At 39.9% G+C, this 72,089-nt stretch overlaps 1 pseudogene; it reads right to left on the bottom strand.

The window, feature by feature from the left end:
- Positions 1 to 11,991: 11,991 nt before the first annotated feature.
- LOC101712790 (uncharacterized) lies at positions 11,992 to 61,558 on the bottom strand (annotated as a pseudogene).
- Between the last annotated feature and the right edge of the window lie 10,531 nt (positions 61,559 to 72,089).

The raw sequence follows: 72,089 nt of genomic DNA, 5'->3' as shown, positions 1-72,089 counted from the left end.
GTAGATCCTAAAAAAAAAATCTGCCTCGAATTCTTCTAGATATATTTCTGATAAAGTTAACTAACAATCAGTACTTCATGGAAGACAGAGAAAGATCTTTTTTCCCTACACACTTGCATGTGCACATCCACACACAAACACACACACAAACACACAAACCATTTTTGTCTGGTTTGCCATTTCTGTGACTGGTATGTAGTAGTTCCTCCCTAGATCACTCATAGTTCATTAAGAGGTTGCTCAATTTATTAGGTACCAATCATGCATTTTTACATTCTTTTATCTGAAGTGCACTTTTAAATGTTAGACCATACACTAATCAAGTTGAACGTGATAATGAGTGCACATTCACGTTGTTAAGGTAAATGACCCAATGCACTTAGAATGAAGATGTATTTGAACTACAATTTGCACTTTTCATTGCAATATTGAGCAATCCCAGCAAGGGTCAGGATGCTGTTGGCAACCGCCTTGGGAGGATTCGATTAGCTTCACACTTAGAGCCAGACCTTCCTTACTGCACTGTTACTTTGGTTACCATTATCCTGTGAAAATACAGCAGGAACAGAAGGCAAAACTTGGGACAAACAAAGGAGAATTTCACAGACTAACAAAGGGTCATGTTTGAATAAATTCTAAGTAGTGGGAAAAGGAGCAGATGTGTGGATGGTCCCAAATAGCTGAGAGTTTGAAAATAATGTATATTTATGTTTGGAACACATTTTTATGCAGATTTTGAGAGGGATTGCTGAAAAAAGCAATAATGAACCCACATGTCCAGAAAGTACTCAAAAGAGGCAGAAGATTGCCTATTCCCCCCATGTTGGCTCCACTTGGCTCCACCCCCTATATTCTGTTGCATGCTGGGATTGAAGGTGTTGCAACTCAGATTCAACCAATGAGTGTTTAGAACCAAGCTGCCCGGAAGGACCTGATTTCTCTTCTGTCTTATAAACAATGTGCTGAGCAAATGTATCAGAGAAGATAGAGACAATTTGCATATCTGAAATGATGTGTCCTGGTGTCAAAGTCCCCTAGTCTGAACAAGAATAAATGTAAGGGGCCGGGGATTTAGCTCAGTGGTTCCACCGCCTGCCTCCCAAGCGCGAGGTCCTGAGTTTGATCCCCAGTACCAAAAAAAAAAAAAAAAAAAGAAGAAGAATGAGTGTAAGTATTCTCTGAGTTAACAAAGGTCACCTATCACATTAGTGCTTGATAACAGGACAAACAGAAACCCAAAGTGGCTTTTTTGCTAACAAGTAGTAACACTTTCTAAATATTTTAGTGAATAGATCCAAGCATTCTGAACCTCATAAAGGGAACATAAAAGAAAGCACAGCAAGACATACTGCTTGTCAGGCATCCCATCCACATAAATATGTAGGTTCCTGATACACCCTCCTGATCCTTCTGATGCTCTCGGAGAGGATAGAATTTGACCAAGCCTCCGCTTGACACCATTTTGTTTATTTGCTTGTATAAGAGGTGACCAGTTGGATAATCAACTTACATGACAGTTTAAGTGCAAGGCACATTTCTCAATGTTCTCAGTTTAAGTACAAGGCACATTGTGGTTTGAGAATGAGCTGGTTTTACTGCAAAATGCTTATTGAACCAGGCAAAAAAGACAAAGAGGGATAGACTGAATAGGCTGTGCAGTGTGTGTGTGTGTGTGTGTGTGTGTGTGTGTGCATGCATGCCTGTGTGTGTAGGAGAGGCAGAGAGAGGAGAGGGTGAAAGAATAGGACTCATTTTCACACTAGGGAGCTTCTGGAACTGGTCGCTTGCCTTGTCTTTGCCTTGTCGTGTAATTACCATCACCAGGTAATACTTACTGAGCACCCTGGTGAGCTCAGCTCTGCTGACCATTTTGTACTTACTTAAAACATCCTAATCATTGCTCAGTAGATGCTTATGAGCTGATGAAGGGCTGACAGTGGATCCAGATGAGGAATGCCGAGCAACTGTGGGCTGCCTGACAGATGGGACCCACTTCCAGCAGAGAGAGCTGCTTGAGCTCTGCTTCAGGGTCAATTCCCCGGGCCTCAGTTTGGGGAATTGGACCATGGTCTCTGAGTCCCCTTCAACTTTTATTTTCTATTATTCCAATTTATTATTTTAGTTTTCATTTTATAGACAAGCCAAAAAAATTCTATGATTAACCAAGGAGATTTTGTAAGTATGACATTTAAAATGTAAGTTCATGTATTCTCTCCTTTAGGCTTCATAACAATGCACAGATAACAGTTGGAATTCTTATTATGCTGATGGAAAAATGAGGTAACCCTGGCCACCTACAAGGGCAGGAGCTGGGATCCCCAGAGCCTGTGGACATGACTACTGAGCTGTACCATCTCCCCTTTTCCGTGGGCCTTTAGAAGTGTCATTTATTATTACAAAACAATAGATAGTTGAAATATTCTTCCTTAGGGTTTTGGGGTTTAGTTTTAACATTTGATTTCCTAGAACCTCCTTGTCAGTTTCATCAGCCATCAGTTCTAACACAAAAATGTCATTTGCACAACCCCTTCAATTCCTGAAAATTATCTAGGTCACTAAGTGTGTCAGGTATGATATTGCAGAGCTAATTTTTCCAAAACCAAAAATCACATATCAGAATTGCCACTAGTGATAAATCTGACCCAGACCATCTACCTTCTTAGCTAGCAATTCGTCATTACATAGAAAATATTTTCTTCTTTTCTAACTTTCAGGCACCACTTGGGCTTGTTTTCTGCCTCTGCATATTTTATTGAAGTTGTTGCTTGGAAAAGAAGCAACTTTATTTATTTATATACTTATGAAATGATACTAAATAAATCAATCTGCCTTGAAAATTTCTGATAATTTGGTTTTCATAAAACTCCATCATTTTGATATTTAAGTTTTAGGAATTTTTGCAAAAAAACACCAAACTTTTGTTCTATTGTAAGAGATATTTGCAGTTTCTCCAAACTGTGTCTCCTGCTCCTATTAACAAAACCACTAGCTTTTCTTCTTTATCTCCCTGGTTCCTTTGTTCGATACTGTTCTATGCCCAGTCCTGAATGGTTAAATAAGCACATGTATTTTTATGAAAACAAGATCAGACTGTTTCTAACAGCTTTACTGAGGAATAGTTGATTCATTATAAATTACACACTGTTAAGGTGTACAGTTCAGTGTTCTGACACTATGTCACGATGGTCACAGTGAACAAACCCATTGTCCCCAAACTAATAGAGATGCAGTTGCCAGTTATAAGCCTTCCTCCTGCCTCTCCTTGCCCACTGCACCCAACTGTCCCTCTTCAGACAAACACAGATCTGCTTTCTGTCTCTATGGATCAGTCTCAATTTTCAAGGACTTCACATACATAATAGCATACATTGTGACACAAGAGGGAGTATTTTGAGGAGGAATAATGGCAACATGTCTTTTACTGTAATAAAAATTTAAAATTCAACATTCAGGAAAAAAGCTATACATTAAGTACTCATCCTAATTTGGGTCTTTCACTCGGCATAGCTACCTTGAGCTTTATACATATTGTGCCATGATGAATAGTTTGTTTCTTTTCATCATGGAATAGAATTCCACTATTTATATACACCATAGTTTGTTTACCCTTTTGGTTTGCTTCCCTTTCTGGCTATTATAAATAAAGCTTCCATAAACATTCATATACCAGTATTTTCATGTACATAAGATTGATTTCTTTTGAGCGAACACCTGAGAGTGGCATGACTAAATAATATGGCAGCTGTAGGTTTCATGTTTTAAGAAGCTGCCAAGCCAGATGTGGTGGTGCATGCCTGTAATCCTAGCACTTTGGGAGGCTGAGGCAGGAGGACCACAAGTTTGAGCACAGCCTGGGCAATGTAACAACTTAAAGAGACCCTGTCTGAAATTTTTTTAAAATGTTAAAAGGTTGGGGATGTAGCTCAGTGCAAAGGCCCTGGGTCAAATCCCCAGCACTGGGGATGTGAGGGAAAGAAGCAAAAACAAAAAAACAAAACAAAACAAAAACCCAGAAGCAGCCAAATTTTTTCGAAGTGGTTATTCTACTTTTCATTCTCATGAACAGCCTATGAGAGTTTCAGTGTCTCCATGTTTTTCCCAATCTTGAAATGGTCAGTTAAAAATTTTTAGCTATTTACGTACATGTATAAGATCTCATTGTAGTTTGACTTGTATTTCCAAATGACTGGTGATGTAGAGCGTCTTTTCATGTGCTGATTTCCATAATCTATTCTTTCTACACTTTAAAAAAATTGAGTTATTTATTATTTCATTTCTGAGATTTGAGAGTAGTTCTTATAATCTGGATGCAAGCCTTTGACCAGATATATGCAAATATAGTCCTCAAATCTGTGCTTTGTCTTCTCATTCTCAGTGTCTTTCTTTCTTTTTTTTTGGTACCAGGGATCAAACTTGGGACCTTGTGCTTGAGAGGCAGGTGCTGGAAACACTGAGCTAAATCCCTGGCCCTTGGCATCTTTCATAGAGTAGTTTTCATTCTGATGAATTCAGTTTTTCAATTTTAAAAAATGCTATGATGTCACATGTAAGAAATCTTTGTCTAACCCAAGCCCAGAAAGGTTTTGGTCTATGCTTCCTTCCAGAATCTTTATGGTTTAAATTTTAATTTTTAACGTAATATGAATAGATATTAATAAAGAAAATATTTAAAAAGCAGTCTTCTATAAAAAATAAAATAAAATCTCATAACAAAATAATTAGAGAATATCAATAGTTACAAGAAGACTCCCTCACGGCCCCGCCTCCATCCCAGTCTCCTACGGCAGAGAAGCTCAGCTGGTCCCAGCACCCGGAAGGAAGCTCCCTGCCTCCATCTCAGGTTCCTAGGGCAGAGAAGCTGAGCCAGTCCCAGAACCCAGAAGGAAGCTCCCCTGCTGCCATCCCAAGCTCCTAGGGCAGAGAAGGTGAGCCACGTGGGCGCCAGAAGCACCCCCCCCCCCCGTGGAAATGAGACGACGCATAAACAATCCTCAAAAACAGACTTCCAGATCACCTACAGCAACCCCAAAGGGAAACGAAATGGAACACTCTGATACTCAACCACCTGGACTCTCTGAACTGGCAACAAAAGAGGATCTGGGAAAAATGAAGTCAGAAATAATTACTCAGATAACAGCAAAGATTGTGCTCATGGTGCAAGACTTGATTAATAAATCTAGAGAGGACAAAGATAAAAAAAATAGAGGATCTGAGCAACATGATGGAATTCCAACATAGGAAACAAATGGAATCCATAAAACACATACAAACAGATTTCCAAGAGATTAAAAACTCCATCGAAAGTCTGCACAGCAGAATGAACCAATGTGAGGATAGAATTTCAGATATAGAAGAGAAGATTGCAATTAGTGAGGAGGAAAAGAAAAATTGCTTTAAAATTGTAAGGGAACACAAGAAATCAATCCAGCAGCTTCTAGACGATGCAAAGAAGAATAACATAAGACTGATTGGAGTCAATGAAGAAAGAGGAGAGAGTGCAGATGACATAAAAAAACTGTTCACAGAAGTGATGGCAGAAAACTTCCCAAGGAGGGGAAAAGAACTTGACATACAGGTAAGTGAGGCATATAGGACTCCAGCTAGCCTTGATCAAAAAAAAATCTACACATAGGCATATAATAGTTAGGATTCCAGAAATTCAGCAGAAGAACAAAATTCTACAAGCAGTGAAAGGAAACAAATCACATACAAAGGAAAGCCCATCAGAATCACAGCAGACTTCTCAATGCAAACCCTCAAGGCAAGAAGAGCTTGGAGTGATGTATTTCAAGCCCTAAAGGAAAACAGCCTCCAACCCAGATTGATGTACCCTGCAAAATTATATTTCAAAACTGATGGAGAAATAAGACACTTTCATGACAAAGAGTACCTTAGGAACTTCATGAATACCAAACCGGTACTCCAAAAAATTTTAGACAATACCCTAGGAAAAGACAATGAGGATCACAACCCCAGGAAACCCAGCAGAATGAATCCATTGGGCGTGACAAGTTAAACGCAAAGGAGGAGAATCCAAAAAAAAGAAAAAGTCATGACAAAGCTTTTGAAACTTTTAACTTCATCTCCCTAATGAGTGTATAATTCAATCTTATTATTGTACTGATTAGTAGTTTTCTCTTTCTAGAATTGTACACCATTCCTTGTGCTATACTGGCTATTTATCATCTTCTTATGTCTACATTTTAATTGGGTTGTCTATTAATGAGCTCTAAGAATTCTTTATATATTCTGCTCATAGGTTATATGTATTGTAAATATGGTCTGTTTAAGGACTACTTTTCATTTTAATGATGTCATTTAAAGTTCTAAATTTTGATGGAATCCCATTTATCAATTTTTTTCTTTTATACATCATGTTTTTTGTATCCTAGATGGTTCTTGCCTACCCTGAATTCATAAATATTTTCCCTTATAATTTCTTCTTAAAGTTTTATACTTTTAGGCTTTCTTATTTAGGTTCATAGATCCCTTCAAGTTATTTTCATGTATGGAAAAAAATGGTTGAGGTTAATTTTTTATATACGGATACCAGCTGTTCTAGTGCCATTTGCTGAAAACACTATCTCTTCCTCAGCTCTTGAATTGAGTTTATATTCTATAAAATGCTAATGTTAACTAATCTTTCAAAACTCAGTGGACCATATATTGTGGTTCTATTTCTAGATTCTCTGTTTTATTCCAATGATCTATATGTCTTTCCTTACACCAACACTGCTTTGCTTACTGTAGCTTTAGAAGAAGTCTTAAAATTAGGTACTAAACATCTTCCAACACTGTTTTTTTTTTAAATTTTTCTAGGTCCTTTGTACTCCCATATAACTTTTAAATTTCAATATCCAATTCTTCATTTATAGCAAGTATACACAGATCTGAATTTTTTTTATATACCTTGTGTTTTCTAATCCTGCTGAATTCAAATACAAGTTCTAGGGGCTCCTAGAGATTTCTTAGTATTTTCTCTGTAGATGATCATTTCATCTACATATAAAGATTTTGCTTCTGCTGTGCCAATCCTATCCTAGTTGTGTCACTTTATTGCCAGACTATTTTGGTGAGGACTAGGTTTCAAAGTTTAATGGACAGATAAAGGGTAAGCATATCTGCCCTTGTTCCTCACCTTAAGGAGAAAGTATTGTATCTTCTCCATTTATATAAGGCATTCTCGCTGGAAGTATGGAGTACATGTCTTTAATCTGTTGAGAAGTTTCTGTTCTCCTTCTAGGCTCCTGATAGCTTTTACCATGAACAGCTGTACAATTTAGTCCAATACTTTTTCTCCAACTAGTGACAGGATCCTATGGCTTTTTCCTTTTCTCTGTTTAAATGATGACTTTTGGGGGTGGATCTTCTAATGCTGAACCAACACTGCCATCCCTATAACCAAACCACTTTCTACATCCTGCCAGTCTGACTTCTAATAGTTTGTTTTGTTAAACGAATTTCTATCTGTGTTCATACTTTTTTCTTCTATTATCTTTATCCAGTTTTAGGATTAGCACAATGTTGAGTTCCTAAAATGAGGGGAGAAGTGTTCCTTCTTTTTTCTGCTTTAATTGTTTGATGTAATTTATCAGTTAAAATGTTTATGAGCCTACTGTTGTCATATAGGTAGGTTTTCAAGCTAGGAATATACTTTCTTTAATAGGTGCTATTCAAATTTTGTATTTCCTCCAGAGTTAGTTTCATTAATTTGTCTTCCAAGGTACTTCTTAGAAGTTGTCAAATTTATTTCAAAAAAAGATTTTTGTAATATGCTTTCTATATCCTTTGAAATTCTGTAAAATCTGTGGTAATGTCTCCTAGATCTTAATAGTGTAATTTTTAAAATGTATAACTGATATTGTGTAACAGGAAGAAGAGGTCTAAAAGAGCAGGGGAATTGGGAGGGGTAGGGGAAGGGAAAAAAGGGAAAGGAAAAAATATGAGAAGAAGAGAAAAATGGAAACAAGGTCTTTGCAAATAGGGAAGGGTGGAGGGGGTGAAGGGAGGGCAAGGGAAGGGGAAAAAAATAAGAACCAAGAGACTCATGTAATGGTACAAGATCCCAATGATGAATGTAACTGTATTTTATACCTAAAATGTACCAATAAAGTTAATGGGGGGAAAAAAAGACTCCCTCTTATGAAGAAAAAAACAAACACTATAAAAGCACAAACTTTTCAATGAACTAAGAGAAACTAGTATGATAGAGGTAAATGGATGCAACTTGAGAACATAATGTTAGTGAAAAAAGTCAGACACAGAACCTTAAATATCATATGGTTTCTCTTATAAGAGAAATATATGTATATGTACATCAAAATAGAAGATAGCTATAAATCGGAAGTAGGGAGAAGTCAAAAAATATTTTTTCCCATTAATTTTTTCCCATTAATTTTTTTTCCCATTAATTTTTTTTCCCAGACTCTGTCCTCATGCAGCTGACAGTGGGGACGGGTGGGCAGACGGTGTGTTGGGCTGCCCTGAAGAAGGCAGAGGCGGTTGCACCACAGAGCACGGAGCCTCCTGTTAGGCTCTTGGGCTGCCTGGGCCAGCACTGCCCCACTGGGCATGGAGAGGGTGGGGCTGGAGCACGCCTAGCTGGGACAGGAGGCCTACTTGTCCATCTCCGCATGTTCCCTGGGCAGGCAGCATGGGAGGAAAGGCCAGGCCTCTCACTCTGCCTCCTACCTGCCTTTCCATGTCCTCCTTTTTTGTCCTCCACTTCTTGGTGGAGCTGCACTCCCAGGAGAATCTACCAGCTGAACTCCTGGCCCAGCTGGAGCAAGCTGAGCCCACTGAGGCACAGCCCACAGGTGAGGAGGACGGGGTGTGGGCCTGTGGGCATGAGGGGAGGGATGGGCCTTTAGACACAGAGCCAGCTTCTGGGTGCTGGGGTGACCTGGGGTCACTGAGACCTCAGCCGTCACGGTCTGGGAGGACTTCCTGGGGAGGCTTTGTGCGCAGAGCTGTCTGATGGGCAGTGGGGAGGTTTTGCCCTGGGAGGGAACATGGACAGTTGATGACTTTTTCTTCTCTTGGAACTGCAGGACCAGCTCCAGCCCCAGCTGAAGTCCCACGTGCGGAGCCCAAGCCAGCTCCACCTGCAGCTTCCTGCCAAGCGCTGGGACCACAGCCAGAGTCTGAGGCAGCCCCTTCACCTGCTGCAGTGCTGGGGCACCCGGTGGTTGCACAGCGGTCGGTGTCACCTCCTGAGCTCCACCTGGGGCCAGCTCCTGGCCCCCTCCCACTGTTGCCCTCACTTATGCTGCCTCTTGTTTTGGTATTTACACTTGCCCTTATTTCTTGGATTTATATAAATAATAGAACTAGCTTTTAATAAAACTTAAAATTTCAGTGTTTAAAAGGGTCAGCGTGGCGGCCTCAAGTGCCTTCGCCCTGTGTGCACCCATCCCCAGAGCACTGTGCTTGGTGGCTCCCACCCACGCCCCTGGCCACTGCTCCTCTCATGTCCCCACGGGCACCTGGCCTGCAGGGTTCACACCAGTGCTGTCGGACTTGCCTTTGGCCACTCAGTCATGAGAGGGGCTGATGAATCTTGCGCTATGCAGAAGGGGAAACCCTAGAAAGATCCCGGCCATTTTTCATTGGCTTCTTCAGTAGGTAATCCAGGTTGTGTTGCCAGACAGGATGTATTTATCACAGTAAGATAACATGTGCAGTCTGAATGAAGGACAGGCGAAGGGCACCGTTGCAGGAAACCCACTGGGCCGTGGCCTCCCTTAGGTGCCCCCTCCCTGTCTGCATCTTGGGGTTCAGGTTGTGTCTTCCCTGCTGGGAGGGGGTGTGCCAGGCCTCAGCTCTCCTACCATCTCATTACGTGTGTGGGGACCTGGCCTGTCAAGCTCACCCCCACACATTCAGGGCCCCAGTGACATGGTTGGCTCAGCAGCCTCTGCCCTCCTGGTTCCAGGGTCCCCGGTGTCTGTGTCATCAATGCTGCTTTTTAGGGTGGAAGCCTGGCAGCGGAAACTCCGGTCATAGTCACAGGAGCGGGGCCATCGATGGGCTCCTGCTGCGGAGTCTGCAGGGCAGAGCACGCCATCCTGGCTGAGCTCCAGGTGACCTCCCAGACATCAGCTCTGCAGGCCTTTGGGCTCACCTGGGGACAGTCTGCTCTGGCTGCTGTCTGTCTCCGCTCAGAGGGCAGAGGGACAGGACAGCACAGCCCCAGCCTGCCTACTTGGAGATGGACGAACATTCTCTCCATCTCTATTAAATTTTACTTTTAAAATATGAAACCACAGAGCATCTTGGACAGCAGAGGCTGGAGGTTCCTGGGGGTGTATGGTCTAGCCCTGCCCATGGACTGAGGTCTTTACAAATCAGTAAAACTTATTTTCAGTACTGGGGATTAAATTCAGGACCTTCTCACTGAGCCACATCAGCAGCCCATTTAATGTGTGATTGTGATTGTCAGAGTCTTCTCATTAAGTCGCCATCACCCAGCCTGGGCCTCCCAGAGTGCTGGGTAGCAGAGCTGCACCACCTCACCTGGCTTCACTGAGTGGCTCTGAAAAAGAAATGGATCCCGATGGCTGGGTGTCCACCATTAATGGTTGGTTCAGCTCAGCATCTCTGGCTCGGGCTATGGGCTCCACCAGAGGGGGTGCTGCTCCCTGAGAGGCCAGTGAGTCGCTGCCTCGTGCCAGGTGAGTGACGTCATTCTGGGCGGGTGACCACAGGAGAGACCTGACCTCCCTCCCACACTGCCCTGGTGTCCGCAGTCCCCGAGTGCTTTCCTCCTCTCCGCACCCTGAGCTGGGCAGAGAGCAGGGTGAGTCTCCCTGGGTGACCTCACTCCTGGGGCCCCAAATCCTGCACCAGGTTGCAAGCTGCACACAGCCCCACGCCGGAGCTGCGCCTGCCAAGCTGCAGGAATCATCTTTCCGGTGTCCACGCACAGCTGCGGCTCCTGACTGCACCAGACTGTCCTGGAATCCCTCCTTGACCAAAGACATGCACCCCATCCTGGCCAGATGCTGCTGGGCCCTCACACTGTGCCCCACCACCCACTGCACTGGCCACAAAGGAAGGATCATCCAGACAGAGCCGGGCCTTGAGCCGGCAACGCCAGGGTACAGGACTGTGTGCTCCATAGAAGTGACTTTGAGAGCAATCCACGGTTTACAGATTTCCCCACAAAGCCCCAGGTGGGGCCTGATTTGCATTCCACGCTTTAAATGTACCGACCTCACCATGAATGTAACCACTATGCACTGATGAAATAACACAGCGAATCATAAGCAATAAGAGGAAATGAGGCCCTGACGGCAAAACCAAAACAGAGGGAAGTGAAGCAAAACTCTTCAGGGCCACGCGGCCCTCCAGCTGCCAGCCGGGGTGCGACAGGTGAGGCGAGCCCAGGGAACCAAGCGGCAACCTCGGAAGCCAAGCGCATCTGCTGGGATCTCTGTGGCCAAGCTTGGGACAACAGCGATGCGAAATGTCGGAGCCCTTTGCTCTGTGCACAGCCGGGATCAAACACATGGGGAGCTTGCTGGGCACTGGCTGCCCAGCAACCCCAGAAGCAGCTCACACAGCCTTGAGGGAGACAGCGAGCCCACACTCCCAATACCCGGCACAGAAAGTGAGCACCGACTCAGGTGAGTCTTCTGAGGCCGCACTCTGCACACACTGCCTTGGTCCGCTGCTCAGGGCCCTGACGCTTCTGTCCCAGCTTCCTTCCGGGTGCTGGGACCGGCTGAGCTTCACTGCCCTAGGAGCATGTGATGGAGGCTTGGGAGCTTCCCTCTGGGTGCAGGGACTGGCTCACCTTCTTGGCCCTAGGAGCCTTGGATGGCAGCCAGGGAGATTCCTTGCGGGTGCTGGGACTGGCTGAGCTTCACTGCCCTAGGAGCCTGGGATGGAGGCGGGGAGCTTCCTTGCGGGTGCTGGGACCGGCTGAGCTTCACTGCCTCTTTCATGTTTTTTGTCAGGTGTGCTTTCAGACTATTAGAAACAGTGTGCTTAAAAACTTTCAATTTCCTGGAGCATTGCGCCTAGAGCCGTGGGGTTGTGGGTGGGAGTTGCGGGCAGGTCGGGGCACGAGGACTGCGCGAAGGCGGCGCAATCTTGCCGGTAGGAGAGAGCATGGCTCAGCGGATGGTCTGGGTGGACCTGGAGATGACAGGATTGGACACTGAGAAGGACCGAATGATTGAGACAGCCTGTCCCATAACTGACTCTGATCCTAACATTTTGGCTGAAGGTCCTAACCTGATTATAAAACAGCCAGATGAGTTGCTGGGCAGCATGTCAGATTGGTGTAAGGAGCATCGTGGGAAGGTAACATTACCAAATAACAAGATTGCTGCCCTGGGGATCATTAACAAGCTTGTTGCATCCGTATCTGAATCCTATTCCGTTGTTGGATGGGTATTGAAAAAGGGTTAGAGGAAGGTTGCTTGGCAAGCCTGGGAAACTGCTTGCTTGTTTACTTTGCATCTTTGGGACCTCTCGAGATCATCTTCTCCTGAATGTCCTCTTTTTTCTTCCCTACATTCACTCTGTCATGAACTCATCGTGGATTGTCAAGTATTACTCAAGTCGATAAGGTTAGTTGGATAAGGTTAGGCATTGGCTCTTAGAGAAGGGGCAATGGTGCTCTTCTGTTAATAGTCGTTTCTTCCCAGAGGTTTTATATTTGGACTTTGTGTACCCATCTTTGACTGTGTGGAAATGCTATTAACAATGAGGAATATAACTTACATGGCTTGGATTCTTTAAGAAAAAAGTTGGAATCTTCTAAAGAATAAGGAGATTTTCTTATGTAACAGTATCATTATTGCATTGAAAATAATTAAAGTCATTTAATGATATGTGATAGCTAGCTCATATTTGAAGTTTCCGAAAATGTCTAATTGTTTTTGAACCAGTAGTCAGTCAAAGGTTATGCATTTCATTTTGTTATTATTTCTCATTAGTCTGTTAATCTAAAATCGTGCCCCTATCCAATATTCTTTTTTTTTACTCCTTTGACATTTACTTTTTAAAGAGACAAGGCCGGTTCTATCAGGATTTTCAGAGGGTTACATTGAGAGGGAAAGTAATGTTCTGTGTGGCTAATGTCTATTTAAAAGTTTTTATTTAAAATTTAATGTTTCTGATTACTGTATGGAAATATGAATATGGATATGATTTGTTTAAAAATTTGGATTGCAAATAAAGTTTTATCTACTTTAAAACTACTTTCAATTTCTAGTTCTTTTCTAGCATATAGAAGTATTGATTTTTGTATATTGATCTTGTATCTTGCAACCATGTAAACTCACTTATTAGTTCTAGTAACTTTTAGATTTAATTGTCTTTTTGACAATAAATCTGCAAACAAAAACAATTTTATTTTTATCTAATTGGAAGACTTTTTATTTCTTGCCTTTCTGCACTGGCTGGAGTATCCAGTGCACTGTTGAGTACAAGGAGTGAAGGTCGATAGATATCTTGTGTTTTTCTTGATCTCAGGAGGAAGGCATTCAGTCTTTTACCATTAAGGATAGTGTTAGATTTGTGTTCTACATAGGTGCCCCCTCAGTGGGTTGAGGAATTTCACTTTTATTCTGAGTTTGCTGAGAATTTCTCTCAAGAATGGATACTAGATTTATCTAATATTTTGTCTATATTATTGAGATGATCTTACAGTTTATCTTTTTATAACTTATTAATATCATGAATTATATTGGTTAATTTTCATGCCTGTGTCACGATGTACTATTACATTTATTAATGTTGCAATTGACTTGCTGACATTTTTGTTTATCATTTTTATATGTATGTCCATGAAGGCTATTTATAGTTTTCTTATAATGTCTTTGTCTGATTTTGATATCAGAGTAATGCTGGTCTTATGGGATGTGTTTGAAAATTTTCTTTTCACTTATTTGGAAGTTTGTATAGACTCAGTATTATATCCTTAGATATGTGGTAGAATCTACCAATAAAGCTACCTGGGACTGGAGTTTTCATTGTTGTAAGATTTTAAATTTCAAGTTCAATATCTTCAATAGGTAAAGAGGTACTCAAGTTATCTCTTTCTTCTTGAGTGAACTTTGATAGCTTATGTCTACAGGGAAGTTTTCCATTTTTTAGGTTGTGGAATTTATTGGCATGAAATTGTTTGTGGCATTCTCTTGTCATCCCTTTCAATAGAGACGTATTGAAGTCACCACTCTATGAATCTTGGTAATTTGTATCTTTACTTTTTGCTTCTTCTTGTACAATCTGGCTAGAGGTTATCTTTTTTTTTTTTTTGGTGATTCTGGGTACTGAACTCAGGGACTTGAGTATGCTAGGCAAGCAGAGGTTATCAACTTTATCTTTCCAAAGAATTATCTTTTAGATCCTTTTTTTTTCCTTTTGTGTTCGTTTTCTGTTTTTTTTGCTCTGATCTATATTTGTCTTTCTTATTAATTTTCATAGTTTCCTAAATTGTGTTTTTATTTTCATTTAGTCCAAAATATTTTATAATTTCAGTTTTGATTGCTTCTTGACCTATAGATTCTTTATAAATGTGGTTATTAATTTCCAAATATTTGTAGATGTTCCAGAAATCTTTTTGGTATTGATTTCTAATTTAATTACAATATAGTCAGAGGTCAAAAAATATGACTTATATCCCTTCAAATTCATCCACTAAGACTAGATTATACCCCCATATGGGGTCTAAGATGTAATCTGTTTATGTTCACCCCCTCATCAAATTCATATATTAAAATCTTAACCCCAAACATTATGATATTAGAAGATGGGGACTTTGGGAGTTGATTTGGTCATAAGGATGGAGATGCCATGAATGAGACGAAGGCTTTTAGAAGAGAGACTTCAGAAAGACCCTTGCATCTAGCATCTTGTGAAGGCAGTGAGAAACTTCTGTTTAGGTATCAGGGAGTAGTGGGCTCTCACCAGATATGGAATAGGCCAGCCTCTGGACCTGAGACTTCCCAGCCTCCAGGATTATATGAAATAAATTTCTGTTGTTTACAAGCCACTTGGTTTATGGTATGTTGTTACAGCAGCCTGAGCAGTCTAGGGCAGTCTGTCTCTGTAACTGTTCCACATATACTTGAACGAATATTCTGCTGCCAATGGGTGGAATGGTTTCTAAACATTGATTTGGTTTAGTTGGTTGATAGTGTTGTGAAGCAATTTTATATCCTTATTGATTTCCTGTCTGCTTGTTCTATTTTTGAGAGAAGGCAGTTGAAACCTCTGAGTATAATTATAGATTTGTTTCCCTCTTCTTGAAGTTATTTAGTTTTTGTCCTATGTATTTTGGAAATATATAATTATGGATTAATTGACTAAGGACATAAACATGTAAAATGTTTATGCCTTTTAATGAATTCTTGATCATTATAAAATGTTCTGTTCCAACACTGAAAATATATTCTTTGCTCTGAACTCTACATTGACTGATATTCAATATAGCTACTTCAGCTTTCTCTCACAGTTCTGTGGGCTAGAAGTCCAAAATCAAGGTGTACTCATTTGTTCTTTTATTTTAAAAATGCATATCATATTGCTATGGTTTGAATGGTTCATGTGTTGAAATTTCATTCCCATTGTGAGGCAATGAGGGGTAGAAATTTAATCCGACTATAGTGTTTAGAATGAGGCCTTGGGAGAAGATAAGATTAGATAAATTCATCTGGGTAGAATGATGTTCTATGATGGAACACAGGTTGCTTTATAAGGAGAGGGAAAGAGACCAGAAAAGATACATGTCTTAGTCATTTTCCCATTGCTAGGGGAAAATTCCTGACACCTGCAAATTAAAGGCAAAGAGGTTTATTTTGACTCATGGTTTTAGAGGGTTCAGTCCACAATCAGCCGGCTCCAAGACAGAAGCAGCATGGTGAGAGAGCATGGTGGAAGAACGCTGCTCAGCCCATGGCAGCCAGGAAACGGAGTGTGAAACAAGAGAGAAGATGGGGATAAGAGGACCCTCCTCCGTGTCACATCTCCAGTGGCCCGCCTCCATCCAGGCTCCACCTCCCAACAGCACATTCAGCCATGGACTCATCAACGGATGACTCCACTAATGAGCTGATGTCATAAGGCAACAATCACCTCCTCAAAAGATCTACCTCTGAACATCTGAGACTCAGGGGACCTTTCAGATCCAAACCACAGCAATATGCATGTGTGCAAGCCTTGTCTCTTGCCATGTGATGCTCTGTACCTCCCCAGGATTCTGCTATCAAGAAGACCTTCACAGAGCCAGTGGTATGTGGTGTGGATTTTCACCCTCTGAAACTATGAGGTAAATAAGCCTCTTTTCTTTATAAAGTTAGCCTGCCTTGGGTATTTTGTTATAGTAGAAAAGACTTGACTAATACTACTGTAAACAGCGTATCATTAGGTCTTGCTTTAAGCAAAAAAAATATATATATGTGTATATATATATATATACACACATATATATATACACACACCAACTCAACCTTTTGTTTTTAATTGGTGAAATTGAGACTTTGGCATTTAACTTGATAGTTGATATGGTTAGGTTTAAATCTTTCATCACGCTACTTCTTTTCTGTTTGTCCAATGTATTCCTTCTCCTTTTACTCTTTCTCTGCCCTCTTATGGATAAACCTACATTTTTTATGATGACATTTTATCGACTTTGCTAGTTTATTCACTGTAACTTTTTGAATTTTTTAAGATTTCAGTATTTGTTTCTAAGATTTATAGTATACAACTGTAACTTATCAAAGTCTAATTCAAATAATATTAAAACATTTTGTGTATAATAAAAAAATTTATCATTGTATATTTCTGTTTCTCCTCTCCCAAGCTTGGAGCTACTGTTGTACATCATACTCTTACACCTGCTATATCCCTGATACATTGTTATTGTTTTCATGTAGAATAAAATACCTTTTAAAAAATTCTTTTAAAGAGATGTAAATAATAAGGGAAAATACCTTATGTAGTCTATTTATCATTTTTGGTGCTTTTCATTGCTTCATATAGATCCATATTTCCGTCTAGAATCATTTTCATTTTGGCTAAAATATTTTTTAAGACATTTTTTAATAGCACAAGTTTGCTGGAGTTCTTTTAGATCTTCTTAGTTCAAAAATGTCTTTATTTTGTCTTGATTTTTAAAGAAATTATTGCTACACATAGAATCTAAATTGATGTCTTTGTTCTTTCAATACTTACAGCTGTTTCTCCACTGTGTTTGTATAGCTTTGACAGGAAAGCTGCTATCATCCCTAATTTTTGCTCCTCTGTAATATTTCTTTTTTTAAAATTTTCTGGTTTCCTTTAAGATTTTCTTTTTTTGTCATTAGTTTTCTTTCTTCTTCTTCTTTTTTTTTTTTTTTTGGTACAAGGGATCGAACTCAAATCCTTGCATTTGTGGGGCAGGCAGTGGAACCACTGAGCTAAATCCCAGGCCCAAGTTTTCCACAATTTGATTATTCAGTGCCTCCAGTGTACTTTTATTTTTGTAAGTACTTGTGGTTTGTTGTGCATCTTGGTTCTGTGTGTTTGTAGTTTTCATAAAATATGAAAGACCTTTTAGCCATTGTGTGTTCAAATACTTTTTTTTATACCTGTCTCTCTTCTCCTTAGTACTCCGATTACTCAAAGCTGTCTCAAAGCTCTGTTCATATTTTTTAAATTATCTTTTCACTCTGATTTTTTTTTCATTCTGGGGATCGAACTCAGGACCTTACACTTATGAGGCAGGTGGCGGCACCACTGAGCTAAATCCCTGGCTCACTCTGTTTTATTTTTGATAGTTTTTATTATATGGCATCAAATTCACTAATCCTTTCTTTTGCAATGTGTAATCTGCCATTAATTCCATCTAGTATTTCTGTTTGTTTTACAATGGGTATTTAAACCTCCAAAGTTTTGTATGGGGTCTTTTTATATCTTCCACATCTTCATAACTTTTTAAACATATGAAGTACAATTATGAGAACAATTTTAGTGTCCTTGCCTACCCCCTTTAACATCTGTGCCAGCTCTAGATCAGTTTTTTCATGATCTAATTTTGCATATGTGAGGAATGAACATTCTTAGAAGGAGATCAGTTGATTTCTCACCTCGTTATGAATTGCACTTCCCTCCTCAAATGCCTGGTAATTTTGATTAGATGCCAGACATTCTGAATTTTACCTGCTGAGTGTGCCGAGTATTTTGGTATTCCTATGAAAATGTTATTAAGCTTTGATTGTGACATAGTTAAGTTACTCGGAAACAGTTTGATCTTTTGGGACTTGCTTTTCAGGTTTATCAGGCAGCATTGGAGCAGTGCTCAGTGTAGGGCCAATTATTCCCTTTTACTGAAGGCCTTTTTGTGCACTATACCCAAAGCCTGTGTGTGTATCAGAAGGCTGCGCGGTCTGTCTGGGGATCATGGGCTCTATTCCTGGCTCTGCTAATGTGGCAAGTACTGTTCTCAGTCTCCATGAGTGCTCTCTCCCTGGACTCAGGTGGTGTCCTCACACGCATGCGCTGCTCAGTTCTTAGCTGAAGACACCAGAGTGACCCTCTGCGTATTTCCAGAGCTTACTCTCTGCACAGCTGCCTTTTCGGGTGCTCTTCCTGCCAGCCCTCCTCGGTGTCCTGTGTTCTTTCTTCCTTATGTGACTCAGAAACCCCATGTGTCTCCACCATGCAACCCAGGAACTCCAGGCAGTGAGCTCAGAAGGTCATGGGGCTCACTTCATTTCTTCTCCATTTCTGGAAGATCGCCATTCTTCATTGATGTACACATACTATCTTGAAAATCACTTTCCATATATTTTGTCCATTGTTTAGTTGTTTCTGGCAGGAGGGTAAATGTAGTTAATAATACTTCATCTTGGCTAGAAAAGTAGAATTCTCCCCTACTATTTTTATAATCTGATATTATTCACTTCAAAATATTTAAAGAATTTATTTTTGACATTAATAAATAATTTCCACAGTGTTATTTTAAATGGCCGCATTTGGACAGACCAGAATTTTTTTTAAACAGTCTCTGATTATTGAACATTTTCATTGATTCCAATGTTTCTGTCATTATAAACAATGCTAGGATAAACATTTCTGAAGCTAAATATTTATAAGCTTCCCCACTAACTTCCTTAAGAGAAATTCTTACTAATGAAAGTCCTGGGTAAAAGTTATACACATCTTTGATGATGAATTTTGCATATTTGGTCAAACATCCTTTCAGAAAGTTTGTGTATTTCTTTTGGTTTGTTTTGGTTTGCTCATTTCCTTGTTCATTTGTTAATATATCTAGTCCTTTTCTCTCTCCTTTAGTTTACTCTTTTCCTGAAATTTTCATTGCTCAGTACACTTTCTTAGAAAAATCATACAACTTTTGTTTTCTTACAAGAGGCAGGGCAGGCCACATAGACTGAAAAGACGACATTACTCAGCCCACTTCCAAGGCCCCCAGAATGTGGCGAGCTTGTTTCAAGAACCTGCTGTCTGTCCCCAGCTGGTGTTTTCTTACTTGCTGTACCCTCCCACGATTCTCCTTCCCAAGTCCAGGCTTCATGGCTCAACTAAAAAAAATTCACTACCCTGGGAAAACAGCAGAGTGACTGATATTCCCTGAGTGTGCAAGACATTGGATGGAGTGTGACAGAGCAGTGTTTAGTGCATCAGAAGCAGACTTGGTTGGAGTAACTATTTTACTTTTTATTTATTTATTTTTTTTTTTGCCTTTCCTGTGACTCCTGTCTCCAGTATGTGCTATAACCAAATTTTCATATTGCAAGTCTCTAGGTAAGACAGAGAGACCTACAAGAAGCTCCTGCCTCCCTTTTCTGGGGAGAAACACGGAATTCTTGACAGCTGTTACAAAAAAGAAGAGATCAAGAGTCACTAAGGGGGAAAACATGTGGAAAACTCCTGGAATGAAGCACTGATGATGGGGCCTCATGCACAGGCGAATTCTCTGGGAACTGGATTTTTAAATCCACCAGCAAATGATAATGTGACAACTCAAGCGAATTGCTGCTTTCTTTTTATTTATTTTTTGTTTTTTTCAGTACTGGGGATCGAAGCTGCTTTCTTTTTGAAAACTACAAAACCTGTTTGTGCTTGTGGGAGATATATTGTAAGATATTACATGGCCTTAGTAGTTAAAGAAGAGGGATTGTTATTTATTTATTTCTGTAACAATTGATGGAAAAACATCTGATGACTTTTTTATTCCTAGTTGGAAGGCATATATTCATTTTGTGGTAGGTTCTGCTTCTTTTTTTTTTTTTTTGGTACTGGGGATTGAACATGGGACTTTATGCTTGCAAAGCAGGCGGCGGAACCTCTGAGCTAAATCCCCAGCCCTGTGGTAGGTTCTGGAACAAGCTGGTCCAGGATGCAATGGGGCTGTAGGAGAATAGGTAAGACCTGTCTTTGGAATCAGACAGACGTGGATCTGATTCCCATCTCTGTCCTCAGAGCCGTGTGAACTTGCTCAAGTTGCTTAACCAGTTTAATTGTCAGTTTATCCGAAACACAAGGACCACATTCCCATCAGAGATTGTGGTAGGGAATAGGAGAGGTAATATGTAAAGCCTAGAAGTATAAATGATGTTCCTTTTTGCAGACTGAAGATGCCCTTAGTGACATCATGTGCCAGGATTACGGTCACGCATAATCTTTATCACTGGGCACAGAGGATACTTATGACTGGGTGCAGAGCAAGCACTTGATAAAATGCTACCTACTAGACGTTAGGTGGCAAATGGATGCACTTGTTTTAGGGCTGTATTAGTCACCTTGTCCTTGCTGGGACACAATACCTGATACCCACAATTTAAAGGAGGAAAGATTTGACTTAGTTTTTAGGCAGTTCAGTCTAAACGGCACAGTAGAAAGGTCTGGGTGGAGGAAAGCTGCTCACATTGTGGCAGTCAGGTAGCAGAAGGGGAGCAAAGGCAGGAGCCAGGGAGGGCGATGTACCCTTCTAGGCCACACCCCAGTGATCCACCTCCAACCGGGCCCACTTCCTTCCTCACAGAAGTTGTAGCGTTCCCATGCTCTAATCACGTTCCAAAAGTCCCACCTCTCGATACAGGCAGCTCTTGGGGGAATCAGCTTGAATCAGTGGTAGTGTTTACACTATGAAAATCTACAAATATAAGGTAAAATTTAATTTGTTGTTTTGTTTATTGCCCATATTTAATGTTAATAACACAGATTAAACTTAAAAATTATCATTTCTATAGATATTACATTGCAACAAGCACAAATAGGAGAAAATATTATTCCAGTATTAAACAATTATTTTTTTGATTCACCAATGAAGCCATTCTTGTTATTAATGAGTGAGTGAAGTTTTGACATACATCTTTATTACAGTATTTCATGTCTGTCTTCTCTCAACATAAAAAATATTATCAATTAGTATTTATGTTAAAACTATTCTTATTTGTCCATTACAGTCAGAGCATAGTTATGGATACAAAAATTTGCAAAAACCAAGAATCAATAAACTATATGGAATTTATACTGGAAAGTATTGTATATTTTATTGTTATAAATTATGAGCCATAAATTCTTTAAGTAGTAAAATCTATAATAAATATAAGATTTATAGTATTTAAGCATCATATATTATGTAATATATATTTAAATAAAATGTAAAACATATAATATACATAGAGTATATGCATATACCTTTACTCAATGTCTAGGTTACTTTCTCATTGCTGAGACAAAATACTTGACACTCACAAATTAAGGGCTCACACATTGTAGAGGTTTTAGTCCATAGTCAGCTTGCTCTAAGGCAGGGCAGCATATTACAGGGGTATCACAGAGGAGAAACAGTCCATGGCAGAGCAGGCAGGAAGCAGCAAACCACAAACTTCTGGACTTTTAACCCATCCAGGCTACAAGCCTCCTGGGTGGCAGCACCCATACCTAGGGTGGGCCCTCCCACTCCCATCATCCACAACTATATCTATGCTAAACCAATTAGTGGACTAACCCAGTACTATACACCCTTAATCTCAGTATCACACCCAGGATCACACTCTAGGATGAGCCAGCCACCTCCAAAAAGCCCCACTTATGAGTGCATGAGGCTTGCGGGGAACATTTAGATACAAGCCATAATGCTCGAAGTGCCAGTTGGTAAACATTTACCAGTACACCACTGCCTTATTCCCTTTCACTCACCCAATAAATATTCAACACTATATTCTAGCCCCTGTTGTGGTAGAAATAGGCAAAGGAACAAACAATAAAACATAAAATTCCTTGCCCTGATGTAGCTGATATTTTCCTGAAATTCCATCAGTTCCTACAGCTCTAATCATATCTGACAGACCATGAATTACTTGTTTATTGCTTTATAGCATTATTACACATTATTGTCCAGTTAAATGTAAGTTCCATGAGGACATGCACATTTTATGCATAAGTGAATCTGTGAATGAACTTGTGCATTGTGTGTATATAGGAAGGAGCTGAGTTTCACACCTGGGAAAGACAAGACACGAGTAGACAAAGCAACCCACGTACTGAACTAATTTAGTGGTTGCAGGAGCTTAGAATACTGAGAAGGAGAATTTAAGGCCTTTAGAGATTTGCAGACATTTTGAAAAGGCCGTTCCACATGGGGGTTTGGCCTAAGCTTTATAATGGCAAGATGCCTTCAGTTGGCACTGAGGTATATCTGATGTCTATCCAGGAGAGTGGGGGCAGTACATAGGCACGTCATGGTATGAATCACTCATCTTGCAGCTGAGCCACATGTAAATTTTCCCTATGATATAATGGGATAACAAGTAGATCTGCTCAGGCTGTTACAGACCTTGGAATATCATTCCTATAGCTTGGATGTGAAATGTTCTCCAAAGGCCCACATGTTAAAGGGTTGGTTGCTGGACTGTGGCACTACTGGAAGGTGGTGAACCCTTTAGGAGGTGGTGCCTAGTTAAAGGACTTTAGGTCACTGGGGGATTTTCTTGAAGGGGATATTGGGACCCTGCCTGTCCCTCTTATCTCTCCTTTTGCTTACCAGCTTCCATGAAATAAGTAGTTTATTCCCCACCACTCACTCCCCACCATGATGTCTGCCTCACTTCTGACCCAAAGCAACAGGTTCAAGTAAACATGGACAGAACTTCTGAAACTGTAAGCCACAATAACCTTTTTTTCCTTTTAAGGTGATTTATTTCAGGTATTTGTGACAGTGACAGAAGTTTGACTACAACCATCTAAAGTGAGAAAGAAGTTGTGGAAACTTCTTTTAAATCAGCTTTCCTATGATTAAAGGTTACATGTTAAGATAGTGAATGGTGGATTGTAAAAGATTCCTCACAGGAAGAGGCACAGGTGCTGGTTTGAAAGGGATGAGACTGACTGCTCCAGAAGCTGGGGAAGGTTTATGGATGCAAATGATTTGCTTTATCAGCGAGAACTAGAAGGTTACAGAATTGCTTTGATTCCTTTTTCTTGGTCTTTCTGTCTCTCTTCTCCCATTTCTTCCCCTGGCCCAAATTTTAATTGATACCACAGTGGCAAAATGGCACATGAGTTTTGGCCACTGCAAATGGCCTTGTTGAAATCAATCAGTCTCTTCACAACAAGAAGCAATTTTCACACTTTCCTGGTCTACATTTCACTCCTTTGCATGGTGCACACAGGGTCAGACAGCTGAAGTGCAGCTGAGCGGACCAAGTTCATTCACTTTGAAAAATGAAGAAGATCCATATATTGGACATGGAAGCTATTGCCGCCTCCCGATTTCCTGTGGGCTGATAGAGATAATGGTACATTCGAGGACCCCTATATTTTGCCTTATTTGGAGCTTTTCAGACAAAACCATTGCTTCCTTTAGTTTAAACCACCTTGCCAGATTTTTAAATTTTATTGCCCATTTAAGCTAACATCTTATCTCATTTCTGCTAGTGATCTGACTACTTTGTGCAGTGCAGAGGAAGTGCCCAGTAAAATAAATAAGAATGTACAGCCACATCAGTTTTAAAGAAATTGGTGCTTTTCTCACATTAAAACTATTGCCACAGTATTTACTCAGTTTTCCAATTATAATTCTGATCTTCAAGGCTGAAGTTGAAATCTTGTAGCTGGGAAGGCAGTTCAATGTCATTTCTCTTCATTTACGTCCATGTTGTATTATTTCAACATAATCACACTGGAGTTGGTTGATTTATGTTCATAGTATGCCATTTATATTTGAAAATGTGCACATAGATATTGCAATGATCTTAATAACTCCATTTTACTGTATTTTCAATGGCAAGAAAATGCAATATTCCACCACATTGAGTTATAAAAGCTACGTAATGTAATCTTACTAAGACGTTTATTCAGTGCCTAATCTGTGCACTGTCAAAAATTCTTCATTGTTATTGGAAAATTAAGACTATAACAAGCCTCACATTGGTGTATATGTACTGTTTTACATTTCCAGTAGTTAAAGCCAACATAATAAATAATTCATTTTTTCTGTCTCTGTTAGAGGAATGATTAAAAACAAATCAAAGCTATTTACATTATTATTTGAGCTCTGCTAATTACAGAATTGTATCTTTTGATAGAGGTTTAAGCACCATCATACAGGCAGCTCAGTCCGTCTACGTGAGACATTCTAAACATTTATTCTGGAGCAGACAAAGGTTGTTATGTTAAGGGAGGGTCCCTTCTGGAGTTTGCAAAATACATCTAGCAGTCTGACCAAGTTTCTAGGAGATCAGAAGATCCCATAGTAGCTAAAGTCCTCTTCCAAAGACTATATAACTGCTGAAATTATTATTGCTGAATAACAAATTATCTTGTGGTTTCTGTGGGCCGGGAATGCAGGAAGGGTTTGATCAGGCAGTTACTCTGCAGGTATGCAGTCAGACAGTGACTGAGCTACCCTATTCCAATGGGATGTCTGGAAAAGCCTGGTGCTGGACAGGCAATTCCCTCTCTCCATTCTTGTGGTCTTAGGCTTCTTCCTGTGCTGTCTCTCCAGGGACTAGGTGGGCTTCCTCACAGCTTCTTGGCCCCGAAGTAGATGGAATGCCTCCATGCAGCTGTGTGGCCAACTTTCACTGCTGCAGGAATGAGGCCAAAGCCACAGGCCTTTTCCAACCTGGCCTCAGAAATCACTCAAAGTCATGTTTGCCTCATTCTGTTGGTTGCAACCAAGACAAATGCTCACCCAAGTTCAAGGCCAAGGAGCATAAACCATGCTCCCCATGGGACTAGTGTCAGGGTTACATGATAAGGCGGGATGTGGGATGTATGCTTTGGTACAGCAGCCACGATTCTCCTCAACCTGGCAAGTTGCTGGCAGCTGCATTTCCATGGGGCCTCACACTGCTCCAGCCCAGCTTAAGCTCTAAATGCATCCAAACAGGAAAGCAGGCTTCCAAAGGGGACCTTTGGGCAGCTTTCTATCATTGACAAAAAACTAGAGAGACCACTATGCTAACATAAATGACTGTAAATGACCCCATGAGGTATCATCTTTAATAGGGCTTAAATATGTTTTCAGTTATTTTCTAAGGAAATAAATAAGGAAAATTTGTGGTTTTGGCACACACATTTTACATAACCCTCAGTCTTTCTGCCCTATTTTCCTTCACTATTGGTAACTTCTTTTTTCTCTATGAATTATGGATACTAGTTTCATAGCAATGGGTAGATATAATTGTGTGGCATGAGCCAGAGGGAAAAGTACTCATACAAGTATATAAAGATTAAATATGTTATATTTGAAAACAACTACTATCAATACTCTAACACTTTCCCTTCATTCACTCAGTCATCAAAAATGAGCTAGAGGAACTTGGTTGTCCAGGATACAATTGTTGGAGTTGTCTGAGTTCTGATTTTTCCCTTTTTCTGCAAATACTATTGAGATGTTAAGTCTTTCAACCACACATGTCACAATTTATTCACTGATATAACTTGGAAAACTAGGGTGACAACTGGCCCAGGAACCCCAGTGAGGCCTTGGGGTTGTTAGCTCTCTTGTTGTCCTCTGGTCTCTTGGTTCTACTTCTGCCTGTGGGTTGACCTCATTCCTTCCTGCCACAGACATCTCCCTGGCTCTGATGATGGTGGCCAATATCACTTATGTGGCCTAAGTCACAAAGTTTCTGTTCCTCTTGCTCCAGACTCAGAATTCAATGGGCTCTGCTTGTGTCTTGTGGAAGCAACCCCTGTGGATTGGACCTATCCACAGAGAAAGCGAGGGTGCTGTCAGAGAAGCCTGATCTGCCTGCAACAATGGCTCTGACTCACCTCTGCCTTTCCATTCCAATAGCCATGGCCTTGCTGCTTGAACCAATCTTTGATCTCTCTCAACTCTAGTTCACACTACACCCTACTCAAACTTGTTCCCTAGAACTTGCCTTTGTCATGCCTCATCTCTTCTTCAAAGCCTTCCAGAGATTCCTGTTCTCTTGTCCACACACTCCTATCCATCTTGTGTGATATTCTAGGACCGCTACACCCACCCACCTCAATCTGTTCCCTGTGCACATTCCCTCCTACTCCCTCCCCACATGGCTGCCTGCTCCAGACCAGGGGTCTAATTCCTTCCCACCAATCTTCAGGATTTCCGCCTGGGAACTTGCTCCTAGGTTCCCTAAACTAGAATGCCTAGTGGCCTCTGTTTCTGGCCTTACCCATGGAAAAGTGACCCCACCCCAGCCCCACCTTCTCAGGAATCCCTGTGGAAGAGATGGGAGCTTCTTAGAGCAGCATGGCCACTCTGAGTTTTGTCTTTCCCCCAAGATAAACCCTGTAATTCTACGAATGCTATTCTCTATGCTCATTTGCTGTTTTCTTATTCATAGCAGTTTTACAGCTTTTATATTTGAATAGTGGAACAAAGGGTCCATGACATGGCACCGACAGGCTCCCAGGACGCTGAGAAGAGCAAGCTCATTCCAGACTTCATCACAAATGCAGGAAGAAGAGCAACCCATGGCAGCCTGGCAATGCTCTGGAAGGGTCCTCTGTGAAAGAAGATCCAGGTGATATAGACAGCCCCAGCCCAGGAGAGGCCCAAGATACAGAACTAGCTAGATTTTGGATCTAGAGGATGGTGTCTCAGGCAATTTTACCTTAATTTCCTTTCAAAATGTGAAACCGTAAAAGGTCAGGAAGGACATTTGACAAATGAAAGAGTGCGTTGTTAACAATTCTTCATTTAAGTTAGCAGACTTGGATAAGGAATGCTTTGATGGATTTAAATACTCCTTTGGAACATTTTCTTCTGCTATAATAATCCACTCTATTGTGTTATAAAGTAATTATAATCACCACTCAGTGTCCCAAGTCGGAGCAGAAGGAAAGAAATAGTAAGAGCGAAAAGTATCAGAAATATTTCACACGCTGGCTTCCCACTTTTTAAGAACTAGAAAGCAACATCTCTTTATACCTTGGTCAGTGGGGCAAGTGCTTACAATACTTGTGTTTCGATTGTACTAGAAAGATGTCACATAGAGAAGTGATGTACACAAGAAAAGGAGAACTCATCTAGAGAAGAAAGTGTCTCCATGGTCAAGAGAAATCATTGATGGAGTAAAATAGAGAAACAAGCAAGGGCCTCTACTGAAAGCTCCAGTGCCACATGAAGGAGGTGTCCCGTGACTCCTTTTTTTGTACCAGTAATCGAACTCAGGTCCTTGTGCTTGCGCAGCAGGCAGCGAAACCACTGAGCTAAATCCCTGGCCCTGTGACTCCTATTAGTGCCATGTCCCTGCTTTGGGGGAGAAAGCGGGTGAAACAGCAGAAGCAACAGCCAGGCCAGGACTTTCACAGACCCAGAAGGACATGAGACCATGCTTACATTTGGCTGGGGAGCAAAGTCTTGGCTAAGTTCACTTTCTGTATATGAATGAAGTTCCAGGAAATGCTGGGGAAGAAACAGAGGCATGTGCACCCAAGGTTTCACAGCCATTCAGGAGAAGGGGACAATTGTTTGGTTGTGGGATATACAAATGTACTTTGCAGGCTGAAATTGACCAGAATTCACCTGACCCTGCATTACAATTCTCATGATGTATAGGTGATTTATTTTGCACAAACTTCTTGCATAAATCTCTGGAAGCTTATTTTCCCCATGTTGTGGTATTTAATAAAAGTAGCAATTAGAGGAAATCACAACAGATAGCCTGGGAAATGGGGCACAACAGCAATCCAGGATGAAGCAGAAATGATACATTACCCCAGGGAGGCCTTGAAGACCAAAGTAAATAGTGTGGAAAGGTGCCCCGGACTGCCATATCATAAACCTTGTCACACCAGAGCTGTACTAGCTACTTTCCTGAGACACAGTATCTGACATCTACAATTTAAAGGAGGAGGGGTTTATTTTGGCTCACTGTTTCAATGGGTTCAGTCCATGATCAGGAGGCTTCAAGGCAGAAATGGCATCATAGAAGGGCATTTGGAGGAAAACTTAATCTATGGTGACTAGGAAGGGGGGTAGATTTTGAGGGAGAAATGAAAGGACTCAGGGACAAGAATATACCTTTCAAGGTCTGGCTGCCAGTGGCCAGCCTTTTCCAACAAGACCCCACCTCTCAACAGCACAATGTGGTATGAACTCATCAATGGGGGAGTCCACTGATGAGTATAGTGCCCCATGATCCAATCACCTTCCAAAAGCTCCAGCAGCACCCTGAATCAAGATGAGAGGGAAGCATATTTTGGATATATATCAAAAAAGAAACTACCAGTGAGCAACACACCAGAGTAATGAAGAGTAGGGACTCCAGCAACAGATGACCAGGTTTGAATCCTTTTACCACCTATTTGCTGTATGCCTCGTGCAAAGTTGTTTTAATCTCCTGGAGTCTTAGTTTTCTCTTCTACAAAATGGGGGCAATAACAATGTCACTTTTTAGGGTTGTTGTAATAATATTTGTAAAATACTTGGAAAGGGAGTCTCCTCCTTGGATGAGGAGCAGGAACTCTCCATGTGGGACTGGAGACCATCTAGGACACTCACTCAGATGAAGCACAGACTGTGTGTTCCCAACAAGGGAAGGTGCCAGAGGCACGTTTTAGGGAGAAGTACTTCACTGCTCTCCTCCTCTCACGGTGGCCAGTTGTGCCTGCCCACAAACCTTCTGTCACTCATGCATCTTTTGACTTCTTGGAGTGGAAGGGAAGGAGGAAGGCACAGCACACTGGATCTCCAGTGAACAGCTGTGTGGACGAGGACAACTTTAGGTTCTCTGCCAGTTACAATGAATGATTCTAAATTTATTGAAGGGAGCATTTCAAAATAATACTTCCAACTGCATCAGGCTCCTCTCAGCTGTAACATGACAGGCCAGCCCAGCACAGAGGCCTTCAGCTCTGGGCTGCATGAGAATCAGCAGGGTTGGCTGTAAGAACAGAGTGGTGGGCTGGGCATTTTGACTCGATGACTTAGCAGTGTGTCTTTGACCACCTGCTTCAGAATCACCTGTAGGTGTGTTCACATGTGTGCCTTCCTGGATGATCCTAATAAACATTCAGGTGTGAAAGCCACAGGAAAAGATCATTGCAAACTTGGCCTCTTCTGGGCAGATTAAATAGGCAGAATGTTACCAAGAGAATCACTGTGCTCTGATAGCCTGGGTGCAGAGGAAACCTGATTACAGCAGTTTCTCATCCCCAGGACCAGCAGGGTCAACTCTCAGAAGGTAAAACATGAGTCTACTCTTCATCGTTGGAGTCTGACTTAGTAACTCCGATTTAGAGTCCTCCTCTCCATGAACAATCAGGCCACCGAGCTGAAAGTTTCTTAATGGTGTTGATTTATCAAATAAGTCACATCAACCTAGGATTAGCCCAGTCAAGAATCATGTGTTATTTATTGATAACTTGAGGTAAGAAGAGCTCATAAAATTTTCAATTCTTGCCTAACTCAAGCGGAGGGTAACCTCTTTATGATGTAATAAACTCTCATTCCCCACATGGCAGATAAGGTTGCATGAGTGCTAACAGATCTTTGCAGCGATCAAATTTGCACTGTTCAATGTTTCGAATGAAATTACCATGGTGAAAACCTTTTTGCACAGGCTAATGTGACTTTAAGTGAGATCAACCAGGAGGCAGATCCAATCGCTCACATAAGGCTTAGTGTGTAAGGGCTCTTTGGTTTAAACAACAGATTGCTCCATGAGAAAAAGACCAACAACCCTTCAGGAAAACAAGCAAAGCATTTGAAAAATATCCTCAGTCTGTTGGATAATAAAAGAAATGCAAACTCCAAGAGGCTATTTTTTTATCTCTTGGATTGGTAAAGACCAAGAAGTATGACAGGCAAATCATACTTGCCATACTATATGTCCTTGCTGAAAATATAAATTAGCAGAAAATTTGTGGAAAGAAGTTTGTCAATGGCTATCAAAAATTCCACCTTTAGAAATTCTGTGTTCTTTAAGATGTACATGCAGTGATGGTTGCTGTGGCACCATTTACAATAGCAAATGACAGAATGATCCAAATGTCCATCAATATGCTACAGTTTAAATCCTCTTTTGTATTTCCATATGCTAGAATAGTATTCAACCATCGAAAACAAAGAGCTACATCCAAACAAACTAATATAGAAAAAGTCCTAAGATCTATAGTTAAGTGGTGAACAAAAGAAGTTATCATTTTATCATGCAAGCCCTATTTCAAATCTCATATATGTTAATTAATTATTAGGCCATTTGTTAGGTGCCATCAATATCCCAGTTTCAGTTTTGAGAAAACTAAGGCTCAGAGAGGTTCAGTAACTTGTCCATGGTCACACACTCCTATACAGGAGAGCCAGGATTCAGACCCAAACTTTAGAGTTCTGAGTTTATACCCTTAACCACTGAAGTGTGTATAGTGCCCTGCTATTGAAGTGTGTATACTTATCTCTAAAATGCACACATCAATGTACATATGCAAGAAATCTCTCTCAAAGGATAAATGTGAAAAGAATAACTGGATTGTCTTTGGGGTGACAAACTAGTCTCTGCAGGTCAGTGGGAGGAGAACACTTGATTTGTTTCACTCTTCAAATTTTTTACTTAGGCCCATGGAATTTTCTTCTATCCACCAGTTCCCACTAAAAACCAAACAGACAAACAATCAGATAACAACCATGACAGCAGATCACAACCTTTGGTGTAAAGGTCACAGAATGGGGATGGGAGCTGTTTCTGAGGAGGGCTGCTGGGACAGAAGGATCCCATACCACTGTACTTGAAGTCATGCTTTGTTAAAAATAAGGACTTTCATAGAGAGAATTAAAACTGTTTGTCAATAGATTGTGGATTCTATCTGCTTGGTTGTTCCCTGGTGAGGGAGACTGTTCATTTCCACACACAGAGCCTTTTCCTGCCAGTCTTCCTCATGTGGCTCCTGAGTCAGCTTGGGACTCCTAGAGAGTGGTTTCCCGCAGGCCAAGGGCATGTGTGGGGGTGTTAGAAGCCAAGAGGGTGGTTTTGGAAGCCCTGCTTCTGCTCAATGTGCATTTATCCATTTTAATCTTGGATGCTTACATGAACAGAAGTGCGACACATTAAACAAGCTGTTCACCTAAGAAATGCAGCTTGGTATGGAGTTTCCCCGGATCTACAAAGGGAATTGTAGGGCTAACTAGTTGATTTAATAGTCCTTGGGAAAGAAGGGGTGATTGCTTCACATCCATTGCAAGGGAACCCCAGTTCTCTCTGACCCCAGACATCACCGAAGAGGCCAGCTTCTCCTGGGTGTGCACCGTGTGCCCACAAGCCAGGAAGAGGCCTTGCCTCAGTTGCTGTCCTCAGAGGTCAGGACCTGCCAGCAGCAAGGGTGGCCACATCCCTTTCCCTGAGCTCTGTCTGGAACTGTTGCTGAACCCAGGTCTGGAAGCTCATCTGAGAGAAACCCTAATGCTCAAGAGTTGAGTGTTAGGAAGAAAGAAAGGCTGTATTCAGTGGCCAAAGAACAAAGTGGGAGCTCTGCTTGTAAATCAGCTTCTCAAATGGGACAGGAATAATGGGGGAAAGGGATAAGTTAATACAGGAGAGAGCTAGGAATATGGTGCCATTGCTTCTTTTTGCTCATTTCACGGCCTGGTGTTGCCAGGCACAGTGGCTGGTAGGTGTGTCTCCAGTTTTGATGGAGCAGGAAAGAGGCTAGGGAAATCTAGGTCAAGTAAACCTTGTATTACAGTTTTGGACAAAACAATTCTCAAATGTTCAGCATGTCTACAATGCAGAGTTGAGGAGAAATCTGACCCAAAGATTCAGGCAGCAAAGAAGCAGACAGTATATGAAGGCAGAGATGCTAAGATCCTTCCTCCCATCCCAGTCATCTGTGGGACATCTGGAGCCCAAAGGAAGTCAGTATTTTCAGCAAAAGTGGCCTTCACATCCCCCAAAAGTAACCTAGGCAACCATTATCATCATAACTCCCATCAGAGGTATTGTGGGAGACTAATAATGTGTTGCCCAGCTGTGTGACTCCAAAATTAATGATTTTTTAAAAAGTCAACTAAGAGCAATTGAATATCAAAGGTTTATTTAGGATTTTCCTTGGTAGCAGAACTTCTACATCTGTAAGGAAAGGAAACCTAAAGGAAGCCTGGACTGGTTCTGAGCTTGACTCCAAAAAGTAAAAAGGAAGCACGTTGGAGATCCCCATCTCTAAGATGCTCCTCAAAGACCTTTCAGAGCAAACTCAGAGTTCATTCGGAACATCATGGAACTTCTCAGTGACTTGGGGAATTGCCTAAAGACACAGGCCCATTGAATTTGCCCTGTTGGAAACCTAGAGTCTGGGACAACATGGACAATATAAACCCAAGAGATTGGCCTTGCACATTGGAGCCAGCTTCCCACCTCCCCTCCATCTAGGCATTTATGCATGGTGATCTAACAGCTGTTTTTCTAGTACCTTCCATCAGCCACTCATTCACTTAATCTTATTCCAGTTTCTCGATGGGTGCCATTTCTCTGGGATTTCCCTGGTATGTTGTTAGTAGCTCCATTTATAGTTGGCCATCACTGAGACGGCCTAGGAGCATCCTGAGGTGGTGCTGTGAATATAGTCTCTGGAGTGAGAAGCCTGGACATGAAATTGAGGTCTACACATATCCTGGGCCAGTTTCCTTATTTCTCCCTGCTTCTGTTTCTTTATCTGTGAAATGGAGATGAATCAGCATCAGGTTGATTGAAGAAGGTAAATGAGATAATGTATGTAGTGGACAGCAACTTTGCATTTTGGATTTACAAGAGGAAGTAAAGTATCAGTAAAAGGTTTAAGACCAGGGGAAGACATTCTTGGTGGTAAGAATTAAAGCTGGCTTGGGCTACTGAGGGAAGGTGTGGAATTAGCTTAGAACAGAGTTCTCCCCTTGAGGTATTTTTCATGTTCTATCTTGGTGATAGTCAATGCAACATAGATCTTCATATATCTTTTGACCCAGACCCTGTACCATGGGGCCACAGGAGCCCCCAAAGTCTTGCTGTCTTGGCTGTGGGAAACCAGAAGCTCTAAGAGCTAATCTCCCACATGTGTCACTTAACTGTGGGCTGAAGAGTAGGTGCAGGAAGACAGCTTGAGGACCGCTCCTCTCTTCTGCTCCATCCTTATGTTTCTGTTGCACAAATGCAGCAAAATGAGTAGCAATATTTTCATTGAAAACATGCCTCATGCAAATCAGTTTGGTAAATATGGAATTTAGCCTTTATAAAAGAGCACCTGTTCTCCCCCCCTCCAATTCCTCCATTTAATTTTTGCATTCAGATGTGCTCGCTCTTGCGTAAGCCTAGTCCCATACACTATTACAGGAACAGACTTGCTGGTTTTGAATCCAGTCGAACACCCACTCCTATTTTCCAAGAAAAATCTTCTCCAAAAATAAGAGGCACCTGCATGTTGGTTTTCTAGTGGCCCTGAAGAATATTTTCATAGTGATGAAATACGTTGATGTTTTCAAAGCGGGAGAACTCTCGAGTCAACAGGCGATCTCTGTGGATGAAGAGGGGCAGCTGGGCAGAGAGAAGGTTGTTCTTGGTCTAACCCAGACCTCAGTGCCCAGCAGTGGCTCGCGTCTCCCCTCTCTGGTGTGGCAATGGTTGGGTTAACTGCTCTTCTCTACTTGGGAGCTAAATTTTAACTCAGCTGTGGCTTGGTCTGGGTGGTTTCCTTTTTCCCTCACCATCAGAGGGGTATTTTAAAATCGCAAACAGAACCTGGGGAGAGGAGGCCTGATCTGACACCTTTGAACCTTGATGGGGCCACTTCATAGGTTGAGATTTAGTGGAATTGTTGGGTGGGGATGTGTAGCCCAGGAGAGCCTTTCAGGGCCTTTCATAGAGAGATACAGAATCAGAGCTTCCTGAAATGGCATTTTTTTGTGTGAGACCTGTCAATAGAAATATCAAACTGTGAATACACAATTGAACTTTATTATCCCCTTTGATTTTGTAACTACATAGGTATGACAGACAGAAGACAGTTCTGAAAGACACACAATTGCCAGCGTGTCCCTTGTATGAATCCCACGGTTGGAAATTTTTCTGTAAATCGGCATCTTTGGGTAGGGGCCGAGCAGGAGCCTCCCACTGACTCTTGAGGTGCGTTTTAATTAAGAACATGATGCCTCTTGGCTTTCTGTTACAGGGAGGAAGTGCCTTGTGTTCTGAAACGCAGCTCTGGAGATGGCACTGTGAGGCTCCATATTTACTCTCAGCACAACTTTCATTTCAAAGATTCTTACTTTGTGAGCCAAAGGGGAGTTTCTTTTCTTTCCTTTCTTTTTTTTCTTTCTGCTTATCCCCAAAATGGACTGAACTTGAAATTCAAGAGTCCAGCTGTGCTCTTTCTGCCTCTGACATCATGAGAAAGCCAAAAGGTGGGAGCTGGCCTTCAAACACTTGGCCTTGAAATGAAAATCTTACTCTCTGAGGAATCTAAAGAGTTGGAAGAAGCCCTCGTCTCATCTGCAGCATCGGGAGGTCACACCAAAGGATAGTATTCCTCAAGTAACAGGAAGTATGGCTCCTTCTATAGTCCAGGCTAGACATGAGTTGTCTAATTCTTTTCTTCCCAAAGCCTACATCTTGGTAAGAGATAAAATGTCATAGGCTCTTTGTGAATGAAGTTGCTACTAAGGATACTTTCAATTTAAGCCACTTGCTGGAAGTAACACAGGCTGTCAAGAAAGAAGCACACTTAGTTAAGGGTCACACAAACCAGTTGTGATTAGAAACCAGGCATTTGATCCATTTCTACATCTATACAACAAAGGAGCAGGACTGGATCATCTATAGAAACCCCCTTTGGTTCTAAAATTCTATAATTGCAATTAAATGTTGAACTAATGAAGACAGAGAGTAGGTGTAAAATCTAATTATCGTCAAAGGTGCCCTCCAAAATGATGACAGAACTTATCTCTGGAAAGAAGAGTGGATTAGGATTGAGGTGACAGACAAGAGATTTTAAAATTATAAAGGGCCAAAATATAGCCTCCTCCCAGCAAGTTGCAAGACAATACGAACAGTATGGTATACTTTATATAAAATCTGCCCACAGAGAAGCCTGCCAAGTATGGTGTTTTCACTGACCTGGGAAAGCCTCCTGCCGATGATGTTCCCATTGGCCCTGCCCTCCTCGAAAGCCTGCCTCCGTATCATCTCTGCCCTCACCACACCTCCTCTGCCTCCAGTGTCTCTCCAGAGTCCAGCTTTACAGATCCCTGAAGCAGACACTACCCACATTTCACTCAAAGTCATGTCTCCGAGGGACAATCCCGAGCACCCCACACTATCTGCTATTCTTATCTGCACAGCCTGCAGCCCCCCTCTCCAGGGGCGCCTTTCCCACTAGAGACCCAGTACAGCCACTGTGTCAGAGCTTCTAGGCCAGAGCACCAGGGACCCCAACTGTAAACAGCACCAGGTGAGGGTTGTCTCAGGCACCGCTGGGAAACATAGCTCAGGGGTGTGACATGGCCGTGTATCACACCTAAGTGAGAAAGACAGCACATTTATCTCCCATGTGGGATGTACTGAAATGGATTAGACTCTCACATACTCATAGATCCAGAAAGAAAAGCAATCTGGAACCATGCATCGAAAATCTTTAGAAACCTCATAGCCTTTTAGTCACCAATGCTGCTGGTCAGCATCCTGAAGAAAATAATCAGAAATGAAGATAAAGATGCATGTGTAGATATTCATTGTGTGACTGCTGATGGCCAAGTGTGCAAATGGATAAATGAAGTGTGATTCTTCCACATCAGAGTACTACATAGCCAGCACTAGGGAGAAGAAAGAGGAAGGGAGGAGGAGGAAGGGGAGGAGAGATGTGAGGTGCCTCGATGTGCTACATATTAAGGAAATAGGACTCAGAAGTGCCTCCTGAGTGTGATCTTTCTATAACTAAAAAACAACAGAGGAAAAGGCTGACATATGAAGGTGGAGGAAGAGATGACCAGAAAGAGAAGCCTCAAGGAGAGAGGTGCCCAATAATCACACAGATAACTGACAGGAGCTAGTCCTCAGCCAGGGCATTCTGTCCCCTCAGTACCAGTAATAAAGAAAACAGAGCAATTTGGTTGACTAAGGGGGAGGCGGACTCACACAGCTGCCTTCCCCACAGCTGTATCGGCTTTGCAGTGTTGACAGTTTGAAAAAAGAGAAAGACAAATAGGAAATAGAACCTTGTCTTGGGCTGGGAGATGAGCAGCTGGGATGTGACCCGCTCAGGGAGCCTTACTTTGATTAGTAGACGTTACTGATTTAACTTGAATCTCAGACCTATAATTTCTATCTTTTAATGAAGTTTCCATTATTTGGAGTTTTTCTTTCCTTTAGGGCTTCAAAGTGTGTTTTTTTTCTACCAATATTTATCTCTCTATATTTTATTTCATGCTCTGAGAAATCTCCATAAACACAATCACCATAATACACATTTTCCTTTGAGGCGTCCACACTCCCTACCCAGATATCCGCTTCTCACACCCCCAAATGGTGAGTAAACTCTATATTGTTGAAAATCTAAGCTGACATACATAGGAAAAGTAAAATGGTAAATTAAGTAATTATTTATTGAACTTCAGCTGGGTGGACAATCTGCCTGACTGATACCATAAAAATTTTTTTTTTCTCAGTGGATGTCCTTTTTTTTTCTTTTTTGTATCCAAAAATATATGAATGACAGTCTCAACTCTCCCTTTTACTTTGGCCGTAATCTTCTTACTACCGCTACTTAGGTTAGATGTCAAGTAATTAAGAGAATGATATTAACACATCAATTCTGAGAATTCTCTGTTTTATGAAAGCATCTATTTTAGAACTCTTGCAGGTGGCTGCAGCTCACAAAGCCTGTCAGATGTTACTGGATGCAAAAAGGTTCAAGGGCTGCTTGTGTATTTCAAATGTTATCTAAGGAATCTTTTCACAAATCCCTGCTATTGTTCAATGTAATTTTCGTGGCTCTTGGGGACTTAAATACAAGGGAACAATTTTAAAGAAACTAAAATATGACAAAGGAAATAATGGCCGACTATTATAAAGCATTCCCTTCTTTTTCTTTCTGTCCCTCCTCCACCTTTTTCTGCCACTGCCCTAGGCTGGCAGATACAACTGGTGCCTGCGAATGTTTGAAATCTTAGAGAGTTTTGACTGGACTAATGTAATAGAATATCCAGAGCACTGTGTGGTGTGCATATTCGATTCCCATAAATTAGGGGGCTTTAAAACAATTTTAAGAACATGACATTCAGAAACGATATATGGCTGGCGGGTCAGGCTCAATCAATTGGTTTAGTACCAACCTGATACTGAGTACAGCCTTCATAGAGCGAGGCATCCAATGACTAGGATAACGGGCAGCACTCTATCCTTCACCAAGGAAGACTAATTCAAAGACTGAAATTATTTGTGGATTTTTAAAAAGCAAATGAAAATACATATATTTCTTCCATCTTACTGTATTGTTTTCCTCTCCTTCCCCTCACTCCCCAAACCTTACCATTACTCTTAGAAGTCTTTTTCAGTTTGAGTTTTTACTATTTTTTCTTCCTGTGTGTAATAATAATGATGATGATAGTTAATATTTATTAAGTAACCATTATATGCAAGGCATGAAACTAAGCACTTTACACATATTAATTCATTTAAAACTGGTTACTATACCAGGAGGTCAGCATGGCTATTATGTACATTTTCCAGTTGAGGACATTTATCCAAGATCCGTGCTAATCAATGGCAGGGGTAAGTTCAGGACCTAAGATTTCAATTCCTGCTCTTAACCACCACAATGGATCATAAATGCACATTTTTCACACTGAGAAAGACTGATTTATTTTCATACTTACCCAAATAGCAAGTTATTTGCATAAAAAGGAGAATTTTCTGCCAATACTCATTAGATTCAATTATGTTTTTTATTTATAAGGTTTGACATAATAGACACACAATACCACTTACGTACTTAACTGTAGCTTTGATAGCATAACATTTCTGTGCTTAATATAAAGTATTTTTTCATTGGTTTATTATTTCTTTATAATTACTTGACTTGATTTGCCTCAACTTTCATTCATTTTCACAATAGAAAGAGCCAATGAACATTCATTTGTAAATTAAACCTCAGCATAGCACACTTATGAAATCTTCAAGTAAAAAAGGCTGTTCTCTCAGCAACTGAAGCTCTTCCAAGAGTTTGTTCCCAGGACAATGAGACCAGGAAACCAAAGACACAGTGTTTTCACTCCAATATCCCCTACCACCATCTCCATCCCTGTTTATGCTTTGAGAAGAAAAGGCTGTCCATTGAGAGAAAAATGGAGACACTCTCTGGTTCTTGGAATTAGAATATCAGAAGCTGGAAGTGACTGAAACCCAAACTAGTAATAAGTCAGGCTTGATGCTAAAATTCCTCCTGCCAAGTGCAAAAAAGTTAGGAGCTGTCAGGCTAAAACACCAGGTGAGCTGAGCAGCAGGACAAGATGTCAAGATTGAGCAGGTTGAATACAAGGAAGAGAATTCATGGACAAGTCCAAGAAGAAAGGACCACAGAGGGGTTGGCAGTGAGCACAGGCCAGGAAATGAAATGAAATAGATGTGGTTCTCCACCAGCCTGTGCAGATCACAGTCCCTGGGACGGGACAACTCTGGAGGCCTTGAGTTCTACCTTTCTGTCTTTCCCTTGTGGTCTTGAGGCTCAAATTGCTAACCCAGATGCATTGCCCAGATCCAACTTAAAAAAAAAAGAAAGAAATGTTTTAGGATGTATAAAAGTTTAAAGAAAACAAACTTTTCCAACTCATATTTTCTATGAGAAGAGCCATTTGAGATGGATAGTAACAGTTGAGAGCACATTTATACTACCACACCTAGGGTTTGCAGGGACTCCAAAGAGCCACTCTGCTGGCCCTGGGTGACATCAGCTCTATTGGAGTGGAAGTCACATGGGATCAAGGCCTAGTCATGCACATGCAGGAAGGAGTCTGCACTACCACACTTACATCAAGGGCCAGGAGCTTTGTATCTCAGAGAGCCCTGACTTCATAGCAGAGCAAAACCAAGAGCTCATATGGTCAGGGCTCAGGAGTGAGGCAGGACATAATAATGCCTCAAGCTGATATTGTCCCCTTAAACAAAGACCAGTGCCTTAAAGATACCAGTTCCCAGACAGAAGTAATACCTGTTCATTGGGCAGATGTATAAAGTAGTCATCAATTCCAGACTTTCCCCTTTACACTCACCATAGCATATCAATGAATGGTCTATGAAACTCATTATTTGGTTTCTCAGTGAGACCAAGAGAATCTCCAATATTGGTCTAATATTTGATCACACCATTATAATCACCGCATTTCCTGTGGAAATTATGGAGTTAATTAGAGTCCTATTCTCCTGAGAGGCAAGAGATATTATAATAAATATAAATACTGTGTGCATAAAGTGTTGCTCTACTCTTATATGTTTAAGTTTATAAGGCCAGGTTCACAGTTTCTCATTAACTGGTCCTAGAGAACCATCCAAATTAGAGCCAAAGTCCTACCAAATGAATTTGGGTTATGCCTGGCTTTTCTCTGGAATAGAGCACAAAGTTTCAGACCTTTCAGCACACACTGCTAACAGTTATGGCTTTTGTCTTAAAGGAGACTTTACTAAAGCCACTTAGAATAAGACTGGTGCAAATATAAATACTGGGGCTTAGTAAGGCACATTTAATTTCAGCTTTTCAGAATGGATAAGTCTTCCTAGAGGGTTTATGATTTAACCTCACAATTTTAAGTTAAGAAAACAGACACTTGAAAGCGAGGTGCAGTGGCACATACCCATAATCTCAGTACTCTGGGAGGCTAAAGCAGGAAGATTGCAAGCTCAAGCGCAGCCTAGGCAACATAGTGACTTAGTGAGACCCTGTCTCAAAATAAAAAGAAAAAAAGAAAAAGGGCTAAAGCTGTACCTCAGGGTGAAGCTCAATGTGAATACCTGGGTTCAATCTCCAATAAGGTAAAAAAAGAAAGCAAGTAAGCAAGCAAGCTAGCAAGCAAGAAAGAAGCTTGGGAAGGCCAGGTGGCTTGGATACCAAGTTTGGACAAACTAGTTAGAAAGCAACCAAGACTACGTTAGAGCTGAGCATCCCTCACATTAAGCTCAGAGTCTTAGTTTCCTCATGTGTAAAAAAAAAGGGCTGAGTGATACAGTCCCTAGAAAGAGCCCTCTCGACTGTCACGTGCCTGAGCAAGGCTTCATTCCCAGGGCTCAGCAGATGATTCATGAGTTCTCAGGAGCTCAAATATCTCAGGATGGTTAGAAAATCTAACAAAATACTGGAATCCAGGATATGCAAAGAACTCCTCAATTCAAAATTTTTTTAAACTTTATTTATTTATTTATATTGTTTGTTTTTGTTTTTGTTTTTTTGGTACTGGGGATCAAACTCGGATCCCTGCACTTTCGAGGCAGGCGGCAGAACCACTGAGCTAATCCCCGGCCCCCTCAATTCAAAATTTTGAAGGTGAATCTCTCGCTACTCCCATGGGCAAAAGACGTGAACAAACACTTCATCAAAGAAAGTGAACAAATGGAAAATAAGCATATTAGAAGATGCTTGTCATCTTGAGTTATTAGGGAAATGCAGATTAAAGTCACATTAAGTTTCCACTATATACCAGCTAGAATGGCTGCAGTTTTAAACACTGACAGTACTATATGTTCATGATACTATGGGGTGACTGGTGCTCTCATTCACTGGAGATGAGAATCCAAGATGAAAAAAACACTTTGGAAAAGTTTGGGAGTTTCTTTTAAAGTTACTTATGTACTTACTCGTATGACTCAGAAACTCCCCTCCTAGATATTTATCTAAGGGAAACAAAAACATCTGGCCATCCACGACTTATACTTAGGTGTTCATAGCATCTTTATTCATAATAGCTGGAAAGAACCTAGATGTCTATCAACTGACAAATGCACAAATTATGGCAAACCCATACAAGGGAATACTACTCAGCAATACAGGCATGAACTATGGAAATACCCACTAATGTTAATAAGTCTCTAAAGTATTATCCTTAATGAAGAAACCAGACCCCTAATGCTACATGTGATATGATCCATTTATTTAAACATCTATGGAAAGCCAAAACTATAGGATGGAAAACCGATTAGTGGAGGTAGGAGCCAAGGGGAAAAACGATGATGGACTGCAGAGGAGCAAGGAGATTTTAGAGGTGATGAAGATATCTATCTTTTTTTTTTGGTACTGGGAATCAAACTTGGGACCTTGCACTTGCAAGGCAGGCAGTGGAACCACTGAGCTAAATCCCAGGCTCGACATCTATCTTTTAATTGGGGTGGAGATGACTATATGTATTTGTTGAAACATCAAATTTTACTTAAAGTTGGTGAATTTTATTGTGCATTACTGTTGTAGAATTCCAAGAGACAGAAGAGACCGTTGGGAATCAGGAGGACTTTATTTCAAGTGAACACTGGCTCAAAGAACTGCTGTCCAAGGCAAGAGTGGTGAACAAAGAAAAGGTTCCAGTTTTTATGCATTCAGTTGAAGGGGTTGGTCTTTTTAGTGACGTAAGAAGTAAGTTTGCTGGAACAGGACAAGAGCAGTCAGTTTTGTAATTTAGCCTTGTCACAAAACAGTGTCTTATGAATCATTGAGAACAGAGTGTCATAAACTTTGTTTACAGGACGTAGTTGTCAATTTTATCTGTACCAGAAAGAGGAGTTACAGCTGCAGGGGAAGGGGGTGAGGTGATGGGAGGGGGACTGCTCTAGGCTGGAAAGAATTTGTTTTTCTTCAAGTCCCGCTTAATTACTATATTGGAAAAAAGAAAAAAAACCCCACTTTTTAAAAAAGTTGCCTTGTGCTACCTTGAGACTCTGCCAGCCAGAAACTATCACCAGCTGTGGGCCCTTGAACTTCCAGAACCATGAGCTATGGGAAGTAAACTTTCTCTCTTTATAAAGTTACAAAATAGCTCTATTTTTTGGTGTAAAGTAACGATGAGAATTGCAGACCTTGAACTCTGTTGCACCTGTGACTTGGCATCTGCCTTTCCTGGAGGGTGTTCCTCTTGAACGAGGCAGTGAGTGCAGCAGTCTGAGCTATGGAAACAGTAGGCTTTCCAGCTTCTGTGACTAAGAACCAGGAGAGTCTACGCTTCTGGGTCACTTTCTCAACCTGCTCGCGTATAGGAGCATTTAATAGGCAAATTAATAGTATTTAATAGGCAAAAGATTCAAAGTGGAGGGAATGTGACTTCCTAATGCTAAAATTACATTGAACCTCTGAAAAAAAAACTTTATCATTATTTAACTCTTTTTTTTTTTTTTGGTACTGGGCATCGAATTTGGGACCTTGCACTTTCGAGGCAGGTGGTGGAACCACTGAGCTAACCCCCCTGCCCATATTTAACTCATTTTTATGTACCTCAAAACACAACCAATGTCTGAGGTCCTTGAACACCCTCTGATCAAAGCTTCTAGGTAAGAGTTGACCCAATGGTCTCATTGCTAAGTGCCAGAATTTATATATAAAAATTGTTCTTTGTATAGACCTATGTACTGATATACAGTATTATCTATATAAGAAAATGGTCTTATAGCTATTACACAGCTATATTTCTCTATATACCTACTTGGATGAGCTCTCTCTGTACTCATCTATATGGCTATATGAGAAAATGGCCTTGCGATCTTCTAAACAATTTTGGCAGCTTGGAGATCTTCTTTGGACAGGGTTTTTTTGTAATTTGACTTAATGTGCAGGTTCCAGTTAGAGTCCGCCTGTGACAGTCGTCATGTAATCTGATAGTTTGGCTGATAGATAACAGTTCCCGAAATCTAACACAGAGTGTTTTTTAATAAAAATGTATACAGAATTGGCATGTTAATAAGACACTTGCAAATGCATATAGAAATATGATAATTTATACTATTTTGTGATAAGACTCCTGGTTGGCATTAGTGATGCGTCATATGATTGCATTAATTGCAAAGCAGAAACTTAAAGCAGCATAATTGTGCCTGATAGTCAAGTAATAGAAATGGAATTTAAAGTGTTGTTAGAAAATGGAAAATGTTCCTGAGGTGAAAAGACTGAAAACTTGAATGCAGAAGCAAAGCTTTAGCACATGTAACCCTTTCAAGGTGATGGAGCTGCGGTGGGGCAGGTGACCTGGCTGGGAATCAAAGGCAAGTAAGGGATGCTCTTCTCCTCGCCCCTTGAGCGCCTGAGGGTGGGCTGGGCTCCTCCTGTGACCCACAGCCTCTGCAGTGGTCGGGGGAGTGGGCTGTGTGGCCCAGGCCCCGGTTCAGATCCAACGCCTGCTGTGACCAGCTGTGAATCACCGCACCTAGTTGCGCGGCTTTCTCAGTTTGTAGAATGTACGTTCTCCAAATGACTGCAAAGACTGTAGGACTCTGTATTGTAAAACTCCTGTGACTGAGCTGGTAATCGTAAGTGATGCACATGCGGGTTTTTAAAAAATTAAAAACATTTTAATTGATTATCAAAATATGAATACTGTTTTTGCAGCCAATATAAGGTACTCTCGGCACTCATCCCCCGAAGTCTGCTCAGTTTCAGAGCTCAGGATGAATTCTGCTCCATCACAGTGGCTGCGGTGGAGATGAGAGGGTTTTTTTGTGGCTGACCACACCTATGACTGACCCGGGTTATCTCCACCCACACTTTCTGTCAAGGTAAACCCAGGTGGCCATGCTCACAGTTTGACCCTAGTGAAATAGACCCGAGATAAAACTCTGAGTCATTCTGAACAAAATCATCATCCTTCCAAGAAATGTCAAGTGGTAGAACTGAATATTGAAATATTGAATAGGTTAACTTAAAAAATAATGCATTGTTGTTTACTGTATTCATTATTCTATGAAGCCATCCCTCTTTAGATTTCAGATGTGAATAGAATTGTGCAGTATTTGTCCTTCTGTAATTAGTATAATGCCCCCTAGATTCATTCACGTTGTTGAAAATGAAAGAATTTCCTTCTTTTTCAAGGCTGTATAGTAATTCACATGTCTAGGTACTACATTTTCTTTATCCATTCAAGGGTCCCTTTTTCCCCCTGAAGCCTCACCAGCATTTGTTATTATTAGATTTCTTGATGATAACTATTCTTTCTGGAGTAAGATGGAATCTCAGTGCTGTTTTAATTTGCATTTCTCTAGTGGCCAGAGACGTTAAATGTTTTTTCATGTTTCTTGGTCATTTGTACTTTTCTGATAAATGTCTGTTCCTTTCAGTTGCCCATTTTTAGACTGGGTCTTTTATTTAGGAATGGGTCTAATTTTTAGAGTTCTTTTTATATTCTAGATATCAGTCCTTATCCCAGGAGAAGCTGGCAAAACTTATTTCCTATTCTGTAGCTTGTCTTTTCACTCCATTGGTTTTTTTCTTTTCTTGTACAGAAGGGTTTTTTTATTTGATATGCTTCCATTTATTGATTCTTGTGCAATTAGGGTTCTGTTCAGAAAGTCCTTGCCTATACCTATGTCGTTGAGTTGCACTTATTTTATATTTCAGCTGATTAAGTGTTTCTGTTTTAACATTTACATCTTTGATCCTTTTTTATTTTAATTTAGTGAACAGTGAGATATATGGGTCTAGATTCAATCTGCTTGTATGGAACCATTTCTCACAGTGCTGTTTGTTAAAGAGGCTATTTTTCAGTGTATTTTTAACCCCTTTGTTTCTGATCAAATGACTGAAATGCCTGTGGTTGTTTTTGCATCCTCCATTCTGCTCTATTGATCCAAATGTGTATTTTTGTGCCAGTACCATGCTTTTTAATAATTTCAGTAGCTCTGTAATATGATGTGAGTCCTGAATTATGATCCCTTCTGCTTTGCTCTTGTTGCCGAGGTTTGCTTTTGCTATTCTGAGGCTCTTCTGGTTCCATGTGAACTTTAGGAATGTTTTCTCTAACAGTTATGCTATTAATATTCTGGTTGGGATTGCATTAAATCTTTATATCAGTTTTGGAAGTATGGCCACTTTGACTGTATTGGTTTTGCCTATTCAGAAACAGGGGGTGACTTTCTATTTTCTGAAGTCCTTTCTGATCTCCTTTTTCAGAGTACTGAAGTTTTAGTTGTAGAGGTTTATCACTTCACTGGTTAGGTTAATTTGTAAGTATTTAATTTTTTTGAATCTTTCATCTTTTTGATAATAGCCATGCGAGAGTGTGAAGTAAAACTGTAGTTTTCATTTGCATTTCCCTGACATTACTGATGATGGTCATTTTCTCATATTTTTGTCCTCCATTTGTACGTCTTCTTTGACAAATGTCTATTTAGATCTTTACACTTTTTTCTAATTGCATCTTTTTACTGAGTATAATAGACAAAATCATATATGTAAGGTGTACAACATCATGTTTTGAGATACATAAACATTGTGAAATGATTACTACAATAATCTAATTGATATACCCAACACCTCACATACTTACAGCAATCCTTAATTTCCTGTGCTTCAGAACATTTCATAATAGCACAAGTCAAAAAATACTCTTAAACAAAAAGAAAAATGTGCTCAGCATTTCACTCCCGAAGACAGGTTAAAACAGTTTAAGTGAACACTATTCTAGGTGATTTCTTGATATCTCTATACATTAAAGTATTTTTTAAAATGAAGAATTGGCAATATCACATATACTGTTTTGCACCCTGCTATTTCACTTAATGAAGTGGAAACCTTTTCACCTTAATAAATTTATATCAACATCATGATCCCTCGGTGAGAGAATTAATAACTCTTCTGTACCTCCATTCCCCTCCTCTTGTCTAATAATAGTCTCCCTTCTACTTTCATGTCATCTTGTTTAGAGTCCACATTTTAGGGAAACCATGTGATATTTGTCTTTCTGAGGCTGGCCTGTCTTGCTTAACATAATGATTTCCGGTTCCATCATTTCCCTGCAAATGACATAATTTCATTCTTTATTGCTTAATAATACTCCATTGTGTATTTATACCACATTTTCCTTATCCGTCCATCTGCTGATGGGCACCTAGGCTGGTTTCATATTTTGGCTATTGTGAACTATGCCACAACAAACATGAGTGTGTGGGGTCCCTATAGTATGCTGACTTTGATTCCTTAGGGTATATACAAAGCAGCAGTATAGCTAGGTAGTATGATAGTTCTATTTTTAGGGGCTTTTTAGACCTCCATACTGATTTCCATAGTGGCTGTACTAATTTACACTCTCACCAGGTGTGCAGAAAGTCTCCAGTACTTGCTGTTTTCAGTATTCTTGATGCCTAGCCATTCTGACTGGGATGAGATAGTCTCAGGGTAGTTTTGATTTGCATTTCCATAGAGGCTAAAGGTGTTGAGCATTTTTTTCTCATACTTATTGGCCATTTGTATTTATTCTTTTGAGAAATGTCTGTTTAATTTATTTCTCCATTTATTGGTTGGGCTATTTTATTTTTTGGGTGTTAAGCTTTTTGAGTTCTTTATATATTTTGGATATTGACTCTCTGTCAGAAGAGTAACTGGAGAAGAATTTTTTCCCATTATGTAGGTCGTCTCTTCACTCTGTTGGTTGTTTCCCTTGCTGTGCAGAAACTTTTAAATTTGATATAGTTCCATTTATTGATTCTTGCTATTATTTCCTGTGCTATTTGAGTCCTATTCAGGAAGTCTTTGCCTGTGCCTATGGCTTCAAGTGTTTCCCTTATGTTTTCCTCTAGCAGTTTCAAAGTGTGATGTCTTATATCTAGGTCTTTGATCTATTTCAAATTGATTTTTGTACATGGTGAGAAAAAGGGAACTAGTTTCAATTTCTACAAGTGGTTATGGAGTTTTCACCTACACTATTTGTTACAGAGGCTGTCTATTCTCCAACATATATTTTTGGATTCTTTGTAAAGAATCAGATGGTTGTAATTCCATGGGTTTGTTTCTGTGTACTTCATTGTATTAGTAGTAGTAGTAGTAGTAGTACCGGGGATCAAACTCGGGACCTTGCACTTGTGAGGCAGGTGGTGGCACCACTGAGCTAAATCCCCAGCTCTACTCCATTGTATTTCATTGATCTGTGTCTATTTTTGTTCCAGTACCATGCTGTTTTTGTTATTATGGCTTTGTAGTATAAATTGAAATCAGGTATCGTGATGCCACCAGTTTGCTCTTTCTGCTCAGGATTTGGCTATTCTGGGTCTTTTGTGTTATCATATGAATTTTAGAGGGTTTTTTTCTAATTCTGTGGAGACTATCATTGGAATTTTGATGAGAACGTCATTGAATCTGTAGATCACTTTGGGTAATATGGCCATTTAAACAATATTAATTCTGCCAATCCATGAGCAGGGAGGTCTTTTCATCTTCTAGTGCCTTCTTTAATTTTTTTCTTAAATGTTCTATAATTTTCACTGTACACATTTTTACCTCCTTTTTTAGGTTGATCCCTAGGTATTAAAGCTATTGTGAACAGGATTGTTTTTCTCATTTCTTTCTCAGCTAATTTATTATTGATGTATAGAAAAGTATTGATTTTATATCCTAATATTTTGCTGAATTTATTAGTTCTAAAAGTCTTTTGGTAGAGTCTTCATGTTCTTCTAAATATAGGATCATCTCATCTGCAAATAGGGTAATTTGACTTATTCCTTTCTTATTTGTATCCCTTTTCTTTCTTTCTCTTGCCTGATGCTCTGTCTAAAATTTCAAATACTATATTGAATAAGAGTGGTGAGAGAGACATCCTTGGTTTGTTCCCGATTTTAGAGAAAATACTTTTAGTTGTTCTCTACCCAGAGTATTGGTGGCTATGAATTTGTTGTATATAAGCTTTAGTATAGTAACACATGATCCTTTAATACATAGGTCATTCAGGGCTTTTATCATGAAAGGATATTGAATTTTATTGAAGGCTTTTTCTACAGCAATTGAGCCAATCATGTGATTCCTATTCTTGATTCTATATATGTAGAGTGTTATGTTTATTGATTTGCATGTGTTAAACCATATGTTAATCTGCATCCCCAAAATAAAACCAACTTGGTTATGTGTGTGATCTTTTTAATATGTTGTTAGATTCAGTTTGCAAATATTTTATTAAGGGTTCTTTGGCATCTATTTTCATCAGGATATTACTCTATAGTTTTCTTTTAGTTGTGTGCTTGTCTGGTTTTCCTATCAGGGCAATATGGTCTCATAGAATGAGTTTGGAAGTATTCCCTCCCTTTCTATTCCATGGACTAGTTTGAGGAGCATTGGTGTTAGTTCTTTAATGGCATGGTAAGATTCAGCAGTGAACTAACTCATCTGGCCCTGGGCTTTTCCTTGTTGGGAGACATTTTATTGCTACTTTCATATCATTGTTTATTATTAATTGTTTTAGGGTTCTCTATCCTCTTGTCTCAATTTTCACAGGGAATATGTGTCCAGAAATTTATCTATTTCTTTTAGATTTTCCAATTTATTCAAATATAGGTTTTCAAAATAGTTCCTAATGATCTTTTGGATTTCAGCAATATCTGTTGTATCAGCCCCCTTTCCATCTCTAGTTTTATTGATTTAGGTCGTAACTTTCTTTCTTTTGGTTAGTTTGGCTAAGGGTACACAATCTTTTTTATCTTTCCAAGGAGCCAACTCTTTGTTTCATTGATCTGTGCATTGTTCTTTTAATCTCTATTTCACTAATATCAACTCTGATCTTTATCATTTCTTTCTTTCTGTCAGATTTGGTTTGGGCTTATTCCTTTTTTTTCTGAGATGTTGAGATGCATCTTTAGGTTACTTACTTTAAATCTCTGATTTTTTTGGTGTAGGTACTTACCACTTTTCTCTTACAGCTTTTGTGTCTGTTTTTATGTTGGACTTCAGGGATTTTGGAGAGATTGTTTTCTGATCATGGCTATTTGGGGTTCTGTATGCTTCACTTATCTGTATATTAAATTATTTTCCCATATTTGGAAAGTTTTCTGCTATTATATCTGTAAGCAGTGGGTTTTTTTGTGTGCAATCTTCAGATTTTTTCACTAATTCTAATTAGTCTTAGATTAGTTTTCTGTGTCATCTAGCAGTTGTTGGATGCATTTTTCATGTTCTCTTGTTGTTTTTCAGGTATCTCCCAATAACCATTCACCAACAATAGCCATGTCTGCAAGTTCTGACACTCTGGCCTCACACTGGTCACTTCTGTTGCCCATACTTTCAATAGAATTTTTAATCTCCTGAATTAATGTTTGGTACCTTTCCATAGACTCTAATTCTTTCCTCTACTGGACATTTTTTGTACCATTTTATTTCTTTCAGCCAGCTTTTTATTAGTGTCTCCGGTAGACTCATTGATTATTTTGTTTATTAGGTCCATTACCTGTTAGTTATGTCTTCTTTTAACTCACCAAGCACCTTAGCGGTTTTTTTAAAAAGTTTCCTCTGTTATCCTTTTGAATAATTGAGCTGTGTGGCTTTTGATTTCCTCCCCATCAATGCCCCATGGATCAACTCCCCATGGAGTTGGGAGTTTTAGGAGGCATTTTGTTGCTTTGTGTTCTCAAGTTTCTAGTTCATTTGTTTGTTTATTTATGCTGAGGCATGTATTTTGATTATAGTGGAAGATTTTGTTGCTAGTATGGACCTCTTTATTTAGTGTCTGCTTTTCAGTGATGCACTCTGGGGACGGCTAACTCTAGGCCTTTGCTTCTGACCCAGAATCTCACCACCACCATTTATTTGTAGTCTACAGAAACTGTGGGCTTTTATTGGGGTTAGCGCTGCTGACCACATCCATCCTTTCTTCTGGGCCTACCTTCTCTCCCTGAGAGGATTGGTCAGTCATCCCCTAAAGCAAGACTGGCATGCAAGAGGAGTCATTTTCCGAGTAAATACCCACACTGGATTTACAGCTTGCATTAATTGAATTTTTCCTGGGGCTAGCATTGCCAATCTGTTGCTTACTTCTGAGGCTGCTAGCCCTCTGCCAGCTTACCTTGGGCTTATGGAGTTGGTAACCTCTCCCCAAGCTGGGTTTGGTGTTGTGGACTGCTTCATTCATTATTCTATATTGCCTTTCTGTTTCTCCATGATTTTTAGCTTTCCTGTTGGGTCTTTCTTAATTCCTGGAGCTCTCCTACTCTTTCTCCTCATGAGTAGCTGTTTACTAGCTGTTTTTATTGTGGGACACTGAGAGGCTGTGAACTGTTGCGTGCTTTTACTTCAGCATCTTGATCTCTGCTTTGCACATCTTTTAATTGGGTTCCTTGTTAGCTTTCTATTGAGTTGTGTTCTTTTTTTATATTTTATATATTAGACTCTTGTCAGATATGTGGCTTACAAATATGTTCTCCTAATGTATGAGTTGTCTCTTCATTCTATTGTTTCCTTTGCTGTGTAGATGCTTTTTAGTTTGATGCCACACTATTTATGTTTTCATTGTCTTGCCTGTGCTTTTAAAGTCCTAGCCAAGAAATTTTTGCCCAAAACAATGTTGTGGAGAATTTCTCCTATGTTTTCTTCTAGTAGTGTCACAGTTTCAAATTAACATTTGTCTTTAATCCATTTTAAATTAATTTTTGTATATAGTAGAACATAAACTCATGCTTCCATGTGGATATTGGGTTTTCCTGATACCATTTATTGAAGACACTGTCCTTTTTCTGTTGTATGTTCTTCACACCTTTGTGAAAAATCAACTGTTTGTAAATGTGTGAGTTTATTTCTGGTCTTGCTATCCAGTTTCGTAGGTCAGTGTGTCTGTTTTTATGCCAGTACCATGCTGTTTTGATCACCATGGTTATGTTATAGATTTTAAGTCAAGTAGTATGATAACTCCAACTTTGTTCTTTTTGCTCAAGATTGCTTTGGCCATTTGGGCTATATGATTCCATATGGATTTTAGGATTTTAGGTTTGTTCTTTTATTTCTGTAAAAATGACCAGCCTAACTTTGGGGAGCTGAAGTGCAAGATCAGGCAGAACAGGAGCTAGGACATCACATAAGACAAAGTAAAAAGCCAGCACCTGGTATGGGCAAGCACAAACCAACAACCATATGCTGGAAGCCAACCCATAAGATTGTCTTCTGTCCTTACAGTAAATCCTCTTTTCACTGAAGCTAGTATGAGTTGGGTTATTATTTCTGGAAACATTGCTAGACAATAATTATTGAGCACTTCCTATTATGCACACCATTGGGTCAGCTGCCGACTGTGAGAAAAAACTGAAAAACTTTTCCATTTAGTAAGGTCTTCACAGTAGCAGGCAGTATGGACACTTACACACATCATCTCAATGAAGCCTTATAGAAATCATGTCATACCAGACTTGCTATCCAATGTTCACAGGGAAAGATATGGAGGCTAAATGAAATTAATTGGTTTCTCCAGAGTATGGCAGAGTTTATTTCAAATTTATGAACATTTAGTCATCAGCTTTAAAAAGTGTGTTCAAAGATATGCACATGAAATATGCTTTAAAAAGTGTTTTCAAAGCTATACACATGAAATATGCACATGGTAGCTCTAATGCATTAAATTATCCACAATGCGTTCAAAGACTGCTGTATTCAGCATTATAACAACAGATCTAAGTGAGCCTGTCCTTGGTCTCTTCCATTCTAATTAGTGAACTAGAGACAACAAATGTAAGTAAGACCTTAGTTTTCAATGTCAGTAGTGCCTTTTAGGAGTATGGGAAAGAAGTGCAGAATTTAATTGAACTTGGGAGAGGAAGTGGAAGAATTTCACTTCTATAGTGATCAAAGTAAGAGGAAGCTGGCAGTTCATCTGGGTTCAATTTGGCCACTTTCCTATTGTCGGGGGAGCCAGGGGAGCTCCATGTGGTAGTCATCTCTCCCTCCTATCTATTCCCGAGGCACTGGGTTAGTAACATGCTTCTTGCATTTCATAGCAGATATCTATATTAGCAGCATCCTGGAAATTCTTTTGCAGAACTGTGCAAGCTAGAACAACATTCTGAATGGATGTCAGTGTAAACTATTGGTAAATCTCAATTCTTTTGCAGAGAACATCAAAGAATTTTATCTCTTTGAGAAATGACATCAACTATACTATATTCTTTCCACCCATCCCCTCTTACTGATGAACAATGGTTCCCTTAACAAGTACTAGGCTAGACTGCATACTTTCTGGGCATTTTTGGTGATTAAAATAATTTTCTACTTCTGTTCCTATAAAACTTGACTCCCAAATTTATTCCCTCCTCTTTCTCTAGAAAATATGGGTAAGGATATTGCCTGGCTTTCAGCCACCTCCCCTTCCTCCCTTTAGGTGCTAGTTCCTCACAAGTGTGGGAGTGACCATGAGAGATGTCTTCTTCTCTAACTGGCTGGTCTGTGCTCCTCTACTTGATTAGCCACAGCCGCTGCTCCCACTGGGCTGGGGTAGGGTGGAGGTGGTGAACCCCAGATATGCTCCTGGCAAGAGGCTCATTCTTATGTAGTTAACTAGGCCTGAGCAGCTCCTTGTCATATTTAGCCTCAGCTATCAACTTTCTCTGAGGCAGGGTCTCAAGCTACATCTCTCTGCTGTGTGCACCTCCTTGCCTTCCATGAAGCAGCAGGCCTGGCAAAAGAGCTCCCAGGATCATTTGCAATTTGTGGCAAACTCTGAGGTCCTGGGCAAATGAGGGGCCAATCTTCTACATCCTTCTAGGAAAGTGGCCAACAAATCATCAATTCTTTTTTGTTGCAGGAGTAGATCAGCAAATCTGCTAGTAAGTAGTCAGTCAATGACTAAAATGCCAGGTACTCCTTATATCTTGTAGACATGTCTGACTTTGAGATTCTGTGGAGGGCCCCTTTCTACTGACTTTGAGTAAGGAAAGAAGTAGTGCTTCTTGTCCCATTGCTATACATGGGCTAAAGTCCCTAAGCATTTCTCTGACCCAGATGGTGCGCTTCATTCTTTTTAAGCCCTGCCTACAGTTGGGTGGTAAGCCTTCTATGGGAACAGTCCCCTGTCCTTAAGATGAACCAAGGACATTTATCACCTCTCTCAATAGTGGTCAATCAATCACCAATATAGCCTTATGTTTATGTCAAACAATTGCAATATATTATTTGCATAACTTAAATGACTCTATGAAGTTTTTATGAAACTTTATTTTCTTTTTTCCCCCAACAATCCATAATCATGGCAGACAACTTTAATATACCTCTTTCAGTAACAATAGATCTGAGATCAATATTTATAAATGTGTAGGTGGTTTTTCAACACAAGTAATATGTGCAATCTAATGCATTAAAGCAGAATACAATGATTTCAAACACTAATGAAGTTATTTGTGTAAACTGACGTGTGCTAAGTGCACCAGTTAGGGATTGTGTCAAGCTGAAATAATCCATTCCCTTTCTCCCCCACCCTGTCCTTTAAGCCTTGAACCAGTAAACAGTGCAATTTTTTAATGTAATGGGGCATACAGAAATAAATACCCCAAGGTTGGTGCGGTCACACAGAAGTACGTCTCTATATGTTCTAAAAATTTTTAGACTAGGGAAGCAGGAGGGTTGTGTTGTCTGGCCACCCTCTCCTTGGCCTGTGGCTTTTACCCTGATGGTCATACAGTGGCTCCTCCAGCTTGGGACAGACATCATGTCTGCTTGTACAAAAGGCAGAAAGTGGGGAGATCTGGCCAAAGTAAACCACACCTGTGCAATCAATGCCTTTTTCCAGAATCATACCCAAAGTCTCCTATTACTTATACTGACCAGGACTGGGCAATATGGCCTCCTTATTGGGAGACATGGGGGAGGTTCAATAGTGTACATTGCCAAGGTGAACAAAAAAATAGGTTCTTTTGTAAGGAAGTAGTAATTTTGGTTGGCAACTAGCAGACATGCCAACAAATACTTAAAATTCAGTGACATAAAAACCACATACTTGGCTCACTATGCAATTAAATTAGAAACCAAACAACAAAAAGGCAATTAAGAAATAACCATGAACCACCCAAGAACTTTCTGGAATGATAGAAACATTCCAAGCCTGGAATCGATTGTTGGTTACATGTAAGTATGTATCTGTGAAACACATCCAATTGCAGTTATGAGTTATTACTTATAGCCCTTTGCCGTAAGTAATAATATCTCTATAAAAATATATCCATGTACTCATACTTATTTTAAAATGAAATTCCAAATAATTCATGAGTGGAAGAACAACTGATAATGAAAGTAAATACAATATTAGAATTAAACCAGAATAAAAACAGTCAAACCTCAGTATCCATGGGGATGGGTCTCAGGATTCCCCTCAGATGCCAAAATGAAGGGCCTCAAGTCCCTTACATGACATGACGTAGTGTTTGCCTATAATCTATGCATATCTTCCCATCTCTGGATGACTAAAACAGTGCACATGCTGTACAGAGAGTTGTTATACTGTATTGTTTAGGTAACAATGATAAGAAAAGTATGTAAGTCTTCAATATAGATACAACATTTTTTGGCATTTTCAATAAGCAATCAGTTGAATCCACCAACCTGCAGATCCACGGGTTTGACTGTACATGGAAACATAAGATGCAAGTAAACAAATATAGTAGAGACACTGGCAGCCCAAAATGTTTACATTTATACAAACTGGATGTCAACTGGCAAGGAGCCCCTGTAGGTACACGACACAACAAGGGCGCAATGTGGGTCTTCTCATGCAGAGTGAGTGATGAGCTGTACCAGGAGGCATTCTCGCACTGCTCTCAAGGATAGGGGCTCTCTCCCATGTAGGTTCTCACGCACTCAATGAGGTGTAAACTCTGGCAGAAGGGCCGCTTGCATTCCTGGCAGGCACATGGCTTCTTGCTGGTGTGGGTGCTTGCATGTTTGCTTAAGGACAGAGCTGGCTTCTGAAGAGCCACCCACATTCCTGGCAGGCATACGGCTTCTCCTTGGTGTGAGTTTGCATGTGACTCCTCAGGGTGGAAAGGCCACTCAAGACCTGCCCACAGGTTCCACGCTCATACAGTGTCTCCCCAGCATAGGTTCTCTTGTGTGTGTTCAGGTGTATGCTGGTGGGGAAGGGCTTCCTCCGCTGTTTGCACTCATATGGCTTCTCCTTGGGGTGCAGATGTGTCTTCAGCAACATGTGCTCCCTGAACACTTTCCTGCAGTGGCTGCATTCTAAAGGCTTCTCCCCAGTGTGCATACACACGTGGCTCTGGAGAGAGGACAGCTGATTGGATAGGTTCTCACAGTCCTTACACGCATAGGGCTTATGTCTCAAGTGGTTCCTCTCTGCAAAACCAGGTTGAAGTTCCTCATGAAGGTTTTCCCACACTGACTACACTCAAAGGGCTTTCCTCCAGTGTGGTCCTCAAGTGCCACCACAGGTTGGAGGAAAACTTGAAGGCTTGCTCACACTCCTGGCACTAGAAGAACTTCTCTGCAATGTGCATCTTCTAGTGCCTCAGGAGGTCAGAGTTGCAGAAGGACTTTTTGGAGTGATTACATGTGTGGTTTTATCCACATGTGGATGTTTTTCACTCTCGATTAAAGGACCATCCCAGACTGTCATTCACTGGGACCTCCATAGTATGAACTGGTACTGACAAAGTGGTTCCAGGCTGCTAAATGGTTTCCCCAGTTTGTTGTATTTGTAGAGATTTTCTCCAGGCTGAGGTTGATCCCTTTTCATCCGACCGTTGGAATCTCTGCAAAAATATCTTGGCTTGGAACTGACTCTTGGGGTTGAAGTTGCAGTTCTGACGGGGACCCTGGGAAGATTCCTCTCTTAATGGTCCACAGCTCTTTTCTTTGCTCCAAATGGGACACTATGACAGGGTTGCATAGTTCATCTGCTCACAGGAAAAAAAGACACATGGTGTGGCCTACAGAGGTCAGGTTCCTATAGCTTTCCAGGATCACCCCCTTGTACAGACTTCTTTGAACAGAATCCGAAGACACTTATTCTTCTGAGCTGATCATCATGGCCAAATCTGCAAAGGCGACTGGTTCCTGGGAACAGATGGTTGGCAACCCAGGAGCCCTGGCTTCTTCTTAGAGCCAGGCAGGATCCTCCACAGGCAGAGCATCTGCATGTCACTGGATGAGGTAGCCTCCAAAGTATTCTGCATAGAAGCCAACTCTTTGGCTTGGAGTTGAGCTTCCCAGTCTGCACCTGTGGCCTGGAGAATCCTTCGTTCTGCTGCCCTTGGCTCTGCACTTGGCCCCAACTGTGAGACCAGATGGGCTCTACATGGCCAGGGTCCTGTAGTTGTCTGGGATCACAGATCTCCGCAGGCTCCTCCACACACCATCCAGAACACCCACTTCTGGAAGACCCCCGTGCTCACATCTTCCAAGGTGACAGAAGTCAGTGACACAGGTGCTGGGGTTCAAGGTCTCAGTGGATACTCTCTTAATCAGTCATCTTGCATGGGAGGCAGGGCACAGCCTCTTTCCTACACACCAGGGGCACAGGTGAGGCCTGGGGGCTGGGGTCACAGCATTCCTGAGCTGTGGGCTCTGGATGGGACATCAGGGCTTTCTGACAGGATGGCAGTGCTGTCTGTCTGACTCGGCTACCCAAGAGCCAGCAACCTGTCACCCTAGGTCGAGGATGCCCATGGGGAAGCAGCACACAGCATAGGCCTGGGCTGTGCTCAGTCCCAAATCCCTCCTCATGTCAGAAATTTTATTTTCATTAGAGATTTTTTTTCCTCAAAAGCAATTATCCTTTGATTTCTCCTGGGTAAGACCAGCCTTGGGGACATATGGGAAAAGGAAAGGACAGCGAAAGCCATGAATTAAGTATCTATTATTTTGTGATATTAGATGAGTAGATGGTCATTCTGCCTGGTTATACCTTGACTAATTCCAGCACATGTGTGCACAGACATTGCTGTGGCTTGTGTCTAGATGTCCCCTTAAAGCCTCATGTGGTCATGGGTGGGGCTTTTCAGAGGTGGCTGGGTCTAGAGTTTTTGGCACTGGAATTGAGTGTGGTGCAGTGCTAGGCTCGAGGGCACTAGGATTAAAGGTGTGAGTACTATTCACCCTAAGTAGCCTGGATAAGATATAAGGGCTAGAAGGAGAGGTGGTCATCCCTTACTTGGTTTTCTACCTTCTGCCCACCATGGACTATTTCTCCTCTGCATGCCTGTCTGCCACACCACCCAGCCCTGGAGCCAGTTGATTATGGACTGAAACCTCTACAAACTGTGGGATAGATAAACTTTTCCTCCTTTAATTTTAGATGTTGGGCATTTTGTCTCAGTAATGAGAAAAGTAACTACACACACTACCTGCCAACTAGGGTGAGGAGGATGTTTCTTCAGCAACATTCTTGGTGCCAACAATTAGGAGAAAACAAGAACACAAATAAGGGTGAGAAAAAGAGGGTAAATTGTAAAATCTCTCATAGGCAAAGGAGAAAACTGTGGGTGATATTTTAAGATGTATAGGTTATCTGCCTTGAGTTTAAACTCAAAAACATAATATTTACAATTAAAATAGTATAATGATTTGTTGGATTTTTAAAATACTAAAAAATTTTTAAATTACCTCTAAAATTGAATGCAGTATTAATAAGAGAGGAATTGAGAGTGGGAAATAAACTTTGGGCGGTTTATTATTTTCTTTCACTACTATGGTTCCTCTTTCCTTTCCCTTCCCTTCCTTTTTTTTATTTATGATATTTATTGCTTCTCCTCCCTTATCTGGGGTGGCAGAACCAGCAGGGTTGGTGGGGTCTTCAGGGTGAGGCCTGAGGACTCAGGCAGGGCTTGGGAAGCTGATGAGTCTCCTGAGCTCTGCAGGGCCAAGGTGAAGGAGGTAGGGTCAGGAGGTTCCCGTTGTACAAGGAAAATAGGTAGATAATAAATGAAAGGACAATGGGAGGCAGCTTCCACTGAATAAGGGAATTATAAATGTGAGGAAATGAAATACATGGCATTCAGAAATAGCAAGTATTGGTATGGATTCACAGCTTTCTATACTTTAGGTAAAGAAACGAAGCTATGTGTGTATCTAGTTGCATAAACATACACACATTCCCCAGCTTTGTCCACTAAGAAGCCTTAGAAGCAATGAGCACACCTAGATCTTTGTTTCTAAATTCCGTTCCCCAGTAGAAGGAATCAGGGTTCTTTGGAAAAATGGCTGAGGCAGGAAAAGTACAAGGTGATCTTGGAACATTTTGTTGTTTCAGAGAGTAAGTAGCCTCTAAAAGGTATGAGGTGCTGTCAGAAATTGCACAGGAAATAGCTTCAAGAAGTTCTCATAGCCAGATGTGGGACAACTTGAGCATCAAAGTGAATAATACACAGATTATAGCCCATCGAATAAAATTGAATCTATGGATCTTGCTGATAGAAATAAATAAGCACATAAAAGAATAAATAGGGAAAAAAGAAAACACTTTCAGTAGGAAGCCAACTAATGAGTAGAAGTAATGATGAAATCAGAAATAGCAAAATTTCATAGTTATTCTGGTAGTATTTTATTCAGGCAAGAATCATCCAAAGGTCATAAACCAAGTTGAAAGCTTCTGAGGAAAAAAGGTACTTAAATGATTTCAAGGTAGCTCCCCACAAGATACTTACCAACAACAAAGAAATAAAATAAAAACAGTTTTACAGTGTAGAAACCTGGCAAACATGCCTTAGCCAAATGACCAAAGTTAATATCACCAGTGAGATGCTGATATGTCCTTTCTATCTTGATATATTGAGAAAGACATCTCATTTTGAGATTTTGATGTCAAAAATGCATAACCTCAAAGTATTCATAAGGGAGCATTAAACAAACTCAAACTGAGGCACATTCTGCCAAGTTGCTGTCCAATATGCTACAAAAATATCAAGGTCACAAAAGACCAAAAAAAAGACTGATGAAATGTCCCAGATTTAGGATACTAAAGGCATATATAAAAAGATGTGACAAATGCAACTTGTTATGCTGCTTTGGATAAAACACCACAAAGGGATTTTTTTTGGCTATAAAGATCATTCTTGGGACAATTGATAAAATTTAAATGAACTCCTAGGATTAGACAGTAATATTTTATCAATATGAATTTATTAATTTTTATGGCTGCTCTGTGATTAGGTAGGAGAGTATCTTTGTCTTTTGGGAAATACATAGTGAAATATCTAGAAGTTTTCAATTTACTCTCAATTTATTTGGACAGAAAAAAATATATATATGTATATATATATATATATTCCCATTAAGACAGGAAAAGCATGCTAAAGCAACTGGGATAAAAATCTTAAAAACTAGAAGTCTGGGTAAAGGGTATGTAGAGTATACTCTTCTACCTTTTCACTAAGCTTAAAATTATTTCAAAATAAAAAGTTTAAAATTAAAAAACAATCACCATGACTCATATTTTCCTTTCACTCTTCAAGGGCAGAGAGACTGCTTTATGCACCTGTTTCCCTGAGTCTGGCCCCTGTCCAGGCACGTAAGCAAACGTCAGTCAGTACTTGTCTGGATAATTGGTGATTGCACTCGTCTTAGCTTCCTTACTAAATTGTAAGCCACTAGAGGGCTTGAACCATTTCTTATTTCTCTGAATAACATCAAGACCCAGCTCCATGTCCTATGCATAATTGACACCATTGGTTATTTGCAGAACTGAATGGAGAGAGGTGGCCACTCAAATGTTATGATAATGATTGGGTTTGGACAAAGATCCCCTTTGTGGGCCTGGGAAAACAATGACAGTACTTGAAACTCAGATTCCCTCCTGAGCCTGTGAAAGCCAGGGTCCAGGTTAAGCAGTTCTTTGTGGATCTGCATTCTCTTGGAGGACCATCTGACTCTCCATGGAGTCACCTCTGGCAGGGAGCCTTCTTCTCCTCTGCAGTCATTACACTGATGAAGTACAGCTGGGGTGCGAACAATGCCTTTGCGCTCAAGTGGCAGCCGCCCTTAAAAGAACAGTTCCCGTACCCAGGACAACAGCCATCCCAGACCAGACACAGGGCCAGTAGTTTTATGTCTGGATGGGATGTGGACCCAGAGGGAGTTAGAAATGGCAGCTGCAAAGCATGCTATTGATAGAGAAAAGTCCAGTTTGAAGTAGAAACCCCACCTAGAGTGACAAGTGAGCCCTGCCATGTATTTCAAAAACCATTGATGTGTTTTTTGAAAAACTGTATTTGCAGAGGAACCTGACACAGATTTTACCTCTGAAAAGCTGTCCTGTTTCTTCTGTCTTGATTAGATGCAGGATGAGCTGGAAGTCAGCCTTCAGAGCCATGAATACAGAGCAGCTCCGCACAAGCAGTGGGATCTCCAATAAAACCTCCAGATGAAGAGCATTTTCCAAGACAGTTTCTCTAAAGAAAAATAGATTTTATTTTTCCTGTGTAATCCTGTATGGCCCACTTGTCATGCCAGAGATCAACATTTCATGAAGTAGATAGGAAAACAGTATCTGGTACTAATGCACATCACAGATAAGCATCCTCTGCAACCAACACTGTTCAAGGAGCTTTGGTGATTTTCTTATTTAATCCTCCCAATTTCCCTGCAGGGAAAGTACCTGTCTACACCTGCCAAAAACAGAGAAGGTACCAAGGAACTCAACCAAAGTTGCTGAGCTAGGAAGTGGTGGAACTACCATTGAGCTTTGATACTCTGATGACACTGGTAACTGTGTAAGTCTGATCTTTTCACAGACGCTGCTTTTCCAAGGTAACTTTGAATTGATGCTTAAATGCAGAGATGAGACTGTGTTATGTGCATTGAATGTTGTTTTGACCACACACACACACACACACACACACACACACACACACTGTGCTTTGAACATGAAGCATAATCAAGTAATTTTAATGCATCAAAAATAATTATTTTGACTATTTAGGGACACTGCCAGGAATCTGAAACAAGTTAAAAATATAGAATGTGACAAAGTTTAATTCATGTCGATTTGAAGGGCTCTAGTGTTTTTCTGGGTAGCTGGGCTGGGCACATGTCCTCTGTATGGAGTGCTCACATCAAATGCTGGGTGACAGCACGGGGCGGAGGTCAGAGTCTGTGCCTGTCACAGGACCACAGACAGGAAGTGTACCTGACAGGCCTCACTGCACTCAGACAGGCACACCTGACATGGGACTAGGATGCGGCTTGTGGAACAGAGGTAGCTGGGCCCATTAGCAGCCATAATGAGGCCATGCAGGGTGGACTGATGCCCAGCTGAAGAGAATAGGGGAGCACATGAAAGATAAAAACAGGAACGGACATTTCCAACTAATGTGAGAGAGTCACACACTGAGCTAGGGAGAGAGATCATGTTTCCTAGGCAATAGCACTGCCTCATTATACAAAGTTTTCTGTTTTGTCAGTCATTAACTATACAAGTGAAGAAAGCAAAACACACACATTTCCATGAATCAGGCAATCATTAACTTCCATGAAGTGTCTTTGCATAACCAGACCACGCTGTGAACTTTTCAGAACAGGTCAATAACACAAATGAACAATGAAAATGGAAGAGCAAAGCATGCAAGAGGCTGGGTTCGGGGAGCAGTGCCTTTCTGACCCACCTTTCCCTCTACTCCGGGGGATCCCATGGCTCCTTCACCATCTTACACATAAGAGGAAAGAAATTGTGTTGAGGTACCACTTACTGATTCTCCACACACAGAAATAAATTTTCTCCCACATGAAAATACCAATAAAGAACTAAGAGTATGTGGGCTGCATTACAATAGCCTGGATCCTGCCTGCTTGGGTCAGACTTTGTTTCTAGTTCAGTGCTCTCCAACTTGGAAGGTGGGAAGTGGAAAGAAGGAAGGGCGTTTCAATGGGACTTTTTTTGTTTAATTGAATCTTAAGTAAGATGATGAGATACGATACTATTACCTAGAATAGGTAAGCCTGAAGAAACATAATCATTGTCATAGAATTTCTGAATATCTTACTAACCAGTGGGTGAAAGCCACACATAGCCACTGAAGGCACATTAAAATGAGAGAAGTTGTAATATCGGAATTAAGAAATAATTTCCACACGGCAAGAACACTTTAACTTTGAAACGGATTGCCTACATATTTTTATAATCCTTCTTTCAAAGACTAAAAGTAAAGATAATGATAGGAACCAATCGACTTGGAGTAGTTTAAATCAAACTAGAGTCTATGGGGTCTGGGAATTCTAGAAGAACTTTAAAATTTTATGCTTTCATTCTGATGTCCCTTTCTAAAAATTATTTTCTACCAGTTTAAACATGACCTAAGTTTGAGAAACAATGGTTTGAATTCCTGCAGTCTCCTCTTCATTTTGTTTCTATTTTCTATTATTCTGGTATAAGCTTTTCTTAAAATAGCCAGTCATCACAAATAGTGGGACCATTGCTTATAGATTAGGCCTACTTTTTGCTAAAGATGTAATCAAATTGTTAAAAATGCAGAAGTAAAAGAATTTTTCAATATTGGGCCAATTGGTACTGTGGCACTTGGTCATTGCAAATGCTAAATGTTGAAAATCTTAGGGGACAGGCTCCATTAAGGACATAGCCATGATTCTTCAGAGAGGACATGTAGCCCCTTGAAAACTTTTTATTTTAAAAATGATAAAGAAAATTTTATCTGTTCATTTGTTTTTAAATATTCCATATGCTTACACTCTTTAGGTAATAGAGAAAAAGTGGGATCTCAAAAGAAAAGATTATACATGCAAAATCTTAAGTAATTAATGAGTTAAAGCATTTAATGTATTGTTTATTTACTCCATATATTATTACTCTCAGGTGATGATGAGTATGTATTTATCTATAAGCCACTAATTTGCTGCCGCTTTACCAAGATGCCTTTTTACTTCACAGTAATCTGATTGGGAGATTCTGACCAGAATTTTAAGAGCCGCACCAGAGTAGTGTAATGGGCTTGGTATTTCGAGAACTGTATTCTCTTTAGGGCTGCTACACGGCAAGTGTAAGTGTCTCTGCCACCAGTATCTTGTGGGCTCCAAGAAAGGTAATCACTCAAGTGCAAATTCATTGAAAAGCAGCTGTTGAGAATTAGCTTTTAAAAAATCCTCAGTACTTTCAAAATATAAAATAGGCACCAAGATATATGTTAAAATTTGGGGGAAGTGGTTTTTTTAAAAAAATTTTTATTTTACTAGTACATTTCAGATATACACATAATGATCACATTTATCATAGGGATTTTGTACCTGTACATAATATATCTTGCTTTTTCTTTTTTTCCTGTTCCCCTCACCTCCCTTCAACCCCTCTTCCCCTCCTTATTTACAAAAGCTTTTTTTCCATTTTTTCCATCTATTCTCTTTTTTTCTTGTCCCTTCCTTCTTTTCCCCCTTCCCCCTCCTGTGTTCCCCTCTCCATTTGAATATTTTCTTCCCATTTTCCAATATCTATTATACATTTTGGTCCTTATTTACCCTTTCAGTTTCTCACACTAGAGAAACAATGCAGTATTTAAACATGTGTGTTTGATTTATTTCACTTAAAAGTGTGGTCTCAAGGTGCATCCATTTAGCTAGAAATGTCTCAAGGTTATCCTTCTTTATGACACAATAGTACTCCATTGTATAAATAAAACACATCTTCATTACCCACTTGTCAGATGATGGGCATTTGGGCTGTTTCCAAGATTTAGCTATAACACACAGTGCTGCTATAAACATAGGTGTGTATTATCAGTGTGGTATGATGTTTTTAATGCTTTCAGGTAGATACCAACAAGGGGAACAGCTGGATCAAATGGAACCTCTAATCCTAGCTTTGTGAGACATCTCCACACTGATTTCCACAGTGGTTGCACCAGTCTACACTCTCACCAACAGTGGAGAAGGGTTCCTTTTGCCCCCACAGCCCCAGCAGCATTTGTTATTGATTGAATTCTTGATGTTAGCCATTCTTTCCAGAGATGGAATCTCAGCGTTGTTTTAATTTGCATCTCTCAAATGATCAGTGGTGTTGAACGTTTTTTCATATATTCATTTGCCGTTTGTACTTGTTCACTGAGAAGTATCTATTCATTTCAGGTGCCCATTTTTGGATTAGATCTTTAAATTTGGAGGAGGTCTGATTTTTTTCAATTCTTTATATATTCTAGATATTAATCCTTAGTCTGGGGAACAGCTAGAAAAAAATTTCCCGCTCTATATGTTGTCTCTTCACTCTGTTGGTGGTTTCTTTTAGTGTGCAAAAGCTTTTTCATAAGATGAGATCCCAACCCAGAAGGAAGCTCCCCCCCACACACCCCATGCTCCTAGGGCACAGAAGCTGAGCCGGTCCCAGCACCCGGAAGGAAGCTCCCCCACTGCCATCCCATGCTCCTAGGGCAGAGAAGGTGAGCCGCCTGGGCACCAGAGCACACCCCCACCCCTGTGGAAATGAGAAGACACATAAACAAGCCTCAAAAATAGACTTTCAGATCACCTATAGCAACCTCAAAGGGAAACAAGATGGAACAATCTGATACTCAACCACCTGGACTCTCTGAACTGGCAACAAAAGAGGATCTGGGAAAAATGAAATCAGAAATAATTACTCAGATAACAGCAAAGATTGTACTCATGGTGCAAGACATGATTAATAAATCTAGAGAGGACAAAGATAAAAAAATAGAGGATCTGAGAAACATGATGGAATTCCAACATAGGAAACAAATGGAATCCATAAAACAGATGCAAACAGATTTCCAGGAGATTAAAAACTCCATCCAAAGTCTACACAGAAGAATGAACCAATGTGAGGATAGAATTTCACATATAGAAGATAAGATTGCAATTAGTGAGGAGGAAAAGAAGAATTCCTTTAAAATTGTAAGGGAACACGAGAAATCAATCTAGCAGCTGCTAGACTATGCAAAGAAGAATAACATAAGACTGATTGGAGTCAATGAAGAAAGAGAAGAGAGTGCAGATGACATAAAGAAACTGTTCATAGAAGTGATGGCAGAAAACTTCCCAAGCAGGGGAAAAGAACTTGACATATAGATAAGTGAGACATATAGGACTCCAGCTAGCCTTGATCAAAAAAAAAATCTTCACATAGGCATATAATAGTTAGGATTCCAGAAATCCAACAGAAGAACAAAGTTCTACAAGCAGTGAGAGAAAAGAAACAAATCACATACAAAGGAAAGCCCATCAGAATCACAGCAGACTTCTCAATGCAAACCCTCAAGGCAAGAAGAGCTTGGAGTGAGGTATTTCAAGCCCTAAAGGAAAACAGCCTCCAACCCAGATTGATGTACCCTGCAAAACTATCTTTCAAAATTGATGGAGAAATAAGATACTTTCATGACAAAGAGCACACCTCAGGAACTTCATGAATACCAAATCGGCACTCCAAAAAATTTTAGACAATACCCTAGGAAAAGACAATGAGGATCACAACCCCAGGAAACCCAGCAGAATGAAACCATTGGCCCTGACAAATTAAATGCAAAGTGGAAGAATCCAACAAAAAGCAAAAGTCATGACAAGGCTTTTAAAACTTTTAACTTCATCTCCCTAATGAGTGTATAATTCAATCTTATTATTGTACTGATTAGTATTTTTCTAATTCTAGAGTTGCACACCTTTCCTTGTGCTATACTGGCTATTTATCATCTTCTTATGTCTACATTTTAATTGGGTTGTCTGTTAATGAGCTCTAAGAATTCTTTATATATTCTGCTCATAGGTTATATGCATTGTAAATACAGTCTGTTTAAGGACTACTTTTCATTTTAATGATATCATTTAAAGTTCTAAATTTTGATGGAATCTCATTTATCAATTTTTTTCTTTTATACATCATGTTTTTTGTATCCTAGGTAGTTCTTGCCTACCCTAAATTCATAAATATTTTCCCTTATAATTTCTTCTTAAAGTTTTATACTTTTAGGCTTTCATGTTTAGGTTCATAGATCCATTCAATTTATTTTCATGTATGGAAATAAAAGGTTGAAGTTAATTTTTATATACGGATGCCAGATGTTCTAGTGCCGTTTCCTGAAAACACTATCTCTTCCTCGGCTCTTGAATTGAGTTTATATTCTATAAAATGCTAATGTTAACTAATCTTTCAAAACTCAGTGGATCATGTATTGTGTTTCTATTTCTAGATTCTCTGTTTTATTCCAATGATCTATATGTCTTTCCTTACACCAACACTGCTTTGATTACTGTAGCTTTAGAAGAAGTCTTAAAATTAGGTACTAAATGTCTTCCAACACTGTTTTTTGTTTGTTTGTTTGTTTTTTGTTTGTTGTTTTTTGTTTTTTAACTTTTCTAGGTCCTTTGTACTCCTACGTAACTTTCAAATTTCAATATCCAATTCTTCATTTATAGCAAGTATACACAGACCTGAATTTTGATATATACCTTGTGTTTTCTAATCCTGCTAAATTCACATACAAGTCCTAGGGGCTCCTAGAGATTTCTTAGTATTTTCTCTCTAGATGATCATTTCATATACATATAAAGATTTTGCTTCTACCTTGCCAATTCTATCCTAATTGTGTCATTTTATTGCCAGACTATTTTGGTTGGGCCTAGGTTTCAAAGTTTAATGGACAGATAAAGAGTAAGCATATCTGCCCTTGTTCCCCACCTTAAGGAGAAAGTATTGTATCTTCTCTGTTCATACAAGGTGTTCTCACTGGAAGTATGGAGTACATGTCTTTAATCTGTGGAGAAAGTTCTGTTCTCCTTCTAGTCTCCTGATAGCTTTTACCATGAACAGCTGTAGAATTTAGTCCAATACTTTTTCTCCAACTAGTGGCAGGATCATATGGCTTTTTCCTTTCCTCTTGTTAAAATGATGACTTTTGGGGTGGATCTTCCAATGCTGAACCAACACTGCCATCCCTATAACAAAACCACTTTCTACATCCTGCCAGATTTGACTTCCAATAGTTTGTTTTGTTAAACAAATTTCTATCTGTGTTCATACTTTTTTCTTCTATTATCTTTATCCAGTTTTAGGATTAGCACAATGTTGAGTTCCTAAAATGAGGGGAGAGGTGTTCCTTCTTTTTTCTGCTTTAAATGTTTGATATAATTTATCAGTTAAAATGTTTATGAGCCTGCTGTTGTCATATCGGTAGGTTTTCAAGCTAGGAATATACTTTCTTTAATAGATGTTATTCAAAATTTATATTTCCTCCAGAGTTAGTTTCATTAATTTGTCTTCCAAGGTACTTCTTAGAAGGTGTCAAATTTATTTCAAAAAAAGATTTTTGTAATATGCTTTCTATATCCTTTTAAATTCTGTAAAATCTGTGGTAATGTCTCCTAGATATTGATATTGTAATTTTAAAAATGTTTAATTGATATTGTGTAATAGCAAGAAAGGTCTAAAGGAGCAGGGGAAGTGGGAGGGGTAGGGGAAAGGAAAAAAGGGAAAAGAAAAAATATGAGAAAAGGAAAAAAATGTAAACAAAGTCTTTGCAAATAGGGAAGGGTGGAGAGGGTAAAGGGAGGGCAGGGGAATGGGGGAAAAAATAAGAACCAAGATACTCATATAAAGGTACAAGATCCCCATGATGAACGTAACTGTATTGTATACCTAAAATGTACCAATAACCTTAATGGAAAAAGATAAGATAAGATCCCAGTTATTGATTTTTTTTGTGATATTTCCTGTGTGATTGAGTTTTGTTTATAAAGTCTTTTTCTACACCTGTGTCTTCAAGAGTTCTACCTATTCTGTCTTCCAGCAGATTTAGTGTTTCTGTTTCAATTTAGATTTTTGATCCATTTTTATTTTAGTTTAAAGCATGGTGAAAGATGTGGGTCTAGTTTTAATCTTCGGCAGGTGGAAAGCCAGTTTTTCCAGCACCACTTTTTAAAAAAGGTTATCTTTCTTCCAGTGAAAGTGTTTGGACCTTTTGTTAAAGATAAGGTGGCTGAATGTGTTTGGAGTTGCTTCTCCATCTTTTAATCTGTTCCACTGATCCTCAGGTCTGTTTTTTGCCAGTACCATGCTGTTTTTAATCATAGTAGCTTTATAGTATAATTTCAAGTCAGGGATTGTGATGTACACTCCCTTGCTATCCTAGGTCTCTTCTGGTTCCAAATGAATTTTGTGATTGTTTTCTCTAATTCTGTGAGATATGCTATTGGTGTTTTGATTGAGATTGCATTAAATCTGTATAACAATTTTGGAAGTATGGACATGTTCACTATAGTGGTTCTTCCCATCCAAGAACAAGGGATGTTTTTTTATTTTACAATATTCTCTTCAATCTCCTTTTTCAGAGTACTGTAGTTTTCAATGTAAAAGTCTTACTTCTTTTGTTAGAATGATTTCTAGCTATTTCATTTTGGGGGCATGCTATTGTGAAAGGTGTTATTTCCCTAATTTCTCTCTCATTGAGTTTGTTATTTGTGTACAGGAAGGATATTGATTTCTGATTGTTGACTTTGTATTCAGCTATGCTACTGAATTTGTTTATTAAATCAAGAAGTCTTTTGGTGGAGATTTTGGGATCTTCTATGTAGAGTATCATGTCATCTGCAAATAATGATAATTTAACTTCTTCATTTCCCATTCTTATTCCTTTTATTTCTTTCTCTTGTCTAATTGCTCTGGCTAATGTTTCCAGAACTATATTGAATAAGACTGATGATAGTGAACATCCTTATCTTGTTCCTTATTTTACAGTGAAAGCTTTCAGTTTTTCCCCATTTAGTATGATGTTGGCTGTTAGTTTGTCATAGATGGCTTTTATCAGATTGAAATAAAGACAATCTATTCCAGTTTTCTGTAGGGTTTTTATCATGAATCGGTGTTGGAGTTTGTCAAATGCTTTTTCTGCATCTATTGAGAAGATCATATGGTTTTGTCCTTGGCTCTGTTAATACGGTGTGTTACATTTATTGATTTGTCTATGTTGAACCATCCCTGTATCCCTGGAATGAATCCTACTTGTTCATGGTGTATAATCTTCTTGATGACTTGCTGCATTCTGTTTGCCAGTATCTTATTGAGGATTTTTGCATCTACATTCATTAGGGAGACTGACCTATAGTTCTCTTTTTTTATTGGATCCTTCTCCTGTTTTAGTATCAGGATAATGCTTGCTTCCAGGAATAAATTTGGAACATTGCTTCCCTTTCAATTTCATTGAAGAGTATGAGAAGTAGTGGCATTAGGTCATCTCTGAATTTCTTGTAGAATTCAGCAGTGAATCAATCAGGGCTTTTCTTTGTTGGTAGATTTTTAATTACATTTTCAATTTCATTGACTGATATTGGTTTATTTAGAAATTTTATATCTTCTTGATTCAGCCTTAGTAAACATATGTATCCAGGAATCTGTCCATTTCTTCTGTGTTTTCAATATTATTAGAATACAGGTTCTCAAAGCAGGTATTGATCTTCAGGATATCTGCAGGATCCATTGTGATTTCACCCTTTTCATTCCTATTTGCATGGATTTGAGTCTTTTTCTTCCTTCTTTCCTTTTTTTGGTAAGGTTGGCTAAGTGTTTATGAATTTTATTTAATCTTTCAAAGAAGCAACTCTTTGATTTATTGATTCTTTATATTGTTTTCATTCATTCTTTCTTTTTTTGGTAGCAGGAATCAAACTCAGGACCTTGGACTTGTCAGGCAAGCATGGCAGCACCTAGCTAAATCCTCAACCCCTGTATTATTTTTTTATACTCTATTGCATTAATTTCTACTCTGATCTTTATAATTTCCACCCTCATACAAGCTTTGGGCTTGACTTATTCTTCGTTTTCTAGAAGCTTGAGGTTCAACATTATGTTGTTTATTTGAGCTCATTCTGTTTTTCTGATATGGGAATTCACTGCTATAAATTCCCTCATAGAACTGCTTTCATTGCATCACATAAGTTCCACTATGTTGTATTGGTGTTATCATTTAATTATGGAAAGTGTTTAATTTCTTCTTTAATTTCACCTATGACCTATTGGTTATTCAGTAGGGTGTTATTTAATTTCCCTGTATTTATGAAGTTTTTGTGGTTTCTTTTACCATTGATTTCCAATTTCAGTGCACTATGGTTTGATAATATGCGTGGGATGATTTCAATCCCTTTGCATTTGCTAAGCATGTTCTGTGAGTTAGTGTGTGGTCTGTTTTGGAGAACATTACATGTGAAGCTGATGTTGTGGGGTGGAATACTCTGTAGACATCTACTAAGTCCATTTGTTCAAAAGTTTGGTTCAGTTCTAATATTTCTTTGTTGATTGTCTAGTTGATCTAATTGTGACAGTAGGGTATTGAGGTCCTCCATTACAATTATATTAGTGCTTGCTTGATTTTTCATGTCTATTAATATTTGTTTTATATAGTTGGGTGCACTGGTATTTGGTGCATATATATTTATGATTGTTATCTCTTCCTCTTGGCTTGTTTCCTTTATGAGGATGTAGTGACATTGTCTCTCTTAATTGGTCTTGACTTGAAATTCACTTTGTGTGCAAATAGAACAACTACCCCTGCTTTTTTCCAGGTTCCTGTTCCTATTGTTTTCCGTCCTTTGACTTTCAGCCTAAGACTTTCTTTTTGAATTAAATGTGTTTCTTATATGCAACATATTGTTGGATTGTGCTTCTTGATCCATTCTGCCAGTAGGTTTCTTTTGATTTGTGAATTGAAACCACTTACATTGGTTATAACTGATATGTATTGACTTATCCTTGTCATATTATTTTCCTGTTGTTTGTTCCCTTATTTCCCCTCTGTTTAATTACTTGCCTTGCTTTTTGGATTCATTCTTTTGGGGTTCATAGAGTTATAGTCCTTGTTATCTCTTTCTAGAATGTACTTCAGAATGTTTTGGAGTGTTGGTTTGGTGGTCATGAATTTCTTCCAGTGTTCTTTGTCATAGAAGTATCTTATTTCTCCATCAATTTTGAAAGAGTTTTGCAGGATACATCACTCTGAGGTGGAGGTTATTTTCTTTTAGGGCTTGAACTACTTCATTCTAAGTTCTCCAGTATTGTTTATGACCCTTAGACAAACTCAGTCTTGGCATACCAGGAAGAACAACTGATTAGATTAATTATGTCACCTTAGCTAAAGTAGTGCAATCAATAATAACAATAGCATCAAACACAGCCTAGAAATTGACAAACTGTGGTTATTATTAATTTTTGCTGCCTTTAACTACATAAGCTATATCTATGGTTATATAACAAAATCTAAAACAAACCAGAAAATTGTATACAGTAAAATATACCCTCAATATGCCCTCAGGTGAAAAAATTTAAAAGTGGTTAGGGGGAAGAAAGAAAGAAATAGAATAAGAGGAAGAGATGAGAAGACAAGGATGGGGGACAAAGGAAGATTATGCAAATTTTGAGAAACTGTTGAAGAAGACAGAAGGGAAAGAGAACGAAGAAATAAAAACAAGAAGAATTTAACAATAAAAAACTAAAACAATGTTAACACTCATATAAAAATGATAACAAACAATCAAGAAAATAAAACAGAGGGCCAGGGATTTAGCTCAGTGGTTCCAATGCCTGCCACACAAGCATAAGGTCCCAAGTTTGATATCTGGTACCAAAAAAAGGGGGGGACTACCATAGCACTGCTCCCAGCACAGAGGATGAGACTTCCGGATGCTATAGCACCATTCCAGCACAGAGGAGGTGAGCTGTGTGGGCACCAGAAGCACCACCCACCCCTGTTGGAATGAGAATTCACATAAACAAGCCTCAAAAGCAGACTTCCAGATCACCTACAGCAACTTCA

This window comes from Heterocephalus glaber, unplaced genomic scaffold (assembly GCF_053883595.1).
Source record: "Heterocephalus glaber isolate CG9 unplaced genomic scaffold, H.glaber_assembly_v1.0 deba00000347, whole genome shotgun sequence".
NCBI lineage: Eukaryota > Metazoa > Chordata > Mammalia > Rodentia > Bathyergidae > Heterocephalus > Heterocephalus glaber.
Note: the sequence above shows the minus strand (reverse complement) of the source record. Positions and strands in the feature narration are given on the sequence as shown.